The sequence below is a fragment of the Aphelocoma coerulescens genome, chromosome 26 (genome assembly GCF_041296385.1).
Source record: "Aphelocoma coerulescens isolate FSJ_1873_10779 chromosome 26, UR_Acoe_1.0, whole genome shotgun sequence".
NCBI classification, from domain to species: Eukaryota; Metazoa; Chordata; class Aves; order Passeriformes; family Corvidae; genus Aphelocoma; species Aphelocoma coerulescens.
The window spans coordinates 1,752,559-1,821,452 of NC_091039.1; the positions used below are offsets into that span (position 1 = coordinate 1,752,559).

The 68,894-nt window shown below is 57.1% G+C and overlaps 2 protein-coding genes across 3 annotated transcripts; both read right to left on the reverse strand.

Moving 5' to 3' along the window:
• Nucleotides 1-7,088: 7,088 nt before the first annotated feature.
• Nucleotides 7,089-9,331, reverse strand: PHLDA3 (pleckstrin homology like domain family A member 3). Its single transcript, XM_068995662.1, has 2 exons — nt 8,136-9,331; nt 7,089-7,764 (listed from the first exon to the last, which is right to left on the reverse strand). Exons 1-2 carry the CDS (start codon nt 8,485-8,487, stop codon nt 7,643-7,645), a joined length of 474 nt encoding a protein of 157 aa, XP_068851763.1. The 5' UTR covers nt 8,488-9,331; the 3' UTR covers nt 7,089-7,642.
• Nucleotides 9,332-12,527: 3,196 nt separating this feature from the next.
• CSRP1 (cysteine and glycine rich protein 1) lies at nt 12,528-46,706 on the reverse strand. Of its 2 annotated transcripts, none has more exons than XM_068995661.1 (6): nt 46,686-46,706; nt 21,275-21,387; nt 16,879-17,047; nt 16,383-16,509; nt 14,549-14,642; nt 12,528-14,260 (listed from the first exon to the last, which is right to left on the reverse strand). In XM_068995661.1, exons 2-6 carry the CDS (start codon nt 21,384-21,386, stop codon nt 14,184-14,186), a joined length of 579 nt encoding a protein of 192 aa, XP_068851762.1. In that variant the 5' UTR covers nt 21,387; nt 46,686-46,706; the 3' UTR covers nt 12,528-14,183. The 2 variants fall into 2 exon arrangements, with proteins under 2 accessions (XP_068851762.1, XP_068851761.1); XM_068995660.1 differs by lacking the exon at nt 46,686-46,706 and adding an exon at nt 28,011-28,186.
• Between the last annotated feature and the right edge of the window lie 22,188 nt (nt 46,707-68,894).

A 68,894-nucleotide genomic window follows, 5' to 3' on the forward strand; every position in this document is an offset into this window, starting at 1 on the left:
TGCTCCAGTCTCAGGTTTCATCCTCTGCTGGGACCGGGAGTGAGGAGGAGGAAAGGGCAGGAGAGGGATGGGGCAATGGGACCCCTCGATCTGGGGTTTTCCCATGGGTTTCAAAGCGTTGGCTCTGTCATGGGGGCTGCACAGAGGGACTGGCAGGGGACCGACGTCTCCCATCCCTCCTCCCCAGCTGACACAGAGGGGACGTTCTGAGTCCCCATCCCCATCCCTGGCTCACAAACCCCAGGGAGCTGCCTCCAGGTGAGGAGTTTTTTTATCAGGTGCCACCTGGGCCTTGGACACCACTCTGAGCTGCTGGGGGTGGGAAGGATCAGGCTGGAAATCTCCAGGGGAGAGCAGTGCTGGGGGCAAATTCAGAGCAAAATAATAAAAATGTATCTGGGATTGGCTCAGTTGGTCAGAGCTGGGTGCTGATAACACCCAAGTCATGGGCTTGATCCCCATTGTGTTGGTTTGGCACGGCCTGGTGTTTTGGTAGCAGGGGAAGGCCACAGAAGTGGCTTCTGTGAGAAGCTGCTGGAAGCTTCCACCATGTCCGGCAGAGCCGATCTCTGATGGCTCTGAAGATGGACATGCTGCTGGCCCAGTTAGAGAGGTTAGGAGCACCTCTGGGATGACGGATTTAAGAAGAAAATCAGAACAGTGTGGGGGCAGTTTTTTCCAGGGATGGCGCGGCGCTGCCGCCACCTCAGTGCGGCCCGTGGCGAGCTGTGCCTGCCTGGCCGCCCCTCGCCAGCCGTGCCACGGGCAGAAGGGCAGGGGTGGCAGCGGCCTCTCCTTCTTGGCATGAGGAGAGGCGTTAAATGGTGCCAATGCCACGGCGGCCGGCACTGCCCACGCGGTGGCAGCGAGGCAGCCTGGCTGGCAGCGGAAACATGGGGAGCGACCCCCTGGCACAGAACCTAGATGAGATCAACCTCCTGGTGGTGCAGGATCCTGCAGGAATCTTTGAATTAGTGGAACTTGTTGGCAATAGTACCTATGAGCAGCAGTTTTTCTTCTAGTCAGAGAAGAGGAAGACGTGAGGGAGAGCAACATGGCAGCACCAAGGGCGGTGGAGAAGGAGGGGCAGGAGGTGCTCCAGGCTCCAGAGCCGAGATTCCTCTGCAAGCCATGGGGAGGACCATGGTGGAGCAGCTGTGCCCCTGCAGCCCCTGGAGATCCACGGGGGATGCAGAGATCCACCCACAGCCCCTGGGGATCCACGGGGGATGCAGAGATCCACCTGCAGCCCATGGGAGAAGTGCTCACACCGGAGCAGGTGGATGCCAGAGAAAGCTGGGATCTGGTGGGAGACCCAAATGGAGAGAGAGGGCCCTGCTTCCAGAGATAGAGGGCCCTGGCTTCCAAACTACAGCAGCCTATCCATAAAAGACTGCACCTCACAGACTAGTGACCCACGGCACAGCAGTTTTGGGAGGACTGTGTGCCCATGGGAGGGGCTCACGTTGCAGCAGGTTTGGCAGGACTGCTGCTCGTGAGAGTGGAGCCAGGCTGGAGAAGTTCACAGAGAACTGTCTCCCGTGGGAGGGACCCCGTGGCACAGCAGAGGGAGGGCTCCTCTCCCTGAGTGAACAGAAGAAGAGCTCAAGTGAAAAACTGACCAAACCCCACTCCCTGTCTCCCTGCACTGTTGGTGGGAAGGAGGGAGGGGCTGGGGGGAAAAAGGTGTTTTAAAGGCTTATTTTACTTCTCATTGTCCTCCTCTGACTCTGTTAATAATAAATTTACTTTATACCTTTAAATTTGAACCTGTTTTGCCCTTAGACTGCTTTGTCCCAGTCCTCATCTCAACTCATGAGCCCTTCGTTAATTTTTTTCCCTCTCCTCTGCCCAGCTGAGAGTGAGAGAGGGTGAGCGAACGGCTTCTGTGGGTGCCTGGTGTTTGGCACCCATTCACTTAAGGGTTGGACTCCATGATCCTTGTGGGTCCCTTCCAACTCAGACAATTCTGTGGTTCTGTGATTTGCCCACGTGTTGCTACTGCTGCTACAAATCAAATATCCCCTTGTTACTGGCAGCCACTGGTTGAAGGGAAGGGTTCCCCATGTGCTGCCAGCAAGGGGATGGATGCCAACAGAAAATTCCTAGAGAGCTGTATGGGGAGGTCAGACCCAGCCAGGACCAGATCCCCAGGGACAGCTGCTTGTCCCTGAATGTCCCTGTGATCTGCAGATCACCTGTGTTCAGTCTTTTACAAGTGGACCCCCTGGCACGTGTTTAGGTGGAGGGGGCATTTTCCCCCTCTGGACCTTCCATGTCCCTGGAGGGTGTTGGTGCATCAGCCCCACACCCATGGCAGGGGCTGCCTGAGCTGCCCAATGGTCCCTGGCTCCTCAAGGGCTTGGGACTCCAACTGCAAGGTACCTGACCCCTGTGAGCAGTTCAGCTGCCCCACATGAAGCCAATCTCCCTGAAGAAATGGACTTGAAGCAATGCTGGAGGGATCTCTTCCCCTCCTCTGGAACCTTCCCACCCATCCTGTCCTCGTCCTCTCCCAAGCATCATCCTCGTTCCATCAACCCCGATGGAATTCACAAAGACAACAGCTCCCAGAGCATCCAGGACAGACTTAGAAACGACCGCTGAGCCTCTGGTGTCCTTTGGGACTGAGCCTCTGGTGTCCTTTGGGACTCACCCTCACATCCATCCCCCCCCACTGCCACGCTCAGAGCTCAGCGCTGCGCTGGGTTTGTCACTGGACTGGGACAGATGATGTCCACAGACTCACCATGGGATGGGAGAAGGTTTTCCTTCTGTGGGACAGCCCAGAGATCAGGGGACAGCGAGGTCACCCCCTAAGCCAGGTGATTGCAAGGCTGCAGGGTCAGGTGGCAATGAAGTCACGAAGGGCCACGGGACTCGTCCTGAGGAATGGTCCCACGTGGGTGTTTCTCCTGCAGACAATCCGGCAGCTCTCACCCCTCCTGAGCTGCCAGAGGACTCCAACCTGTCCCACCTCCTCTGTGGATTGGTGACAGTGCAGTGGAAGCTCCTGGGATGCTTCTGCAAGAGCCAAGGCCTTCTGCAGCCCTGGGGGGAATTTCCTCACCCTGCTGCATCTGTGAACAAGTCCCACCAAAGCTGAGGGATGCCCTGAGATGGAAAGGGGGCCAGAATTTGGATAATCATCACAGCCTGGCCTGGGAACTAGCACAGCCCCAGGCCAGACCCCAGACATGCCCCATGGGGCTGAGAGACCTCTCCCAGCTCATCTGCCCCACTGATCTTCACCCCATTGCATCAGCCCCACCAGGACATCCCCATTTCCCACTGCCTGCTAGGGCAGAGGCTTCTCATCCCTTTGGGATGTGCTGCTCCTTGCCCTGCTCCTGCAGCCACAGGCCCCTGTTCTGGGAGCCCCGAGCTCTGGACACCCCCATGGGCCTGGTGCAGCTCAGGACTGTGCCCACGCCAGCCCCTCCATCCATGGGCATGGACTCACCCTCCCCACCTGGCTACAGAGAGCAAATCCATGTGGAGGCAGCTCTGGGGCTGGATGCCAAAGCAGGACAATTATCCCAGAATAAAGAAACACCTTCCACTTCTAGAAATATCATGGACAGTTTGATTTTCTCTGCTTGAATACTTGGGGAAGGCTTGAAATATTTGCAGAAGGTGCCAAAGCTGAGGAGGGCTCCCCAAAAGCCACAGTGCCCTTTAGGAACAGCACAGGCTCTGCCTCGTGCCACTGGCACATGGAAAAGGCTTTATTAAATAAGGAGGAATTACCTACTTTGGGACAGTGGAAAGACATAATTGAAATGGAGCTGAGCCACTCGCTGAAGACTTTAAGCTTTCAATGGCTTTGCAGTGATACATGAGACCCTCCCAGTGCTGATCCTGTGGGCTTTTCTCACCAGGAGGGGGATTTGGGCTGTTCTGTGCCAGTGGCAGCCGTGTCTCAGCAGCGACATCAGTTTGAGTATCACAAAGTCCAGGCTGGTTTCCAGCCTAAGGCAAAATGTCATCCAAAAAAAAGACTATTCCAAGAAATCCAAAATTTCTGGCCCAGGCAGGGACCCTGACAGAGTTTTTCGACATTTTCAGGATATTTGCAGGCTTTTCCATCTGTTTCTGAGACACATCTCCATATCCACTGGGCCACCCCCACCCCCAGAGCAGCCTCGTGGCTCCTGCTCAGGGATGGTGGGGGACTGACAGGTGCTGGGATGTGCTGGTTGTTCCCTCTGCAGCTCCAGCAATGTCTGGGCCCTGGTTTGTTTTCTTCCTGGTGAGTCCCTGCCCTTCAGCGTGCTCCCACAGCCTCAGCTCCACTGCTGGGGAATGTCTCAGCCACAGTCCTCAACCCCCCAGGACACTCAGCCCAAGACACTCCAGCAGGACCCTGTGGTTGGGGAATTAATGTGTAACCCCTGCCCTGAGGCCCTCAGCATCCCGAGATCTGTGGTACAAGGACAGTTATTTCTTCCTACACCCCAGTGCAAGAGGATTCACTGGAGACGGCCAAGCTCCCCACAGCAGTGGGGGGGACATACCGGCCTCTGCTCCCCTGGAGCATGGACACACAGACATAGCACAGCTCTGGGCAGGTGTTGGGTCCCAAACCAAAATCCAGTGATTTAGGAATTGTAATTAAGGATGGTCAACAATGAAATCATTTTAGGAGCATCTGGAGGAAGTTGGACAGTTGCCCTAAAGCCAAAAAGCAGAATACTCCTTGCTACAGATGGGATTTTTTTTTTTTCCTTTCATTTTTATCCAAAGAGGAACCACCCACAAGCTCAGGGATGATCCCAGGAGAAGCGGGGCAGTGCCAGGCTCTCTGCAGGGCACTTGGATGTGGAGGAGGCCCCACACACGGTCCCACCTGACAAAAGCATGGGCACCATCAGGCTGCAACTCCCTGTCTCAGCACTGTGACCCCACTGCCCTCCCTTACACTCAGGGCATCCAGCCAGCCCCAAAGGGATCCCAAAGCCAGACCTGAGATGTCATCAGGTGGAAAAAACTCCTGTCCCCTGCACCCACTGCACCCTCGTGGTGCTGCAGGGAGGGTGCCAGTCCCTGTGGGTGCTGGCAGAGCCCCGCCCCAGGGTGGGGGGCAGAGGCCAGCCCCCCAGAGCAGCCTCAGCACCGGGGCACCCTCAGAGCAGTGTGGGGAGGGCTGATAGACTGGGGGCACTGTGGGCTGGGAGCAGCAGAGCCAGATTTTCAGGCTCCTGCCTTTGAATTCCAGGTGCCTCAGGGCACCTCTCTCCTCTCTGGGGCTCTCCCTGGGGGCCCCGGGGGAGTCTGGCCAGCCCCTCCCCCTGTTGTGCCTCAGTTTCCCCACCTCCGGGGGCATTGGGAATGCTTCCTGTGGGTCCTCTCCTGCTTTCCAGGCTGCCTGGGAGTGTGCTGGCACCATGTCCCTGGTGCTGGGGGATGCTCCAGCCTCGGGCTCTATTCCACTCCCTGGCCAGGTCTCTTGGCTCTTTATCTGTTTTTCAGTCTCGGGGTGACTTTTCCTCTGCACAAGACATTCAGCCCTCCCAGGGGCAGATGAAGCCACCACACCTCCCACCCCCATGCCGCTGGCTTGGCTCTGACCCCCAGCCCCTGCTCCAGGGTCAGGCTGGGAATCCACGCACTGAGGGTGGGTCAGGCAGGTGTGGGTGTCTGCTCAGAAGGAAATCCCAAACCTGGAGGCTTGGGGAGCTCTAAAGTCCCTGGGGGATATGGGGTCCAGGCAGGGACCCTGGATGTGTGTTGGTCTGGATGAGGGGCTTGGGATGAGGATGGAAAAGCTTGACCTTCCCCAGGACTGGACCTGAAACCCTGACACGGGATTTGTGTTCTCTTATTGTCCTCTCCCTCCACTGACTGCCTGAATTTCCCCTCAGCTTTCAGGTACTGTGGCCTCCCTGCTGCCTTGTCATCAGTGCCTGGGGATGTGCCACGGCCAGGGCTGGTGCTTACACATCCCTTGATCATCTTCTCTGTCAGTTCCTTGCTGGCAGTTGGAAAACAGAAAATATTTACAGGGAGCAAGAGAGCAGAAAAACTGAAAAAAAGGAATCACACTGGATAAAACTGGTGACTTTGGGAACCCCCTTGCACTGGCTGCTCCCCACCCTGGCATCCACCATGGCACAGGCTTTGGATGTTCACAGGCCTTTGACTGAGCCTTCACTGAATCTGCTGACTCTGGGAGCTGGGGATTTAGGGGAGACTCCAGTACAGTGATCCTTGCCCTGGAAATGCTGTGTAAGCACCAGCACCCTCCTGACCACCCCACTGCCTCCTGAAATGTGTGCAGGGACCTGGTCTGGGGCTTGTCCACACAGGGCACCACACCTGAAGCATGTCCTGTGGAGGGTCCCCCCATCCCTGGAGCCCCCAATGTCCCTGTCATGGCACTGGGATGGGGCAGAGCTCCGTCTGTGCAGGGTTTGGGTCCGGCTTCATCTGCACCCCCCAGCCTGGCCCCCCCACACCTCTCCACTCCCAGCCGGGGGTCTCAGTAAATGCAGCCCTGAGGACCAGCTGCCAAGGAGCCTTCCCTGGGTGGACCCCACCCCGTGCCTGTTTCAGCAGAGCCAGCACGGTGAGCAGGCTCCGGCCATGCCACCGTCCCCAAAGCCACCCAGCGCTGCCCTGGCACGGGGACGGGACCCCGTGGGCCCCGTGGGGTGCGGGCTGGGGCGCGGGCTGGGGCCAGCTGCCGCGGTCCGAGGCATCAGGACACCGCGCTCCGTGATTCCCACGCGGCCGGGAAATCTCCGGGAGGATCAGCAGCGCCTCCGGCCCCGGCTGGGCTCAGGCTCCGGCTTGCGGAGCGCGCTGGTGGCTCCAGGCGCGGCTGTCTGCGCTGCCTGTCGGGGCAGGGCCATCCCTCCCCTGCTGCAAAGCCACAGCGCTGCTCCCGCGTCACCGGCACACCGTGGGAATCCCTGGGGACAGGGGCGCAGCGGGATTGGTGACCAGGGAGTCTCGGGGTGCCAGTGGGGGGCTTTGGAGCCCGACTGGGGGATGCTGGCAAAGCTCTGTGCAGGATTTGTGCTCTCCCGTGCCCTGTGGGATTCCACAAACCAAAGCAACACCAGGGTAAGAAGCAGAAAGTCCTGTTTGGGGACACTTTTAGTACAGGGATTTGGGGTCCCCAGCATTTCCCAACAGCCCAAGGACATCCCAGGGTGAGACAATGTCCAGCAGCACGGCTGTGTCACCACGGCATCAGTTCAGTGCCCTGCTGAGGGGTCCCTGCTGCAGCAGCAGCTCTCCAGCCCCTTTTTAAAATTGGGACCCAGCCACATCCATCTGTCCCAGTGTCACTGTCACACGGGCAGAGCTCCCTGCCACACGGATCCTTCAGACACAGCCCCATCCATCCCCTGTCCTGCAGGAGAGGCCTGGGGTCCCCACCAGGGCACCGAAGTCCTGCACATGTCAGCTGAATGAAGGGTGGTGGGGCCCCAGGCAGGGATGTCCCCTCCTGCCTTGTCTGAAGCCCCAGGTGGTGACGCTGCCTGTGTCCTTTGCCCCGTTGTGCCAAGGGGAGGTGGCTGTGCCAGCCCAGCTCTTGCGGTACCTCTGTCCTTCACCCGGCACAGGGGCAGCCAGTGCCAGCACCGGCCTCCCCGGGCCACTGTCCTCGTCCCCGGGCTGCACAGCAGTGGCCTCACTTGCCCGCAGGGATCCCGTTCTCTCCAGCACCTGCCGAGCTGAGGGCCATCTCCATCCGACTCCTGGGAAGCTGCGATTCCCTGGGCTGTCCCACCGGAGCTGCGCCCAGCTGCACCACTGCGGAAAGAAGGCTCCTGTCACCCGCTCGACCAGCGCTGGGATACGGGGCATCCTGAGGGGACTGGGGAGTGGGGCCAGCCACCATCCCCACCCCACCCCATGTGCAGGATGGCAAAGGGCCCCGTATCCCTCAGGCCACCCCAGACAGAGGGAAGATGTTAGAAAGTCCCTCTGCAGGGATACAGAGAGGTGAAACCCATGGGGGGTCCCAGCCAGTGCAGGGGGGCATGGGAACATCAAGCTGCAGACCCACCCCGGTCCATGGGACCCCCTTTGGGATTCCCCAGACCACTCGGGGATGGGAACCTGCGGCCAGGGACCTCATCCTGGGGTGGGCCCTGCTCCCTGGCCCGCGGGGGCTCCGGTACCTGCTCGGCAGCTGTGCCGGGCGCGCACGTCCCGCATCGCCTGCTGGTTCTTGAAGCGCACGAGCCCCATGGTGATCTCGGCGTTCCAGCCCGGGTCCTCCTGGGCGCAGCGGAAGTCGATCTCGAGGCTGTCGTCCATCACCACCGTGAAGTAAATGTGCCGCTCCTTCCACTCCACGCACTCCACGGCCTTCATGCGGGCGAAGCTCAGCTCCTTGCGCCTTGAGCCCTTGGGCTCGAAGAGCTGCAGCCCTTTCTCCGTCAGCAGGCACCGCTTCTTCTTCCAGAGCTGCAGCAGCCCCCCGCTCCGCTTCTCCAGCACCCCCTCCCTCAGCACCTTCTCGGGGGTCATCGCGGCTCCTCGGCCCGCCGGGATCCTCACTCAGCGCCTCGTGCCGGCCCGGCCGGGCATTCCCCGCCGGGGCGATTCCAGCCGGAGCCGCGCTCCCTGCGGCCCGGAGCCCGCGCTGCCCCCGGGGACTCGCCGCTCTCCGCTGCGGCTCTCAGAGGGGCTGAGCCATGGGGTGCCCCATTCCGGCCGCCAGCCCCGCGCCGGGGCTCTGCTCCCTGCCCGAGCCGCGTGTGGGATCCGCGCTGCCAGGAGCTGTCGCTACTTGCCCGGCCGCTCTCCCACTCGCATTCCTGCCGCTCCGCCTGGCCCCTCCTGCGCTCAGGCTCCCTTCACGCCCAGGCGAAGCCCGGCCAGGCCCGGCGCAGCCCCGCTTCACCCGGGAGGAGCTTTTGGGGTGCCCGAGGGCAGGCACTGCCTCAGGGTCTTCGTGTGAACAGGCAGGGTGTGGGATGGGGCTGCGTGGCAGCGGTGCCGGGGCAGGGCTTGGGGACTTCTGCACGGGGTGCAGGGACAGATGTTGGAGGTGCAAGAGCAGCTCTTGGGGGGTGCAGCCCCACGGCCACAGGGCTATAGGGTGCAGTGCTGGTGGGGACAGTGGGCTGTGGGGCACAGGGCCGACTGGGCAGGGGGCTCTGCGTAAAATGCCAGCTAGGCAGGGGGTACAGAGTGCAGTGCCACCGGGCTTGGAGTGCTGGGGGTTGCAGTGCCAGCTGGGACAGGAGGCTGTGGGTGCGGCACCAGCCAGGCAGGGGCTGTGGGGACCCCTGAGTGCAGCCCAGGAGGGGAGACAAAGCAGAGAACAGACAGCAGCCATGGGGACAACCCCTGGCAGCCACCCACCCCCCCAGCCACTCACCCAAGGGTGCTGGGCCACCCCTCAGCACCCGGAGCTCCCATCCCTCAAAGCCCCTCGGATGGGGGATTTGAAGCCCCCAGGCTGTCCCAGAGCGAGGAGCAGCATTCCCCAGCCTCGCGTGACCTGTGCAGGGGGAACGAGCCGCAGCGGGGCCGGGGCAGCACAGCCTGGTCCTGCCTGACCCTCCCTCCCCTGCAGCCAAACACCGTCTCCTTTCCAGCCCGTCTCGTTCCCGGCCACCGCAGCACCGTCTGTTCCTGTGCCAGCGCCTGGCATCCAGGGGTTCCCCGGGCCGGGCCCGGCTGCCGGGGGCACATCTGGGGACTTGTGCTGGCCGTGGGCTGCCAGGGCGGGTGACGGTCACAGGTGGCTGGGCAACGGGATGTGCCCCTACAAATGCTGAGGGTGTGGGTCCTTCACCCAGGTGAGGTCTGCAATGGGAAGAAATTCCCCCCGGAATGTGCCGGGGTCGCTCACGGGGGCTGGATCAGCCCCTGGCTCCCTGGCACGCAGCCGCTGTCCCAGCGCCCACCTTCCGGCCCACCCTGTTCATGCACCCCTCGCAGACCCCAACCCCGCAGAGCCCCCGGTTGGAGTGCCTCCTGCCCCAGCCCCTCCATCACACCCGGTCCCGCCGGGGGCTTTGCCGGCAGCCGCCGTGGCCAGGGGGCAAGTCTGCAGCGTTGATGAGATGCACCTCATTATCCCTCATTAAGAGGGCAGGGCGGCTGGCGGAGCCAGGAACTGGTTCGTGCTCCCTGGGGCCAACCTCGCCACGCTGGCAGAGATCCCGGGTGTCCCAGGAGACCCGGGCTCCTGACGTCAGGCGGCCTCGGAGGTCACCCTGAGCACCCCAGCGCTTCAGAAGGAGCGGAGCAGAAGTGTGGGTTCCCCCACCGAGGCTGTTTTCCCACGCACAGGGAACGCTCAGCTCCAGGGATGCCGAGCCCTGGGAGCTCGCGGGGAGCGGCTTTGGGACTGTCGCTGTTCTGGTTAGCTGGGATGTCCGTGGGCAGTTCTGGTTCACCATCGAGCTCCGGCTCCATCCTCACAGCCCGGGGCAGAGCCAAGGGCTGCCAACCCCTGCCCGAGACCCTCGCTCCTCTGCTCACTGCAGTCACTGCTTCTCCAGGCACCAGTCACCAAGGGAACGTGGTGCTCCCGCAGCCCTGTGTGCGAAGGAGCTTTGACAACGTCCTTCTCCACTCCCGTCTCCCCAGCTGTCCATTCCCAGACCCACCAGGCAGGAGTCCCATCCTGCCAGGCTGCCCGGGGGGCACATGGCAGCTCCTGCCCTGCAACAAACCCAGCAGGACTCGCTGTGCCAGGCTGTGGGTGAGCCAAAAGCTCTGCTGCATGGGCTGCCCAGGGTTCATCCCATCCACACAGGGCTCTCAGGGCAGGTCGCGGGGCTGCCGGCCTGAGCCCTGCCCCGAGGTGACATCCCCGCAGAGCTCGGTGGCACAGTGACATCCCCTGTCACCTCCCCGCTGGCCATGGGGCTCGGAGGCTCCAGTCTGACCCCTCAAGCGGTGCCATCACCCCCAGGCTCCAGGGTGCTTGGCCACAGGCCAACCTCTGGTTTGTCCCTTCGGGGGCAGGTTCGGGTGCCACAGCCCCTTTCCCAGGCTGCAGCTCCCGAGGGGTGGGAGCTGCTGGGCACAGCGCGGCTCTGCTGCCTCGAGGGTGAGCTGGACAACACCTGGGCACAGGTGAGCACACACGGCCGGCTGCCCGGCCGGGCCCTGCCGTGCTCGCTGACCAGCAGAGGGTAGCAGATGGTCGGAGCTGTCCCACTGCAGCTTGGGCAGGAGATTCCCAAAAAGCACCTCTAGTCCCACCCTGCTTCTCCTGGGCCATGGCCCACCACCTCCTCCAGCCCCCCACATGCCTGTCAGGATGTGCAGCCCCCGAGATCCCAACCTGGTGTCCCCGCGGTGGTCTCTGTCACTCCCTAAGCCACTCTGAGTGACCAGTGCAGGGTCAGCAGGTGTGTGGCACCCAGGGCACACCCTCAGGGCACGGTCCCTGTCCCAGGACATGGTTTACCCGGGCCCTTTGGGGCTGTGAGCTCAGCAGAGACCCACCAGGCTGGAGAAAAGCGGACCTGGGGAGACTGAACTTCAGTTTTCCACTGTCTAAAGAAGGGCTGTGGAGAAGGGAAATACAGCCCTGCCTGGCAAAAGGACACGAGACACCAGGCACAGGGACACATCAGGAAAATCAGGGATTCACAGAATCATTCATGTTGGAAAAGCCCTCCCAGGTCACAAGATCATCAGTTCCAACCGTTCCCCCAGCCCTGCCATGGTCACTGCTAACCCATGTCCCCAGGTGCCACATCCACAGGTCTGCTGAACACCCCCAGCAATGGTGACTCCACCACTGCCCTGGGCAGCTGTGCCAGAGCCCAACCACCCTTTCAGTGATGAAACAACCCTTTCAAGGTTCTGTGGCACAATGCTGTGACATCATCCACAGTGGTGGGAACTCCATCCTCAGAGGGTTCCCATACCTGAGTGGACACCAAATGCTCTGATCAACCTGACTTTTGGAGCCCTGTCTTAAGCAGGAGGTTGGAGTTAAGACTTCTGCTGGTCCCTTCTAACCTACATCTTTCTGTGGCCCTCTGAAACCCAAATCCAGCATTTTCTCCTGGCTTTGACCAGGCCTCCAGTGGAATTGGCCTCTCTGGGATCCACCACATGTGATATGTCAGTACCTCATAGAACCACAGACTGGTTTGGGTTGAAAGATTAAAAACTATCTCCTTCCCACCCCCTGCCACGGACAGGGACACCTTCCACTATCCCAGGCTGCTCCAAGCCCCGTTCAACCTGGCCTGGGACACTTCCAGGGATGGGGCAGCCACAGCTTCTCTGGGCACCCTGTGCCAGGGCCTCCCCACCCTCACAGGGAAGAATTCCTTCCCAATATTCCATCCATCCCTGCCCTCTGGCAGCGGGAAGCCATTCCCCTTGTCCTGTCCCTCCAGGCCCTCATCCCAAGTCCCTCTGCAGCTCTCCTGGCACCCCTTTAGGCACTGGAAGAGGCTCTAAGGCCTCCCTGGAGCTTTCCCCAGGTGACACCCCTGGCTCTCCCAGCCTGGCTCCAGAGCAGAGGGGCTCCCGCTCCTGCCCTGTCTCTGACAGAACCTCTACAGCTGCGTGAGGAAGGGACTAAATAAAGACTCACTGTAGCTTTATTGACCAACCAGCATTGCCTGGGCACAATCCCAGCTGAGATGTCCCAGCAGCAGCACAACATCCCCTGCACGCTCACAGAGAAGGCAGCAGCTTCCTGACCCCTCCATTCCTGCAGCAGCCCCCCTTCACCCCTCTGCAGCAGCTTCCTGAACCTCCCATCTCTGCAGGAGCTTCCAGACCCCTCACCCCCCCACCTCCATGGGGGAGCAGCAGGGCCTCTGCCAAGCGAGGGAGGCAGGTTTGGTTCTCCACACCAGGGCGGTACCTGAGCCCCCTGTGCTGCAGCTCCCAACCCTACCCGAGCCTGGGCTGTCTGCCCCACACACCAAGTGCCACCAGACCCCTCACCACAGCCACCGCACAGCCCAGAGCAGTGGGACCTGCTAGAATCTAGAGGGGGAAAGTTTTTGCAGACAGTAAAGACTTTATTCCCCATCTCAGCCTCAAAAACACCATGTAAATCCGAGGGTGTGATGAACAGCAGAAAGCGCTTAAGTGGATAAAGGAGCCCAAGTCCTGCCCCAAAAAGGGATTTCTGCCTCTGTTGTGCTTCCCAGAACACTCCCCCCATCTAATTTGCTCAACCACAATGTTTATAACTTTAAAAACCCCAGAACTCAATTCCCTGTGGAGTCCCTAACTCTGAGCTGCAGCAAGGCTGATCCAAGTCTGTCCCACCGGTCCAACAGGAGAATCACAGAAAGGGAGTGAAGAGTTTAGATGGAAACCAATTAAACCTGGGCAGCTGCCAAACTGGAGGCTTAATGATCCACAAGCTGCTAAAAAAGCAGGGAGTAGGTGAAAAGCTGTTAATTACTTGGCACTGCTGGGCATGCCTGCTTGGAGAGGTGCCACCTGAAAGCACTGATAAGGGTTTTGACAGGGTGAGCACACGTATGGTGCTACCAACACACTCCAGAAGGGCTGTCCTGGGCCTCCCAGCATCAACCTCTGCTTTTGGGATAGCTATCCCCATCCCTGGAAGTGTTCAAGGACAGGGCTTGGAGCAACCTGGGCTAGTGGAAGGTGGAACAAGATGAGCTTTAAGGTCTCCTCCAATCCAAACCACTCCATGCTGATTCTTGGTGGGAGCAGAGGGGGAGCCCATCCCAGCCGGGCTGCAGAGCTCAGCTGGCCACAGCTGGGCTGTGTCAAACTGCACCACGCATTCCTGCATTGTGCTGTAATTACAGGACTGCAAACACCTCCCGTCACCTCTGTCACCTCCTGACACCTCCCCAGCTCCGGGCACCAGGGCCTGTCCTCAGCCCCAGACAGCAAATCACTGGCAGGGCCAGGCCTGGGTGAGCTTTGATGTCTCTGATGTTTTATTGCTTGCTCGGTGTCACGGCTGAGCACGCGGCCAGCGGACGGGCAATGCGGAGCAGGACTTGGGCACTGGGGCCTCGCTGCAGTGCGAGGGAGTGACCCCCCCGTGCCACCTGCGCCAGCAGGACCCCCGGGGAACAGTGCTGGGACCCCCCCCAGCTCCAGGGAGCGCTGGGGCAGGGCGGGAGGGGCTGGTGCTGCGAAGCAGCGGTGGCTGGGGCTGGCAGTGGGGCACTCACTGCGGCGTGGGGCGGGTGGGCAGCACAGGACGAGCCCCGGGCGAGCGCAGGGCCCAGCCTTGGAGCTCACTGCGAGTGGATCAGTGCCCCAGCACCCTGCCCGAAGCCAAAGCCCTTGGGACCGAAGTTCTTGGCGTAACAACCTGCAGAGGACAGAAGGGAGACACAGGTGAGGCTGGCACAGGAGCGGATCCTCCCCAAGGGGCACACCCTGCCTGGACAGGACAAGGTTTGCCAGATTTGTTGGGCAAACTGGGAGGTCCTGGCTCAGCAGGAAATTCCCCAGCTCTGTGGCTGGCACAGCCAGTCCCCAAATGCAGCTGCTGGGCCACCCCTTCTCCAGCCTCCATCCCACCCTGGGTCCCTCCACAGGGGCCTTCACCCCCACCCCTCAGAGCCCAGGACAAGCCAGCAGGGAATGTGGGGCTCACCTTTGCAGTAGATCTCCCCATCTTTGTCTGCCAGGGTGGTGGACTCCAGGCTTTTGCCACACTTGGCACAGCGGAAGCAGGACTTGTGCCAGGACTGCGGGACAGGAGCAGAGCCCAGTCACACCCCAGGGACAGGACAGCCACACTCTGATACCACCCAGGCTCCCTGCTCTGTTTCTGATCCAAGGGGGCTGGCAAAGAGCTCTAAGCACTCACCTCCCAGCCCCACAAGGAAGATACAGAGAGGAAACACCAGGTGTGGTCACTGCTCCTGTGCTGATCTGGTTTTGGAGACCTTTTGCCGCACTCACAGAAATCATTTGTGCAGTAATTTCTACAATAATTTGTAAGGAGCAATCCCCCCCTCTTTGGGGACTGTCCTCTCTTAACCAGCAAGGTAAATCCCCCCCATTGTCCAGCTGAGCCCCACAGCTGCTGGATGTTAGGCTGGGGTGGCAGCAGGGATGGGACAACTGCCCTACACAACCACAGCTCCAAGGAAGGCAGCAAACAGAGAGGAACAATGCCAAAACCAGCCAGTGTTTAAAAATAACCCCCACGGTTCCAGCAGTCCCCTGGAGATAAATGAGCTCACAGCCTTCAGGCAGACCTTGAGTAGCCAGAGCTGCTCACAGAGGAATTTAAATAAACACTTGGTAAAACATGAAACCTTTTTTGGAAGAAAATGCGAAATTCGGGGGCTGGAGGAGGAGGTATTGGATGGAGTCATCCAGCAAACATTAGCATATGAAATACACGCTCTGGAATCCTCTCCGGGTCTACTTTAATGTAATTGCTTCCCCAGCTTTGGTTCCCTGTATACACTGGGGCCAGAAGCCAACCAGGAAGCCCAGATCATGGTTTTAAGGGTAAATTCAGCTTCTGACCCTGGGCTGACCCTCATCGTGTCCATCACAAGCCAGCTGGGGGTGATGAGGCTAAGGGGACCTTTCTGTTGACTCCTCTCCTCGCTCTGGGGATGCAGGACAAGCACAAAGGCCCAGGAGGACAGAGCCCAGGTCAGGGAGTGACCCCTCATCACCAGTCAGATGAGGCTGTCCCAGCATGGCCACCCCGTCCCCATGGCACAAAGCCAAGCAGCCTGGCCTGGTGTCCCTGACAGGCTCTGCATGTGCCTGACCTCGCGGGGAGGGCAGCTCCAGCAGGGGCCTCACCCGGGGTCCCAGGGCTGGCAGGGCAGAAGGTGTCCCCAGGCCCTGCAGAGGAGCTGGGCTGGGAGCAGGTCACAGCTCGGGGTGCAAAGAACCCTGGTGAAGGGATGTGCCAGGGCTGTTAGAGTGACCTTCACACCAAACCCTGAACTGACCCAGCCACCACCAGAACAGCCCCAGGAACATTCACCAAACCCATGCCCACAGCTCCAACACCCTGCCTGGCCTGTGGGCAGTGCTGACCACTGGAATTCATTGCCTGCCCCAAATCCCGGCTGCAGCATCCCGGCCCGTGGCACTGAGGGGAGGAGGATGCACTTTTCAGTTAGCAGTGACACTGGCCATGGCACATGTCACTGCTCACCCTCCCAGCACATCCACAGCAGGACGTCCACTGTGGCCTCTGCTGGGAATATTAAATATAAAATGTATTTCTCCCTCATCTACATGTCTGTGACAGCACTGCAGCCTGAACAACTTGGCTTCCAGACATGCCAAGATTTCCTTTTGGTGCCAGGCTTCCAGGTGAACGTGGCCTTTAGACCCAAGCCCAGCCCTGGCCAAGGCTCTGGCAGCCCAGCCTGAGGGGCAGGTCCAGACCCTCTCTGAAGGTGTCCCTGCCATGCAGCACCCTGTGCCCCGTCCCCGCCATCCCCTCTTACCTTCCCAGCTCCGATGACCTTCTCGGCCGCGTACACGGCCTGGCCACAGCGGGGACACCCATCAGCTCCTCCCACCTTCTGGGCCATCCTGGCTGCGTTGGGGTTGGGGGGTCGGTGGGGCTGGCCCCTGTGGGTGGGAGGGAGCTCATGATCGGGGTGCACAAGCAAGACAGAGCAGGAAAGAACTACATGATCCCAAATCCCAGCCCAGTTTAGGAGGGAACTTTAGGAACAATGTGTTGAGCCCCATGGAAAGTTCAGCCCGAGGGCTGTGTGCTGGGAGGGGGTGGGCACCGTGCTGAGGCAATGGGGACATGTCCCATCCCATCCCACCCACCAAACAGGGTTCAGTGGGGTTCCCTGGAGGGACAGAGGGGCTGGGCAGCCCACGGACAGTGCTGGGAGCTCAGCACAGGCTGCACAGCTGAGCACCACAGGACAGGTGTGGGGAGAAGGTGCCCACAGCCCCGGTGTCAAATACAAGACCCAGACTCACTCTTCGTATTTGATTCCCAGGGACTCGCCCTTGTCAGTGCTCAGGGTCCCTGCTCCCTGCCCGTAGCCGTAGCCCTTGGGGCCGTACTTCTTCCCGTAGCAGGACTTGCAGTAGATCTCCTCGCCATGCACGGCCACAGTAGTGCTGTCCAAATTCTTCTTACAGACCACTAAAACAGAGGGCAGGGTGTGGCATCAGCCTGCTCCGCCAGAGCTCACTAATTAGCTGGGGAAAACAAGCCCTCACAGGGACAGCTCAGCTCGGCTTTCAAGGAGCAGGAAAGCCCTCGCCAGGATCCAGCTGCGGGAGCACATGCAAATCAGGGCAGATAAGGATCACAACAAGAGCAATGTCTGGCTTTAAAAGGAAGCAACCAGCAAAGCCAAGAGGGTGATACCAAAGGAAGGAAAGCTCTGTTAACCCTCTGGGTGCTGCTCTCCTGCAGCTGCACTTAAACCTTGGGACTGAATTTTCCCTACTGCAGGATTCCCAAGCCTGGGGATGGATGTCCTGGCCCCACGCCTTGTCTGCTGCAAATCCACGGCAGGAAGCGCTCAGGGCAAAGAAATGTAAGCAAATGTGGTTTTCCTGGTGTTTGGATGGACCAAGAGCAGCCCTGTGGCCATGACCACATCCGAGGCCCTGCAAGGGCTTCACACATTGGGCACAGTCACCTTTCCAGAGCTCAGAAGGCTCAAGTGACACCTTAGCCCTGGTTTGGGGTATGGGGGGGGGGTCTCAGCTGGGTGTCTGAGCCCTGGGGGTCAATGTGGGATGTAAGATGGGACAGGAGGAGAAGGCAGCCAGGCTCAAGGGCCCTGCTGAGGCCACCCACAGCTTAAGCTTGGTGCTGGCCTCAGGCCTTCTCCTGATTTTTAGGTTTCCATAGAATCACAGACTGGTTTGCGTTGGAAGGGACCTTCAATTCAGATTATCCAATTCCAACCCTCTGCCATGGACACCTTCCACTGTCCCAGGTTGCTGCAAGCCCCGTCCAACCTGGTCTTGAACACTTTCAAGGATGGAGCAACCACAGCTTCTCTAGGAAGCAATGCCCCACCACCCTCTGAGTAAATAATTACTTCCTTGTATCTAATCTAACTTTCTCCCTTATATCTAATCTAGATTGCTCCTCTTTCCGTTTAAAACCACCTCCCCTTGCCCTGTCATTATCTGCCTGTGTAAAAAGTCACTCTACTTCTCTTTTATAAACCCCCTTAAGGTCCTGGAAGTACCAGCTCCTGTCCCAGCTCTGCTCACGGCTGCCACATCCCTTCCTAGCCCTTCCTGGGACACTCTGCCCAGCCAGCAGGAGCAGGAGGCCACCAGCACCCGAACTCCAGGTGATCTGCAGTGTTCACGTGCCCTGTGCAGGATCCCAGCTCCCAGGGCAGAGCCTGCAGCGCTGGCAGCCAGCCCCAAACAGATCCGGCTGCAGCTGCCACACAGCTTCCCCCATCTTGCTTTGCACACCTTAAATGTCGAGGCTTCCAGCAGCTTCTTGGCCAGCAGAGCAGTTTCTTGGCCGTTCCCAATATCACAGGAATGCAAACAGAGCAGAGCTCTCCCCTCGGAGCAGCACAAACTGAGCAGGGGCAGAGGCAGCCCTTCCATGACTAAATACGGCTGGAGAACCCTGTGTGCCTCTGCTGGGACAAGGAGAGGAAAGGGAAGCATCTCCTGCCATCTAAGGAGGATCTGGCAGGGTCCTCTCCTGGCTACACACTCCCACCACAGCAGGAGCTGGGGATGGAGAACGGATCCCAGCTGGGAGAGACCAGAGCTGGTAACTGGTTCCAAAGCTGCCAAGCTCCTGGGCTGCTGTGGGGGTCTCTGCATTGCCCTGGGGTGACACTGCTCAGGCAGGCCCTCAGGAGGGGAATTTGGGCACTTTCACTGGCCTTTCAAAGGGCTTTGTTGCGAGCTTTGTCCCAGGGTGGCAGTGAATGAGCTCAGTGGCATCTGGATGGATTTGGAGCTCCAGCCCAAGCTTTCACAGTCCCTCATCTGTACTCACAGAGCTTTGAGAGGCAACAGAAAAACTTTTTACTCAGCCCCCGGGTTTGTGCATTGCAGAAATTCCAGTGCACTGCACTCACGGAGTTAAGGACCCTTTGTTTTTCTAAGAGCAGCTGAGCTGCTCCACAAAACAATTAGGCAAGAGCTGCCTCTGCTTTCCAAGGCCAAGGGGCTCATTCCAGCTCATTCTCCTGCACTACCCAGGCAGCTGGATCAGGGCCAGGAGTCAATCACCAAGCTGCTCCCTGAGCTCTAATGCACTGTGGTAGGCTTGGCTCCTTTTAGATGATGTTTTTGGCAGATCTGGTTGAAGTATTTGTTATTCTCCCCTAAAGATAATGATTTCAAGTTCCTTGATGGGGCCCAAATGCAGCACTGGGGAACAGGCTGGGAATGCAGGAGCTCAGGAGCACCACCCACAGTCTGTGGCACGGACTGGGAACAGTGGGCAGCAGGGTGGGCTGGCACATGAGCCACAGCCTGAGCTGGGGAGCCACAGCCAGGACAGGCAGAGCTGCTGGGTATATGTGGAGTGGCATAACAAATGCCTGCAAAGCCAGGGACAGCAGCCCTGAGCCCAGGAGCGCTGCCTCAGCACTTGCTTCCATGAACACACACAGGGTGACCTTCTTCCTCACTCTGGCCATGTGTTCCCACCTGGAAGCAATGCCTTTAGCCTCATTTCGTGGCTCCTGGAGGCCTGCCCTGCTCTCTGGGTGCCAGCATCCCATGGCAGCAGCTTTCCCTGGCAAACCAGCTGTGTGCATACGGGGCGAGGGCAATATTCCCCACCCTCCTTATCTGAGGCCGCAGAACAAACAGGATTTCCTTCTGCAGAGCAGCTGCCATAAGAACCCAGCCTGCCACCCCTTTCTGCACAGGAAAAGCCTCTCTACAACTCCCCTGTGGAGCCCTACCAGCCAAAGCAAGTTTCCAGCCTGGAAACTCCCACATATGAGAGCTCCTGGCTACCCTCCACACTGCAGGGAGCACAGGCACAGCAGCAGTCTCTCTCTCTCCCTCTCCCACATCTGGATCCAGCTGTATGTGCTGCATCCCAGGCAGGCTGGACAAGAAGTATCCAGCAGCCAGGCCAGGGGGACACAGGAGCGTGGCAGGGGCCATCCAATGAGGACACTGGTGTTTCGCTGCTGGAAGAGGTCAGTTCCAGAGTGTGCCTGTTTCCAGATGCCAGCTCTGCTTGCTGCTCCTATGGAAAAGATCCTGGCTGCGCTCCCTGCTGCAACAGGATGGTGACACTGGGACCAGGGCACTGGGACCAGCTGAGGAAACATTAAACCTCAGGGGGGCCACTCTGGAGGTGCACTTCTGCTGCTCTGTGGCAGAGGCAACATCTCAAGGAGCCATCAGCAGACACAGGCAGCAAGTGTGCTCCTGTCCACAGGATTCCAGAGAGGTTTGGGTGGGAAGGGACCTTAAAACTCATCTTGTCCCACCCCCTGCCATGGGCAGGGACACCTCACACTAGACCAGGCTGCTCCAAGCCCTATCTCCTATGGGCACAGGAGAATCACTGGTTCTGATACGTGGCAGTCTCCAGGGACAGGGGACAGTAATCTGGTACCACACAGGCTGAGGACACTGCTCATCTTTTGCCTCAAAAGTCCTGCAGCCCCTCTGGATGCCCCAGGTTTAAGGAGCTGCTCTCAGCACTGTAACACCACCAGCCCTGGGATGTCCAAAGGCAGGGAAGGGTGTCTGGGGACTTGCAGCAGGATCCCAGCAGAATTTGTAGGATCCTGCAGAGGGGGCAGAGGAAGGGAGCTCAGCACTGGATCACTCCCAGACAGATCCTGTTCTGCTGCCCCTCCCTGGAGGAGCACTTTACACTTGTGTATGTTTGGTGCAAACATACGCCAGAGACACCCTCAGCAAGAGTGGATCTGCAGACAGGCTGGGGGTGATGCTTCAGCACTTCTCAGGAGGCTTTCCATCAGCACAAGGGCCAGGACAGGACCACATCTCCTTCCCATCATCCCTCAGACATGAGGAGATTCCACACCAGTTTCCCAGGCTCAAACACCTTTTGTGGCAAAGCCACTTAGAAGGCTAAAGCACCATCTCCGAGCATTGCATGGGATGTGCCACCTCCTGCCACCACTGCTGGGAGAGGCCCTGCCTCATGCTCCAATCCTAAACATCTGGACACAGACCAGAGAACCCAGCCTGGCCTTCCCCTGGAGTAGGGACAGACTAAGTCTTTGCATGGGTGCTGGCTGAGGTCAGCCCCGACAGCTTGGACATATCCTGTGTCCTGGGATGATCCGTGTTCCTGCCACACTGGGGGGTCTGGAGAGATCCTGAGGAGCCCACACCCAGGAAGCAGAGAGGGGGTCAGGGAAGGGGTAATACTCACTGCACAAGAAGCAGGACTTGTGGAAGCTGTTGCCTTCACACTGCACCTCCTCAGCGAAGTACACGGCCTTCTGGCACACCCCACACTTCTTCCCTCCTCCCCAGTTTGGCATTCTGCAGGGGAAAGCACAGTCAGGAACAGGGGCAGGGCTCTGCGGGGCCGGGATGGGGCAGCTGGAGCAGGCAGTGGAGCTCCAGCAGCTTTCCCACATCCCATGTGCAGAGAGCACCCGCTGTGTTTGCAGGGTGCCCAGACTGCAGGGCTGGCAATGAGCAGAATCAGCAGAACTCAGGGAGCCAGCACTGAGCAGTGCCAGCTGCCTCCCAGGGACCACGGGTCCTGTCTGCCAGGAGCAGCAGAAATCCCTGTCCTGGAGCCATGGGACCTCACAGCCCGTCAGTGCCAGGAAAAGGGAGGAAGCAGGACAATGCTGGGAGACGGCGCTCACAGAGTTACCCAGGCACCTCCTCAGGTCACAGCCCTGCTGTCACCCCATGCCACGGCCAGGGGGACTGTGACGGAGCCTTGGTGCTGGAGTGACAGCTGTCGCCCCCCTGGACACAACCCCAGCTTCTCCGCCCTGGCCAACTCTTCCATCTCAGCCACTGCAGGGCAGGGGACAGTCAGGGCTGACCCCTGACCCCACCAAACCCCAGGCTCTGGCACCGTGTCCCACAGCACCATCAGCTCCTGCCTTGCGGGGCCAACCCCTCCCAGGCACCCCCTGCACTCCGGTGTCTCAGTCTCCTCCAGGACTGCAGGCAGAGTCACGGAGCCTGGAAAATCTGACATCAAGAACACAGTGCAGGGCAAAGACCTGGGCACCAGCCTAAGCCACCATCCAGCTCCTCAGCAGGCTATAAAGGCTTCTGTTTCTCTTTCCTGAACTGCGGCAGATGGTGTCTGATGAGACACCATCAAGAGGCCCCTGGATTTGCAGATAGCCCCAAAATACTGAGTTGCTTACATGAGCAAAGCTCCAGTCCCAAGGGGCCTTGACACTTGTGAAGACCAGGTTAACATAAACCTCAAGACTCACACAATAAAGCCCTGCAAGGAGATTCTGAGGGAGCCAGGCTCGTTGAATGTGGCCAAGAGGAAGCTAAGGAGGATCAAACAGCAACCCGGGGTTGCTACAAAGACAATAAAACACTTTTTGGAGAGGCCCAATGATACAAGAAAGGTCAATAGGCACAAGCTGCAGCTTGAGAGGTCTCCAGGGCCCTCTTTCCATCAACACCTCTGTAATTCTCCATCCTGCTCTCACCTGGGGACAGGCAGCAGAAGTCACCATGTGCTTCCTGACCCCTGAACAGCTAAAGCAGCAGGACAAGGTCCCCAAGAACCAAACACCATTTTCAGAGTACAAGATTTGCCAGCCGGCCACGTGTGTAGGATCTCATCACCTCCCTCAGCTCAGCTGTGTGGAGATGAGGAAGGGACCTGGGTCTGCCGGGGTACACTGGGAGCCTTGGAGCCCTCCCCTGCAGCAGATTCAATCTCCTGGGGCACCTCAGGCAGCTGAGGCCCCATCCCTGGGCCTCCAGTCCCAGTGGCTCTCCCAGATGGGGAGGTGGGTGCTAAACCCAGCAGGACTGGGGGTTGTACAAACATCAGACAGAGATGGGGAGCATGAAGGGCTCACAGGCACAGCAAGATCCCTGCACCTCCCAGGTCATGGGGAACTCGAGATCTTATCTTCCCTGTGTGAGAGGCTTTTGTCAGGAAAAGGGAAACTGATCCTAGCCTGGTTACCAGGGCAGGGGTCAGAGCTGACTTGCTGACCCCACTTTATCCCAGCCACAGCTCCCAGATGCCAAGAGAGTCTCAGTGCAGGACAGACAGACAGAGAAGTGGAGGGTGCCAGGAGCAGGGGCTGGAGAGGCTGTGCTGGCTCCTGGGAGCCGTGTTTGGGGTGTGATCAGAGCAGCTGGGAAGTCTCTTTTCCAAAGGCCCTGCAGGCTGGGCTTCCCACTGTGCCAAATCCCTCCCAGCCTGGTTCTTCCAGTCCCAGCCCTTGGATTGCCTTAAAAGGACACAGGCTGTTTCTCTCCGGAGCCTGTTTTTTTTCCCCTGGATCAGGAGGAGGGCGTGACGTGGTTCAGGAGTTTCCTTGGAGGGCAGAAACATCCAGCAGCACCCCCTGAGCCCCACATGGCGTGGGAGCCCACGAGCCCCTTCAGCCCCTGTGTCAGGAATTACACATCTCTGGCTACAATTTTTCTGGGTCCCCCAGCCCTTTCCAACCACCACAGCTGGCAGACCCCACCTCTTGGATTCCCCAGCCCTTCTTTTGGGGGCAGCCTCTTGCCAGCCCATCCACAAGTGCCCCCCACGGTTTGGGACCAGCTGCTCCCCTTTGCTTCCACAGCACATTTTGTTCCCCTCAGAGCAGCAGCAGCAAAGGAAAAGGCTTTGTTTGTCCTGAACATCAGGACAGCCCCTGTGTCCTGGGATGATCCGTAACATTAGCAGAGGGGACACCTTCCCCTGAGCTTCCTGGAAGCCTAAAAGAGGAGAAAAACTGCTTCTGGGTGAAGTTCACCTGACATTTGCCACAAGAGGGGTCCAAACCCTCTTGCTGCTGATTTTCCTCAATCCACCATGGGAAGGCTGCAGGTGCCTCCACTCAGTTTGAATGATGCCAGGTGATTTGAGCAGGTGACTCTCACCATGAAGCACAAACACAGCCCTAGCAAAGCCATATCCCAGCAAAACCTCCTAGCACCCACCAGGATGGGTTTTCTGAGGGGAGAGACCATGGAAATCAGTTTGTCCTGGGGATCCATATGAGGGCTCACAGCTGGACACAGAGAAAGCCTGAGATAAGATTTACATTGCTAAAAATTCCCTGTTAGTTCACAACACACCCCCCACATGCTGAGAGGCCAGCAGGCCACACAGAGACCAACGAGCAGTTTGTGCTATAGGCTGGCATCAGCAGCAAAAAAAGGAATAGAAAACCCTGCTCTGGGTGCCTGGACCTGACCAACAAAGTCCTCACAGCTGCCATCCAGACAGATCCATCCTCCCAATTCCCTAAGGAATGGCCACTTTAGGATATGTCACAGTGTTTGCAATCCTTTCAGCATTATTTTCAGAATACTTTGCATATTTTTCCCAGTTGCGACACTCAGTGACCACAGTCACACTTCTCCAGGTCACTCTGGGCCCCATGCAAAATAAGGAACAGGAGGTGACAGTCCTGCAGCCAATGACCTCACTGAGCACAGGCACGGGGCCACCCAAGGCTGCCAAAAAACCAAGATTATTCTCCTTCCCCCTGCAGCTCCACAGTCCATGGAGCACAACTCCCAGCAAACATGTCCAGAGCCCTACAAACACCGCCCTCGGTGCCAAGCAGGGCTTGGCCCTGGAGCCACTCCATCATCCACTACAGATAAGGGAAGAGGCCCCTGAAACCAAGATCCCATCCTTTAGCAGCAACTGCACTGTGAGGAGCACAGACACAGGGGAGGCTTGTGCAGAACCACCCAAGGCTGACCCTTGCTGGAGATTAACCCCAATTCCAGAGTCTGATGTTGCAGCAGTCCAGCTCTCCAGACAAGACCAGCTTGGATGGGGCTTGGAGCAACCTGAGATAGTGGAAGGTGACCCTGCCTGTGGCAGGGGGTGGCACTGGGTAATCTTTGAGGTCGCTTCCAACCCCAAACTGTCTGTGGTTCTGTGAAATCTGGGCTCAGGCTCACCTGAGGTGCTGTGTTGCACCAGTCTGGGAGGCAGTGTAAGCTACACTGAACAACCAGGCATGAACCAGTATGGAACCAGTATGTACTGGTGCTTTGGGATGTCATCACTGGCTGTAACGGGAAGCAGTGAGCAGATGCAGCCATCAAGCAGCAGAAACACAGTCATCATGGTTTTTGAGTGGGTTGAAAGGTCAGTGTGTTCCTGTGACTGCCCCCGAAGCTGCCACCCTCCACCCTGCCCTCCTGAGAGCAGCTGGGTGGGAACTGCTGGAGCTGGAGCAGCGCCCGTGGCTGTGTGGATGCAGCTCCATGGCCATGGGAGCACTCAGGGCAGGGCAGGTCCTACCCCATCACACTCTGAGGAACATCCCTGCAGGCCACCGGGATGTCAACTCAACCATCCAAACTTCTGCAAGAGCTGGAAAACCTTCCCGTGTCTGTGCCCTACTAAAATCCTACAGTAATTAATTGCAGAGCAATCACTTTGTGCTTGGAGATCACTGAGGAACAGCAGGCTTGTGCTGGCCCATATAAAAAGGGGTGGTTTTTTTCCCAATTAGAGCATTAAAACAAGTGAATGACAGATGAGCACCATCAGTGCTGCACAAAATTCACTCCTAGGGATGTTCACAGCAGTGCAGGCAGAATTAATTCATGCCCTGGCAGAGTCAAAGGGGAGGAGGCCACAGCAGGAGCCCCAGCCCCGGGGCTCTGAGTAGTGCCTTCCAGTTTACAGAGCAGCTGCCACGACCATAAAATGGGCAGAAATTTGGAGCAGGAGGGACCCAGACAGATGAGACAGGGGCAGAGCAGAGAGGAACCAGCTCCCAGGGACACACCAGGGAACATCCCCTGGGAAAGCCTCGGGACATGGCACCAGGGGTTCAGCACTGGGACCTGCAGTCAGACCCACAGGGGACTCTGCCCCAGGCAAACAGGAACTGTCACAGAGCAGCTTTCCTATCACCTGGGCACAGGTGGGAATAGCCCTACAAGGGGCAAGCAAGAACTGTCCCCTTGTCCCCTGCTGTGTCATGAGCTGGGAGGAGCAGTGACATGAGGAGTCCATGGGCCACCAACAGTGTAAACAAGGATAAGCGAAGGTCACGTGTGACCCAGTGATGTTGAACTGGTGAGCAAGAGAACGGGGACCTGAGGCTGGTGAGCTCGGAGTCATGGAAAAACGCTGGGAAGTACCAGGGAGAAATCACAGAACTGCCCCAGGAGATGCAGCTGGATCACATCAGACGCCTCTGAGGGCTTTGCTGGGATAGGAGGGGAGGAAGTCAGGAGGCTCTGAGGTCTAGAGTGATGCTCACTTGGGGCTCATCTACTCTATGACTCCAAGAGCAGTCAGGCTTGACTCCATCAGCAATCACAAATGATTCTGCTGCCAAGGCAGCCTCAGGTCGGCTGTGGAGAAAAGAGGCCTAAGAGAGGCCAGCACGGCGCTGAGCCACCAGCCTGACACGGCTCTCACAGCCACAGGCCTCTGCCTGTGCACACACTGCTCCCAAGCTTGGCTTACAAAGGCTCCTTGGAAGCAGGGTCCTCCATGAAGATCCCAAGGGGATCCAGAACAAAAGCAGCAGCATTTTCAGGGATGCTTACAAAAGCTCCTGACTCCCACAGGGATCAAGATCCATCACCTGACCCAGCTCACCTGAGCTCCCCCAAAGCCCTGAAATGCCCCAGTTGGTCGCGTCCTCCCCACTTGGTGCAGCCTCCCAGGAGCAGGAGCCGAGCTCAGCTGCTCCGAGGCAGCGCTCAGGCACTGCCATCCCGGCTGGACAGGCCCTGATGCAGGGCACAGCAGAGGCTGGCACAGAGCCCGTGGCCCACGGGAGCAGCACAGCCCTGAGCTGTCTGTGCAGCAGCGGCCCCGAGCTCCTTGGGAAGGGCTGAGCCCTCTCCAGGGCCCAGTGCTCACCCACACCACTGCACCTTGCCAGCCTCACCCTCACCGGAATAATGGAACATCCTGAGCTGGAACTGACCCACGAGGATCACATCCAGCCCCTGGCCCTGCACTGACACCCCAACAATCCCACCCTGTGCATCCCGGAGAGCCTTGGCCAAACGCTCCTGCAGCTCTGGCAGCCTCGGGGCTGTGCCCATTCATTCCCTGGGGAGCCTGGTCAGTGCCCAGCACCCTCTGGGGGAAGAACCTTTCCCTGATCTCCAGCCTGACCCTCCCCTGACACAGCTCCAGCCCTTCCCTGGCACCTGTCCCTGCTCACAGAGAGCAGAGATTGAAGCTGTCCCTCCGCTGCCCCTCGGGAGGAAGCTGCAGAGCCCGGGGAGCTCTGAGCTCAGCCTCCTCTGCTCCAGCAGGACAGACCAAATGACCACACTTGCTCCTTGGAGGCCTTCTCCTCTCACCCTTCCCCAAGCTCTAGAGCCAGGAGGAGCAGCACCCAAAGCCAGCCTCACCCCTCACACTGTTTTAGCACCGGCCCCTTCTCACGCAGGGAGAGACAGAAGATCTGATCCAGGGACTTGGCAGCAGCCGCGGCTGCTTCCCCAAAGTGCTCCTGAACCCCCTGCCACGGGCTGGGGCTCTGAGGGCTGCAAAGCAGCACCTGGAGCTGTGCTCGAGCGTGTGCCCAGCCTGGTGCACAGCAGCCCAAATCTCCTCTGGGAAGTGACCTGAGCCCACAGCTGAGCTGCCCTCAGGCTCCCTGGAAATGAGCTTTACTGAGTGCAGTCGATCGGATGAAAGAGATTCGGCTTCCGCAGCCCGCCATGTGCGCGGTGCTCTGGCACTGGGAGCAGCCTCAGGGGGTCCCACCGCTCCGCGCCCACCCCACGGGCACACGGGGGGCTGTGCCCCTCTCCAGCCCCGCATCTGCCCCGTTGCCGGGTTGGGGGCGGCGGGGATGGGGCAGCCTGGGGGGATGGAGGGAGAGAGGGAGAGAGGGATGGAAGTAGCGCCGGGCTGGGGGAGCGGCAGCGCCGGGAACGAGCGGGGAGGCGGCTCCGCTGCGCCTGGCGGGACCCGGCAGCCACCAACGCTGCGCACCCACCTGCGGCCGGGCCGGGGGCGGTGCCGGTGTCAGTCCGGGGTCGGTGCCGGTGCCGCGTTCCGTGCCGGTTCCGGTGCCGGAGTCGGTGTCGGTGCCGATGCCGGTCCCTGTCCCGGTGCCCGTGTCGGGAGCCGCGCTGGGGCCGGCGGCCGCTCGGCGCTTTTGTCGCTGGCGGGGCAGGGCGGGTCGCGGGGCGGCGGCGCTCGGCGGCGGGACTGATGTCACGGGGCTGGGGAGGACGGCACGGCCGGGCCGGCCCCGACAGCGCCCGGCACCTCATGACGCTGCCCGGGACCCCCATCCCACCCCCGGCAGAAGGAGCCTCCGGGGCAGATCGGAGAAGGGACTGAGAGCAGCCCTGGCGAGAAGGACGTGGGGGGGCTGGTGGATGAGAAGCTCAACGTGCCCCGGCCACGTGCTCTGGCAGCCCAGAACCCCCCCGTGTGCTGGGCTGAGCCCCCAGCGTGGGCAGCAGGGCAGGGGGGGATTCTGCCCCTGTGCCCCGCTCAGCTGAGACCCCCCCTGCAGAGCTGCCTCCAGCCCTGCGGTTCCAGCACGGGAAGGACCTGGAGCTGCTGCAGCGAGTCCAGGGGAGGCCACGGAGCGGCTCCAAGGCCTGGAGCTCCTCTGCTCTGGAGCCAGGCTGGGAGAGATGGGGGTGTTCACCTGGAGAAGAGGAGGCTCCGGGGAGACCTTACTGCAGCTTTTCCACAGACAAAATGGAGCTGATGAGACATAAGCAATAATTGTTCTACAATATGGGTGGTGAGGCCCTGGCACAGGTTGCCCAGGGAAGCTGTGGCTGCCCCAGCCCTGAAGTGTCCAAGGCCAGGTTGGACGGGGCTTGGAGTAACCTGGGATAGTGGAAGGTGTCCCTGCCCATGGCAGGGGTGGGACAAGATGGGCTTTCAGGTGCCTTCCAACCCAACCCAGGCTGGGATTGTGACTCTCTCATGACAAATTGCAGAGCAGGGGAGTGAGGAGACACTCTCTGGCAATGGCTCCCATGGGAACCCCCCCCAGCAACGCTGCTCTGGGTTCAGTCAGAGGGGGGAGAAATATGCCCAGCCCCAAACTGCACAGGAACGGCTGCAGAGGTGTTGGGAAAACACTCCCAGCACAGCTGGAGGACAGGGGGGCTCTGGCTCCCTGTGAAGGGCGAGCTCTGAGAAGTGAAGAGGCCAACACACTGTAGGAGCAGAGACACTGCTGCCCCTCCCTGATGTCCCACAGACCCTCTGTACCCTCACACGTGTCCCTCTGAGCCCAAACATTTCCAGAGCAGCCTACAGAAAGTGTGGCTGCAGGGCTGCAAAGCTGCTTTTCCCTTTTTCCTGTGTGTTTCTATGCCAGGGCAGTACAGGAGCCCAGGAAGGCCCAGAACCTTGTGACAAACAATTCCAGGGCTCCAGGGGATACTGTTCACACCCTGGAAGCCGAGGGTGGTCCATGTGTGGGCCCTGCAGCCTGACCCCACGCTGAATGTTCTGTCTGACCCTGCTCGCTGCTCCGTGCTCAGTGCCCTGGCAGGACCCCACATCCCAGCTGGATTTTGGGTGTTTGCTGATCCCTGCCTGATTTGCTGCTTGCTGGGATACAAACTTCTGCTCTCCCTCCCCTTGGGAAACACCGCCTGGCATCTGTCCCCCTCTGGCACTCTGGCACTGCTTGTGGAGGAGGGCAGGGAGGGGAGTGGGACACCCTCCCTGATCCCAGCAAACCCCACATGGGGACAGGAACCAGGTGGCACCAGACAGGGAAAGGATCTTCCCTTTCTTAGGCATTTTTAGTGTCTTGGAAGACTCCAAGAAGATTCCATCCATCAGTGTTCTGTTGCCTGGACCTGGAGGCCAGCAAAAGGCTGTCCCTTCCAGGAGCAGCTCCACAGGAAGCTCCTGGAGGGGAAGTCAGGAGAACAGAACAGTTTTGCTGGTGGCTAAACGGCTTCCCACCCTGAGCTGCTGCCCTGGGAGCCCCTGGGGAATCTGTGCTGCGTGAGGATCTGCCAGCCCTTGCAGCAGGTGAGGCTGGAGAGAAGCTGGATGCTCCAGTGCTTCTGATGGCAGTGGCCATGGACAGGATTGTCAACGGAGGCCAGGGTGCCCTTGGCAAAGGCTCCCATTGAATTTCTCTGGCCTGGGATGGTGTTTTTCTCCTTGACAAATGGAAGTGGGCACTGAGGAACAGGCAGCTGGCACGAGGAGCTCTCTGGGGCCCAGGGACCCTTCCCACTCCCACTCCTCTCCCAAGGCACCATGGCTCACCAGGGGCCAGCACTCTGCTGGCAGGAGCTGGGGAGCCCAGGCTGCTGCAGCTGCTGGGATTGTTCCTTCCTGCTGAAACTGGCAGGAAGGGAGGAGGACAGAGTGCAGCAGGGAGCTGCTTCCTTTGGACCTGGAAAGCTTTGGCACCAGATTCCACAGGAATTTTGCTGTGAACCCTGGACTAAGAAATTCCTGGCAGAACTTGAGGCCATTTCCTCTTGTCCTGTTGCCTCCTACTTGGGAGAAGAGCCAGGCCTCCCCCTTGTTCCAACCTCCTGTCAGGTAGCTGTAGAAAAGGAGAGGCTCCCCCCGGAGCCTTCTTTTCTCCAGGCTGAGCCCCCCCAGCTCCCTCAGCTGCTCCTGGGACTCCAGACCCTTCCCCAGCCCTGTTCCCTTCTCTGGACACACTCCAGCCCCTCAATGTCTCTCTTGCCATAAGGGCCCCCAGACTTCCTCCAGGACTGGAGGTGCCTCAGCAGTGCCAGCACAGAGGGACAGGCACTGGTCCTGCTGGCCACACCGTGGCTGGTGCAAGCCAGGATGCCACTGGCCTCTTTGCCCACTTGGGCACACTGGCCACTCATGTTAAACAGCTGTCAACCAAAACATCACCCACTGCAGCTGCTCCTGGTGGCCAGGGATCTCCCACAGGTTTCCCTGAGGCCTTGTAGAGCATTGGAGACATATTCCAGAGCTGATGTCACCGCAGCATTTGGAGATGAGCATCCTTTCCCTGGGGGCTGGGAAACCTCTGCCAGATGGCTCAGAGGCTGTGCCTAATCCAGGGTGCAGGAGATGGTGCTGCAGATGCCAACCTGCAGCAGACTTGGGCAGACCTTCTTCCCCCAGCCTCCATCCCACAGGAGCAAGGCAGGGGCTGCCAGGTTTCAGAGGCTCTCCTACTCCTGTTTCTTTTCTCCAGAAGAGGCAGAGCAGGTGGATTAAAAGCTGCCTGTCAGCTTTAGAAAGGATCCCTGTATCGCCCAATTCCACTGCTGCAAACTCCATCTCTGGTCTTTGCTCTGAAGGGGACCAGGCTTGTGAAGGACCCCATTGCAGAGGGAGCGGGGCCCAGGCCTGGCTCCTGCCAGCACTGGCACTCTGGCCTTGTGTGACAGAGGGACACTCTCTGCCCCTTTTGGGAGTGCAGAGAGCCCAAAGCCCATCTCAGCTCACCTCCCAGTGTCTCCCCAGTGGCAGAGTAGTGTCTCTTGGGCTCTGTAACCTGGGGCTGCCTGGGGCTGTCCCTCTGCCTCTCACCTGCTGCAGCTTTCCCATCTCCCCAGCAGCACCCAGCAGAGCCCAGGGATGCAGGAGAGCAGTTTTCTGTTTAGGGACTTACAGCCAGGGGACAGTCAGCCTCTTCTCCCAGGGAACAAGGGACAGGACAAGAGGAAGCAACCTCAAGTTGCCCCAGGGGAGGTTCAGGTTGGGTATTAGAGGAAAACTCGATGGTGATTGCAGCTTTGAAACTGCTGAGCACCAGGGCAGGGAGGAGGAGATGTCCTGCTGCCGAGCCAGCAACTGGGGTGAAAATGCTCTCCTCTGATGAACATGGTTCATTAAAGTCTAATTGTATCGTTAACACAGCCCTCCATCCCAAAGGTCCTGCCCCCCCCACCCCCCATATAACCACCTCTCACTGGGGTGATCTTTGTGACTTCACCTTTAAAAGCAAAGCAAAAGAATTTTACAACTTTTACATAAAGGTCTGCATGACTTGAGTCACTCAAGTTCCACCTAAACAGGACGAATTTAAAAAGTAAGTTGAGAATGGGGGCAAAGTGAGGGAAGACTCCATGGTAACTGCGGGGCTCAGTTGATGGGCTGAACCTGCCTTCTTCCCTGTCAGGACCTATTGGGTGAGAACTGTACTCTGTGCACACTGAATGTTTAATTGGGGATTAGGGCTTGTCTGGGGATTGCTTTGAACACGTTTATGCAGTCAGATCCTATCACTGACAGATCCTATCCCAGACAATCCTCGAAATGTAACCTGACACAGTTTTATATCAATAGAGAGTTATTCTGTAAACTCTGAGAGTGAGTCCTTCCCTGGAGTCGCCAGCAGCAGGGAATATACTCGGATAAAGAGGAAGAGCCCCTGAGGAGTCAAAAAGTGGGAAGAGCTGCCGAGGGCTCTTCCTTATGCTGGAGTAAGTCAGTGGAACCAGCCTCCGATCCAGCAGGATGGCTCGGGGAAGGCTCCCCCTAACGGGACGCTGACAGACTGCTCGGGCACAAGGGTCTCGGCTTTGCTGGGGCACTGAGAGACAAATTAAACACTGACGGTCAAGTAAATCTCCCTACACTAACAGTAAAGAAAATCCCTTTTCACGTGACAGATGCAGATGTGGCACTCAGGGACATGGGTTAGTGCTGAACGTGGCAGCGCTGGAGGAATGGTTGGACTCGACACTCTCAGAGAGCATTTCCAGCCACAAGGGCTCTGTGACTGTGCAATTCCCTGAGTCCCAGCCGGGCAGTGCCGTGGCTCCCAGCACCAGCTCGTGTTGTGACACGGCAGGATGTGGCAGTGGGAAGGGCTGGCACCCTCTGCTCTGCACGGCTCCAGCTTCCCCAGCCAGGCCCAATTCCACCTGGCAGTTCCACCCCCTCCAGGCTCATTTCCCAAAGCACTCAGCGAGATCTGCACGCACGGTGTGCGGCTGAAACGGGCCGGGCTCTGCCAGGGGGGCACGCGGGAATGCTCACACCAGAAGGTCCAGCCAAAGAGTGTCCTGGGACAGTGAGCTGCGGCCAGAGGTGCCCAAAGCACTGACCAAAACCAATCAAGGCATTGAAAATACTCTTCAGACCTCATCCAAAGCCGGTGGTGTTCCCTGAGGGGAAGGACTCGGGGGTGCTGGTGCACAGGCAGTACCAGCCTGTGGGCAGGGGGCTTAGTTAGGGCTAAGGTCACCCCAAGCCCCACCTTGTGAATCCCTGACTGCTGGGATTTAGCACAGAGTTTCCCAGAGGAAGCAGCTGTGCAGAAGTTTGGGACAAGCTGTGCCAGGTGCAGCTTGCCCCGCTGCCCGTGCTGCAGCCCATGCAGAGGCAGCTGTGCCCCTGCAGCCCATGGAGGGCACGGGGGGCAGAGATCCACCTGCAGCCCCTGCAGGAGCCCCGCACGCTGGAGCAGGGGGATGCCCGAGAGAGGCTGTGAGCCCGTGGGAAGCCCCTGCTGGAGCAGGGTCCTGGCAGGGACCCGCGGAGCCGTGCAGGAGGAGCCCTGCACGCTGGAGCAGGTTTGCTGCAAGGCCTTGGGAGGCCGTGGGGGACCCAGGCTGGAGCAGGAGGGGCCTGAAGGGCTGACCCTGAGCAGGAGTGACCCACGTGGCAGCAGGTTGTGGAGAGGTTTCCCACCAGATGGACTCCTGCCAAATTTTGAGAAGAACTGATTTTTCCCAGGGATCCTTGGTGCTATTTCCTCGGCCCTGTCCATGTGCAGAGGGCAGAGACAGAGTAGCTCTGATGGGTACCTTGTGTGTGACCAGGGTCAGCCCACTGCACACCTCCAGGCCTGGTGAGTCCACCACCTCTCTGGGCAACCTGGCCCAGTGCCCAGCCTTCTTCAAGGCAAGAATTTCCTCTGAAGACCTCACTGAAACCTGCTTTCCCTCAGCTTCAAGCAATTCCTCCCATCCTGTCCCTGAAGGCCCTGGGAAAAGTCCCTGTGCAGCCTTCAGGTGGCCCTCTCCTGGTGGCTACTGGGGGGCTGCTGGCATGTGTCCCCTCAGTTCTACAAGTTGTGTGATTATCTGCAGTCCTTTATACTTTGTTTCTTTTTTCATTTTGCGGGTGGCAGGTGGAAGAAGTGCTGAGAGAGAGATGGCATCAAAACTCTTTCAGCCCCAAAGAGAGGTTTTTCTCCAAGTTGTGAAATCCTTTCAAGTTAGTGGTTTTGAATTTTCTAAGGGTCTGTTAAAACAGTTTGTTCGCTGGCTTTTCTTTTACCTTCCTCAAGTATCTCCTACAAATTTAAAATCTCCTGCCTTCTGGCAAGCTGTGGGGGATAAGATTACTGATTTAAAGCGAAAGGGAGACTCCTCTCGAGAAAAATTCTTTCCTCTAGTTCTAGTCCTTTGGGACTTGCACCGGAAAGTAAAAGAAAAGCACCACTCCCCCCGCAGTTCTTCCTGTAACCCTCCTTCCTCCCCTCCTGCTCCTTATCCCACTTCCCCTTTCGCTGGAAAAACTGAATGGGGTGATATGCCCAGAGGCACAGAGTTGCTGCCTTCTCTCTGACCCCTCTTGGTCTTTTCAGCCACCCTGTCGGGATAGCCCTGGCCAGGCTGCCTCAACCCCTTCCCAAACCCTGTATCCTGCGCCCTCTTCCCCATTTGTGAGCCCAGAAAACGGTTCTAAATGCTGTTTGCCATTGTTCCCGCCCACTCCACGAGGTTGCCTCATGGCGCTGACTGCCCAGCACAGTTCCCGCCTTCTTCTTCCCACAATCCCTCTCGCCTTCCCCAACCCTTTCCTAGCCCCGACGTGATGTCATCGGGCCCCTCCCACACGTCCGGTCCCGCCCCCTGTGTCAGGAATCCCCGCCTATCCTGTGGCCGCTGCTCCGGCCCCGCCCCCTCTGGAGAACTTCCTGGTTACCACGCACCCTTTTCCTGGTTATCATGCACCCCCTTCCTGGTTATCATGCACCCCCTTCCTGGTTATCACACACCCCCTTCCTGGTTATCACACACCCCCTTCCTGGTTACCACGCACCCTTTTCCTGGTTACCACGCTCCCTATTCCTGGTTACCACGCACCCTTTTCCTGGTTACCACGCACCCCCTTCCTGGTTACCACGCACCCCTATTCCTGGTTACCACGCACCCTTTTCCTGGTTACCACGCACCCCCTTCCTGGTTACCACGCACCCTTTTCCTGGTTACCACGCGCCCCCTTCCTGGTTACCACGCACCCTTTTCCTGGTTACCATGCACCCCCTTCCTGGTTACCACGCACCCTTTTCCTGGTTACCACGCGCCCCCTTCCTGGTTACCACGCACCCCCTTCCTGGTCACCACGCACCCTTTTCCTGGTTACCACGCACCCCCTTCCTGGTTACCACGCACCCCCTTCCTGGTTATCATGCACCCCCTTCCTGGTTATCACACACCCCCTTCCTGGTTATCACACACCCCCTTCCTGGTTACCACGCGCCCCCTTCCTGGTTATCATGCACCCCCTTCCTGGTTATCACACACCCACTTCCTGGTTACCACGCACCCCCTTCCTGGTTACCACGCACCCCCTTCCTGGTTACCATGCACCCCCTTCCTGGTTACCACGCACCCTTTTCCTGGTTACCACGCACCCCCTTCCTGGTCACCACGCACCCTTTTCCTGGTTACCACGCTCCCTATTCCTGGTTACCACGCGCCCCCTTCCTGGTTACCACGCTCCCTATTCCTGGTTACCATGCACCCCCTTCCTGGTTACCACGCGCCCCCTTCCTGGTTACCACGTGCCCCCTTCCTGGTTACCACGCACCCTTTTCCTGGTTACCACGCTCCCTATTCCTGGTTACCACGCACCCCCTTCCTGGTTACCACGCACCCCCTTCCTGGTTACCACGCGCCCTATTCCTGGTTACCACGCTCCCTATTCCTGGTTACCATGCACCCCCTTCCTGGTTACCATGCACCCCCTTCCTGGTTACCACGCGCCCACTTCCTGGTTACCATGCACCCCCTTCCTGGTTACCACACTCCCTATTCCTGGTTACCATGCACCCCCTTCCTGGTTACCATGCACCCTTTTCCTGGTTACCACGCACCCTTTTTCTGGTTACCATGCACCCCCTTCCTGGTTACCACGCACCCTTTTCCTGGTTACCACACTCCCTATTCCTGGTTACCACGCGCCCCCTTCCTGGTTACCATGCGCCCCCTTCCTGGTTACCACGCGCCCTTTTCCTGGTTACCACGCACCCCCTTCCTGGTTACCACGGGGAAAATACCAGAACCGGCGCCATCTTGAAATCGGGGCTGGGAGTCCCCTCAGCCCCCTCCTATCCCTTCGCTGCTCCTGTTACCTATGACAGAGCAGGCAATAATCCCCCATGGAAACCTTTTGATCTTGCAGGGCTCAAAGAGCTTTGCAAAGCCCAGAAAGAATTTGGGAGGGAGAGTCAGTATTTAAAGAACCTTCTGCAGATAACTCTCACCAGTACAGTGATTGTGCCACATGACCTCAAAAGCATTTTTTCCTGCTTGCTTTCCCCATCCAAGTTTCAAATGTGGGAAGAAGGTTGGAGAAAGCAACTGGGAGAGGTCCTCCCAATTTTACTGCAGGATACAAAAAACACCGGGGTTTCTATGGATCACCTTACCGGTGAGGGGTTATTGTCCAAGCCACAGAACCAGGCGCAAAATACACCAGAGCCAGCCCTGAATGCTGTAAAGCAAGCAGCCCTTTGCCTGACTTTGAAGCCGCTTCAGCGATGTGTGGAAGTAACACAGCTGGACTCCCTCTGACTTGGGGCATGCCAGAGTTGGTGCTTCGAGCACCAAACCCTGCGTTAGATGGTGATGATGATGTTCAGGCTGGATTTTGTGTCCCGCTGGAGGCTTAAGCAATAGGGGAACTGAAATGCTTGGCTAGAAGGGAGCTCTTGGCCTGGAGGTCCTGAAGACTCTCCTGGGAGCCGAGGCTGTGACTGTGCCAAGCCAAGGCTGGGGCAGAAGCGCAAAGCAGAGCGTCTGCAAGGGGGGAGCTGCTTTGAGTGTGAGGAAGGGCAACCAGGCCGTGGCTGCAGCCAGCTGGGAACCTGTTCATCTGCTCCCCCGTGCCCGGGGGGCCTGGAAAGATGCACTGCAGGGCTGCAGCTGCCCAGGAGGGAAAGGGATCCCTGTGGGATGTTCTCAGGGCAGGGGGAGCGGGGCAGGTGCCGCACGGGACAAGCTGTGTCTCAGCTGGCTCGTGGGAGTTGCACCTTTCGGGAGCCTCCCCTGAGCTCAGCTTCCCCTGGGGCTCTGGGCTCCTGGCCCTGCTTCTGCTGCACACAGGCACTGCTGACACAGTGCCCTGGGAAGGATGGATCCTGCGGGATCTGTGCGCTCTGGCGTTGGCCTTTCTTGGGCTGCAGAGAACGGAGGGGTGGAGACTTGGGCTTGTGGCAGGGGGGGATCCTCTCAAGATGGAAGTTCTGCCTTTCCAGAGGCCCCTGTCAGTTGTGTTCCTTTTGTGTGTTCCGCAGAAAGACCAGAAATTCTGGTCGGAAGTTCTGGCCCAATTAACAGCTGGAGCTACAGGTGCCCAGCAGCGATGGGAACTGGTGAGTCAGTGCTCGCGGGGCTTCCTCCAAGGCTTGAAAGGAGAGGGCTGAAGGAGGAAAAGGGAAACTGTTCTCGAGGCCTTCTGTAGTCCTTGAGGTCTTTCTGGAAGCCAGCAATCCTTGCCAGTGCAGCTCAGTCTTCATTTAAGTCCTCACTCCGAGAAATATTTCTGGCAACGTAAGCTCTGATGTCTTTGATGTGAATCAGGATTTCCTTGTGGGGAAAGGAGCAGCACAGAGCCGACACCCTCGACTTCAAGCTCTGCTTTCTTCCCAGAATGCCTCAGCATCCCAGAGACCTGTATTTCTGTATCACCATCTTTCTTTCTGAGGTCAAGGCCAGCTGGGGAATTTCTTCTTTCTCTGTGTGTTTCCGTTCCGTGGCTTTGCTTGGTTGATGTTGGCAAAGCTTGAAGGAGACACCAAGAGAAGAAGACCATTCTCTAGGAAGGTCACACAACCCTGGGCTCCCCCTCTGCTAGAAATTGCAACCCTTTCCTCCTTTCAGAGAGTTGTCTGACTCCAAGACACCTGAAATTCTTTTTCCTATGTAACAGGTGAACTTTGTGAAGGACTTCTGTGCCTTTTCCCTCACGTTCCATCAGAACAGAGAGGCATTTTTACAAAGCTTGGCCAAGCTGGGAATTCTTCCCGCTCTTGAAATTCTACTGGTAAGTGAAAACTCCCAGCTGCTTTTCCTCAAAGCAGGAAAGGCCAGAGCCACTGGAGCCCTTGCTGGACCTGCTGAGCCCTTGTGTGTCCCTTGGCTCGCACACCCTGGCTCTGCTGATGATTTACCATATTATGGGTAAGGATCTAGCATCGATATCCAAAGAAGACAGACAAAGTCTCTCTAACAGCTTCGAGTTAGAAAGTGTATGTTTATTTCCAGCGCCAGGCAGCTGCGCGGGACAGTTCCCTAATACGCAGTGCAAGGATACAAGCAAACTCAAGCTTATTTATCTACAAAAACTGTGAATATCTAAAATATAAATGCATATTTAGAACATTAACACCTCCCATTCTCCACTTTGTATGGAAATGAACTTAAATGTCATTAAGCACGTGTAGTGTGTTCTCTGAATTGAGTCGGTGGTCTTTTATTTGGGGAATGGTCCCAGATAGATAAAGTAAAACTTTATCTAAAGTCTTCCTCATTTTGACCGTTTTGCCTTTCTGAACTTTAACAATCCTAATCACTTTGGTGACCTCCAAATTTCCTCTTCGGTGACTTTTGGATCGGTTCTCACAGAGGGAGGAAATTGGAAATTGTCCTTGTTCCTTAAACCGACTTTATCAATGTTTCTGTTTGCCATTCTAAGCACAGCTAAGCAAACACCGAAGTGACAGACAATCAATTATTCAGTAATCAGGTACTCGCATCTTACAAACTGATTGCAGGCTCAGCTCTTCTTAACTATTAACCTTTCATTAATTCTAGCCAAGCCTAAACTAACTTCTATTTTAACTAAATTCAGCAAAGCTAACTTTCTAACTAAATCTTTAAAGTTTCTCTTAAAATTCTGTGTTTCACTGAGAGTGGAAGTGGATTGGACTGGCCACAATCCCAAAGCTCCCCCAGCTCTGGGAAGCACCTCCCTGGCTTGTCCTGGTTCTTGTGGTGCCGCACCAGGGCCAAGTCTGTGCTCAGTGCAGTCCTTGGGACAAGGCAGGGTCCAGATGGAAGGAGACAGGTACAGAAGGTCAGTGTCTCAGCTGTTCCAGCCAGGAAGTGGCACGATGGGAAGCGGCACATAGGTTCCTGCCTACGTGAGGACTCGCAGATTCACAGAGAGCCTTGTGTCCCTTCTAAAGGAGGCAAAGAGTGGGCAAAAGAGGCTGCTGGCTTCCTGTCGTTTCTCTGGAACAATATGACTGTGTTTCTCAGAGAAACTTGGGAATGAAACCTTCCCAAAACCTTTCCCTCCCTTTTCTCTGCAGCTTTACCTGATAAGAAAGAGCAAACCTGATTTACCCTACCAAATTAATCTCCTTTTTCTTAGGGAATGGATGATCTGCAAGTGGCATCTGCTGCCACAGAGATCTTGTCTTGTTTTGTCGACTTCTGTCCATTCCTGGTCCACGAATTTCTCATGCAAGAGGCCCAGCAGAGGGACCACGTAAGTAAAAGCGGTTTGCGGGCGCCTGGATAGACCAGGCTTAGGGCAAACGGGAAACAAACCAGCCAAACACAATCTCCATGTTTCCAGTTCCTTTTCATTTTTACTGGAAGAAACAAACCAGACTGATAGAAACCAGGAAAGCCATTGCACTCTGATGATTTGGGGCTTACTTTGTCTGGGTTTTGCAGGGTACCGACCTCATCCGTGTGCTCATGAAGCAGCTGTTCCGCCATCCTGCTGCTGCAGCAGGAGGAGCTGATCAGGTCGTGGAGCTGCTGCAGACTCTGCTGGATCCCGGGAATCTGCTGGCCACAGCTGATGTAAGGGAATGCAAAGGGCTGAAGACACGGGGCTGTCTCAGCCAAGGGAAACCCTGATCTTCTCGAGGGCTCTTCTTGTGGGCCCAGCATGCAAACAGCTTGGGCTTGGGCTCAGCGCTTGGCTGTGGTGTGAGCTCTGAGCCTGAACGGCAAGAAGCTCCAAAGCAGCTGAAGTTGCCAGAGCCTTTGGCTGAGGCCAGGCCTGTGTGTGGGGCACTGTGCCCGCAGTCATTCCCCCAAGCAGCGCTTCAGGGACACAGCAGTGCCTGGCCAGAGCTCCCGCTGCCTGGGGGAGACATCCGGCAGCAGCAGAGTCCAGGAGAGGCCCTGGCACCCCCAATGCCCGGCTTCATAGCCTGCGATGGACAGGAGTACCTGGGAAAAGGATGGCAGCTTGTCCTGATGCAACGGCTGCATTGGAGGGGACTCGAAGGACACTTGGTCAAGTCTGGCGAGTCACGCATGGATTGCCAGGATAGACTGGCATCCCTGGTGGGGATTCTCTTGGGGAGAGCCAGGTGGGCTGGATGTCTCTCAGATTCCCCCCAAAGAAAGAAATGGCTCTTTGTGCAGGGAACACCTGAATGCTTCAGGCCCCACCAGAAAGATACAGGCAGAGCTGTCGGAGCCACGGGAATTCTCTGCAGGCCCTTTCTGCCGGTACTGCGCTCTCTGATTGGGAAGGTCTCTGCCGAGGCCAGGATTTAATGAAGCCCTTTCCTCCCTTAGGTATCCAAAATAATTGGATTTTTCAACTCTTTCTACACCCACTGCCTTCCTTTTCTGACTGCGCCGCTTCTGGCCAACGCAGCCAAAGGTACCTGGGAAATAGGGAATGAGGATTTTTCCTTGTTTCCCCCCTTGGAGGCCTGCAGTGCCTGGAAGGGATTGACAGGGGTGCTGCCAGCGATCACCCTGCCAGGCCAGCTGGGAATGTGCTTGAGGAAAAGTGCTGCTCCCCAGGGACAGGGGTGCTGCAGGCAGCACTTTTCAGCCCCTTCTTGCCCCTCCGAGTGCTGACATGGCTTCAGGCTGCGCTTTGTTGTGTGTTTTGTTCTCCCCCAAAGTTGTGCCTCCTAAAGCAACCCAGGAAAGGCAAAGTCCACTGAAACCGTATCAGGAACTGCCCTGGCACCTGAGCTGGGTGGGCAGCACAGGACATCTCTTGCTTTTTATTTTTCTTTTTTGCTCATTGAAGGCATTACTTTTTCCTGTAGATGATTATCAAACAGCACAACTCCTGGCCTTGATTTTGGAGCTGCTCACCTTTTGTGTGACGCGGCACAAGGAGCACATGAGGGCTTACGTCCTCCACTGGGATTTGCTAAGAAGAGTCCTCCTCTTGATCAATTCCAAACACACCTTTCTGGCCTTGGGTGAGTAGCCTTTGGCATTTCCCCTGCCAGGCTGCATGTGTCCCGGGTGGGAGGTGTTCCAGGGGACCCTTGAACTTGGGATTCGTGGGAAGGGATGGGAATGAACTGCTGCACTGCAGCCCTGGCCGGTGGCTCTGAAACCCTTGCATTTCTCTCTTCACCAGGAGCTCTGCACTTCCTGAGGAAGATCATTGGCCTGAAGGATGAGCTGTATTCCCATTACATCATCCAGGGAAAGCTCTTGGCACCCCTTGTGCAGGCTCTGCTGCAGAGTGGAGCTACGTCCAACCTGCTCCACTGGGCTGTGCTGGAGCTGTTTGAATTCCTGCGACTGGTGAGTTCAGCAGCAGCTTCAGCTCAGACACGGCTGTGGCCTCTCAGCTCAACAGGCCCAGTGCAGCCTCCCGCTTCCATGCAAGTGTCACCCACAGCCTGGGGACACTGCTGACCCTGGTGCCCCCTGCCACGGGAAGATGAATCCTTCTTTCCCCATTTCAGCTCTTGGCTTCAGGATCAATCTCAGTTGCTTCCCAACTGCTCTGGACAAAAGGGCTTTGGCTCTGGCCAAGGAATGCATTCCTTGGAAGCTTTCTGAACTTTGGCCTGGGACCACTGGAGACTGAGAGCGTGTTTTGTTCCTCCTTTTGCAGGAAGATTGTAAGTCCCTGGTTGCTCATGTCATCGAGAGCTTCTATCCTGCACTGCAGTCCATCAGCTACGTGCAGACATTCCAGGGACTGAAGAGGAAATACGAGCGAGACCAGCACCGACAACAGCAGAGCGTGCACAGGTAGGCCCCGGTCTCTGTGCTGGGAGCCTGGCAGGGACTGCCCTAGGGCAGGGCTGCTCCTTGGTTTTCTCTTTGCCAGAGGGCAGCAGGAGCAGGTGGCTGGCACTGGCCTTGGCTTTCCCTCTGGAGGAAAACTTGCGGCATGAGAGGAAAGCCCCCTCTGCCTTTCCTTGCGGCCCCCTGCAGTGGAGCTGCTCTTGCTCAGGGCATCCCTTGCTCCTCTGAGAAAGCCCTGAGCTTGCCCAGAGCAGAATCTTGCTGTGTCCCTGCCAGGGAGGATTCAGCCTGCCTGGGCCTCAGCCGGGGGCTGCTGAGTCTTACGGGCAGGGCACAAGTGCCCGTGGAGCTGGACTGCCTTCTCACATGGGCCACGCTCCCTGCAAAGCTCTGCGAGCCATGGCCGGTCCTGGCTGAGTCGGGAGCAGCAGCAAAGCCGGGATCACTTGTCCTGTCTCTCCGCAGGGTCCCATCCCTCTCAGGCAGAGGTGCAAGAGCCTCAGGCCAGGAAGGCCAATTGAACATCGGGGCAGACCAAGGGGGCTCAGCTCAGACAGCACCAACGAGCTCCAAGGGCTCCTCTTCCAACAAGGAGCCCCCGCGCCCGCAGCCGACGGCCCCCAAGGTGGGAGAACTGGGCCGAGCTGCTGCCCAGGCCTGGCCCAGGGCAACGGGGGCTTGCAGCAGGGCTTAGTTAGGGCTCAATTCACCCAAGCCCTGCCCAGGGACACCCTGAGAGCTGGGGGGTAGCCTGAAGGAAGGATGGGCTGGCCCTGGAGTCTGCTGCTGACCTGGGGGCACAGTCTGATCTCGCTTCTGCATCCCTCAACTGGGGCCACTCCTCGGCTCTTGCCCTGCTCACTGGCTGCTCGGGCTGGGGCATGGACAGAGGAGATGGCATTTGGGTGTATACTCAGAAATTGCACCTTTCTGAGTATTCTTTCAAGGTGAGAATTTCCTTTTCTCCTTTTTCTTTTTGGCAGAGACGTCAGCCAGCGGAGTCTGCCAATGATCAAGAGGAGGAGATAATCCCAAAGAAAAGGCTGCGTCTGGCCTAAGGAAGGGAACTGCATTTTGAGTTTTCTAGGATAGGAATTGTTAGATGTTAGGTAGTTGTAGTTTGTATTAGGTTTAGCTTCTGTTTGTTAAGTGGTTTGCTGTTTTCTGTAGATAGATAAGTTGGTAGAGTTAGGTCAAGAAGAAGTTTCCTTTCTGTTCAAATTGTTTGTTCTCGTTTGAAAGTAGGTGTTAAGATTAATAGGTTAAGGCTGAGCTGTAACATTCAGGAATCGACATTGTACTCTGTAATTGCAGAAGCTGTATTATTGATAAATGTTACTTGGATAAAATGTCCTATGGAACTGGAATAGGTGTGTTTGCCTCTTCTCCTGGGAGTTCGTGGCCAGGGCAGTCAGCCATGGAATGCCATGGGCAAAGGGGGACCTCTCCTGGTCTCATTTCCAGTCTCCAGGCCAAACCAGGAGAGGATGCCAAAAGATTTCTGTCAATCTGCACGTGAATTGCTGGGGACAGCCCCAGCTTGGCTTCTAAGGCAATTCCTTTGGCTTCAAACTGAGATTATAGGAAACTCAGACCTACAGACTGGGAAACAGCCCCAAAAGTCTCCAATTCTGTAAGCCACCAGCCAGACACAGCTCTCACAGCCACAGGCCTCTGCCTGTGCACACACTGCTCCCAAGCTTGGCTTACAAAGGCTCCTTGGAAGCAGGGTCCTCCATGAAGATCCCAAGGGGATCCAGAACAAAAGCAGCAGCATTTTCAGGGATGCTTACAAAGGCTCCTGACTCCCACAGGGATCAAGATCCATCACCTGACCCAGCTCACCTGAGCTCCCCCAAAGCCCTGAAATGCCCCAGTTGGTCGCGTCCTCCCCACTTGGTGCAGCCTCCCAGGAGCAGGAGCCGAGCTCAGCTGCTCCGAGGCAGCGCTCAGGCACTGCCATCCCGGCTGGACAGGCCCTGATGCAGGGCACAGCAGAGGCTGGCACAGAGCCCGTGGCCCACGGGAGCAGCACAGCCCTGAGCTGTCTGTGCAGCAGCGGCCCCGAGCTCCTTGGGAAGGGCTGAGCCCTCTCCAGGGCCCAGTGCTCACCCACACCACTGCACCTTGCCAGCCTCACCCTCACCGGAATAATGGAACATCCTGAGCTGGAACTGACCCACGAGGATCACATCCAGCCCCTGGCCCTGCACTGACACCCCAACAATCCCACCCTGTGCATCCCGGAGAGCCTTGGCCAAATGCTCCTGGAGCTCTGGCAGCCTCGGGGCTGTGCCCATTCATTCCCTGGGGAGCCTGGTCAGTGCCCAGCACCCTCTGGGGGAAGAACCTTTCCCTGATCTCCAGCTTGTAATAAGCTCCATAGCCAATTTAAATTTAATTGGATTTTTATTAACAAATATAAGCTATAGACAATAAGAGACCATAATTAGCACACTGCTGAGCTACAAAACAAAGGAAGCAGGGCTGGGTGCTCAGCCAAGAATCGAACATGGCCAGAGGCACACCCATTATGCCAGGGAGATACTTTTTATACTCCGGAGCTAAGCAGAGCTCCTCCCGTGACCCCGCCTCCATAAGGTATTCAGATTGGCTGGTCCTCGTTCAGGGATCTTCTTCATTGGTGTGCGATTGTCCAGTGGGGTCTTCTGTCTTCTCCCCTTATGTTACTGTGGTTACCACCCACACCCCTCCTTCACCCCATGCCCAGAAACTTCGATGACCAGTTTTCAACCCTAAAAACATGTTTCACACTAGGACATTGGTCAACTTATACGACTAATTACTTCACATAAAACCTTGTTGTAAACGAGGCTGAGACTTTTGAAAGGAAAATTAAACTCGTTTATTTATTAACTGCTGAGAGCGGGAACCCAGGATAAGCCCAGGCTCCACGCGACAAGCCAGAATAAAACAACACACCAACAAGACACTGAGACCCACTGGGTGCTCCCTTGGACCCCAAGTTCCGCAGGAGAACCCCTCCCCTGGGTGCAGGTAACTTGTTCAAGTCTCTGGTGCCACCAGACTGGTGCATTTCTCAATCCTCGTGCTGATTGCTCCCTTTCCTGTTCGCTGGTTGGTCTATACCTCCGTGCATTCCTCACCAATCATTTTCAAATAAGTCCACTTCATTGGTTGGCTCCTTCTCCAGTCACAGTCTAGGGCATCGTCCTCATCCCTTGTACCCTATGAAGCAATGCACTAGAAAGTTCCTTCTATTAAACCCATTGGGTCCTTGTTATATCCCCATCCAGGGCTACATTCCAGCATTCCACCCGTACAGTCTCACAACTTCCCTTCAATTAACGTGTCCATCTCTTCCACCCTCAACTCCCCTCTTTTATATCTCATTTAAACAGTAATAACCAACACCCTGAAACCAATTCATTTCTTACACTTGGAGGCCTTCTCCTCTCACCCTTCCCCAAGCTCTAGAGCCAGGAGGAGCAGCGCCCAAAGCCAGCCTCACCCCTCACACTGTTTTAGCACCGGCCCCTTCTCACACAGGGAGAGACAGAAGATCTGATCCAGGGACTTGGCAGCAGCCACAGCTTTTGCCCAGTGCTCCTGAACCCCCTGCCACGGGCTGGGGCTCTGAGGGTTGCAAAGCAGCACCTGGAGCTGTGCTCGAGCGTGTGCCCAGCCTGGTGCACAGCAGCCCAAATCTCCTCTGGGAAGTGACCTGAGCCCACAGCTGAGCTGCCTCAGGCTCCCTGGAAATGAGCTTTACTGAGCCTGCCAAAGGAAGGGACAGCCGAGCCCAAGTTCTGGGGAGGGCACAGCCCACGAGGGATCCACTCACAGCCCAGCCCAAGACCAAACCCGGACCTTTTCCAAAGGGGACAGGAACGCTGAGCGCAGGTTCCAGGGACTGGAAGTCCGGCATGCGGGTGGGAAGTGCCCACGCGTGGATCAAGGCACGCTCGCGGCTGGGTCAGCAAAGCTCCCCCGATCTGGTGCAGGAGCTTTGGCTGCCACACCCCGCCCTGTGCACGGCTGCTCCTGCATGTTATCAATATTTTCATCAAAGAGTCCATTCTATTGTATGAAAGGGTCAGCTATGATTCTAAGTAGCAAATTGTGATGTCTGAGGTGTAGAAATATCAGGAGTGCTGTGCTTGGAATTTGCAGCTGTAGAAACCTCATCCAGAAGTTGCTGGACCCCTCTTTTTGGGCCAAGAAACTGTGCTGCCCGTCCTGCTCACCAACTGTGCTGCTTGCAAACCCACTACGCTTCCCCTCTTGATTTGAATGTTAAGGATTCCAGGAATCAGTAGACCTCAGCAGAGATGACCGGTGATTGTTTTAGGATAAGAATATGGATGAACTTATGAACTGTTGGGACCAACCAATGTAAAGGTTCATGTAAGAGCGGGCATGGTATGCACAGTATATTGGCAGAGCCGGGCTGGGAGAGCGGCAGCGTCGGGCACGGGCGGGGAGGCGGCTCCGCTGCACCTGGCGGGACCCGGCAGCCACCAACGCTGCGCACCCACCTGCGGCCGGGCCGGGGGCGGTGCCGGGGTCGGTGTCGGTGTCGGTGCCGGGGTCGGGAGCCGCGCTGGGGCCGGCGGCCGCTCGGCGCTTTTGTCGCTGGCGGGGCAGGGCGGGTCGCGGGGCGGCGGCGCTCGGCGGCGGGACTGATGTCACGGGGCTGGGGAGGACGGCACGGCCGGGCCGGCCCCGACAGCGCCCGGCACCTCATGACGCTGCCCGGGACCCCCATCCCACCCCCGGCAGAAGGAGCCTCCGGGGCAGATCGGAGAAGGGACTGAGAGCAGCCCTGGCGAGAAGGACGTGGCGGGGCTGGTGGATGAGAAGCTCAACGTGCCCCGGCCACGTGCTCTGGCAGCCCAGAACCCCCCCGTGTGCTGGGCTGAGCCCCCAGCGTGGGCAGCAGGGCAGGGGGGGATTCTGCCCCTGTGCCCCGCTCAGCTGAGACCCCCCCTGCAGAGCTGCCTCCAGCCCTGCGGTTCCAGCACGGGAAGGACCTGGAGCTGCTGCAGCGAGTCCAGGGGAGGCCACGGAGCGGCTCCAAGGCCTGGAGCTCCTCTGCTCTGGAGCCAGGCTGGGAGAGATGGGATGTTCACCTGGAGAAGAGGAGGCTCCGGGGAGACCTTACTGCAGCTTTTCCACAGACAAAATGGAGCTGATGAGACATGAGCAAGAATCGTTCTACAATATGGGTGGTGAGGCCCTGGCACTCAGGGACATGGGTTAGTGCTGAACGTGGCAGCGCTGGAGGAATGGTTGGACTCGACACTCTCAGAGAGCATTTCCAGCCACAAGGGCTCTGTGACTGTGCAATTCCCTGAGTCCCAGCCGGGCAGTGCCGTGGCTCCCAGCACCAGCTCGTGTTGTGCCACGGCAGGATGTGGCAGTGGGAAGGGCTGGCACCCTCTGCTCTGCACGGCTCCAGCTTCCCCAGCCAGGCCCAATTCCACCTGGCAGTTCCACCCCCTCCAGGCTCATTTCCCAAAGCACTCAGCGAGATCTGCACGCACGGTGCGGCTGAAACGGGCCGGGCTCTGCCAGGGGGGCACGCGGGAATGCTCACACCAGAAGGTCCAGCCAAAGAGTGTCCTGGGACAGTGAGCTGCGGCCAGAGGTGCCCAAAGCACTGACCAAAACCTGTCAAGGCATTGAAAATACTCTTCAGACCTCATCCAAAGCCGGTGGTGTTCCCTGAGGGGAAGGACTCGGGGGTGCTGGTGCACGGGCAGTACCAGCCTGTGGGCAGGGGGCTTAGTTAGGGCTAAGGTCACCCCAAGCCCCACCTTGTGAATCCCTGACTGCTGGGATTTAGCACAGAGTTTCCCAGAGAAAGCAGCTGTGCAGAAGTTTGGGACAAGCTGTGCCAGGTGCAGCTTGCCCCGCTGCCCGTGCTGCAGCCCATGCAGAGGCAGCTGTGCCCCTGCAGCCCATGGAGGGCACGGGGGGCAGAGATCCACCTGCAGCCCCTGCAGGAGCCCCGCACGCTGGAGCAGGGGGATGCCCGAGAGAGGCTGTGAGCCCGTGGGAAGCCCCTGCTGGAGCAGGGTCCTGGCAGGGACCCGCGGAGCCGTGCAGGAGGAGCCCTGCATGCTGGAGCAGGTTTGCTGCAAGGCCTTGGGAGCCCGTGGGGGACCCAGGCTGGAGCAGGAGGGGCCTGAAGGGCTGACCCTGAGCAGGAGTGACCCACGTGGCAGCAGGTTGTGGAGAGCTGTTTCCCGTGGGATGGACTCCCGTTGGAGAAGTTCCTGGAGAACTGTCTCCCGTGGCAGGGACCCCACATTGCAGCAGGGCAAGGACTATGACTCCTCTCCCTGAGCAGCAGCAGCAGCAGCAAAAACGTGGGATGAACTGACCAGAACCCTCATTCCCATCTCCCAGCGCCACTGGGGAGGAGGAGGAGAGTTTGGGAAGGGGCAAAAGTGACTGTGAGATTGGTTTGACTCCTCATGATGCTGCCCTGATGGTGGGAGTAATCAATTCAGTCGGTATCCCCAATTTGAGGCACTTTTGCTCATGACAGTGATGGGGGAGGGATCTCTCCCTGGCCTTATCTCAACCCAGGGACCCTTGGTGCTATTTCCTCTGCCCCATCCTGGTGCAGAGGGCAGGGACAGAGTAGCTCTGATGGGTACCTTGTGTGTGACCAGGGTCAGCCCACTGCACACCTCCAGGCCTGGTGAGTCCACCACCTCTCTGGGCAACCCGGCCCAGTGCCCAGCCACACTTCAAGGCGAGAATTTCTTCCCAAGACCTCATTGCAACCTGCTCTCCCTCAGCTTCAGGCAATTCCCCCTGTCCTGTCCCTGAAGGCCCTGGGAAAAGTCCCTGTGCAGCCTTCAGGTGGCCCTCTCCTGGTGGCTACTGGGGGGCTGCTGGCATGTGTCCCCTCAGTTGTACAAGTTGTCTCCTCAAGTCCCACCCGTTGGCAATGGGGGACACGGCAGAGTGTAGGACCGTTGGCAGCCTGAGGCCAGGTCGCCAAGGAGCAGAGCAATGGAAGCCTCGTGCTGCAGGTGACATCACAAAGGCCAGAGCCAGGGGAAGCTGAGGCAGCTCCAGGCGCAGAGACCACAGGAGGCAAGCGCTGCGTGGCCTTCCCTCGTGCTTCCCTGTCGCTTCCCTCTTGCTCCCTTTTGGCAGGCTGCATTGGAAGCCACCCTGCATCTTCTGCAGCCACCAGAGCAACAGCAGGGAGACATGGCTGCTACTGGCCCTGGGAACAACCTTCCTCCCAGCAAGGCCCACAGACTGGCAGAGGTTGCTGAGCTGCTCACCTCTGCTGTCTCCTCAGCCAGCCGCAGGGAGGAGATCTTCCGGCTGTTGGAGGTAAGGGGCTTCTGGCCTGCTCTCGATGGCTTGGGGCCTGCAGCTGCAGTTGCCAAGGGGTCGCCGTTCGCCAGAGGCGCTTTCATGTGCACAGCGTGGGAATGATCCCCCTTCTTTCTCCTCCCTTGGATTCTGTCCTTTAGAAAGGGAACAGCTCGGGGAAGGATCTAAACATTTCCTGAATGGGCTGTCAAGAGTTTCAAGCTCTGCTCTTTGATGCCCAAGCAACAGACTGCTTTGGAGATGGTTTGTGGGGGGATCTGGGGAACAAGCAGCTTTTGGGAATCCCTCTCAGGGCCAGGTGCGATGCCTCTGGAACTCATTGTGGCCCTGAGATGCCAAAGAGCAGGCTCGGGGAGAACGCTGCCAATGCTGCTTCCCATGGGCAGGAGTGCCGGGAAATGCAGGGACAGAGAGGGCAGAAAGCTTCCAGAGCCTTGAGAGATGATGATGATGATGGTGATGGTGATGATGATGTTCAGCCTGGATTTTGTGTCCCGCTGGAGGCTTAAGCAATGGGGGAACTGAAATGCTTGGCCAGAAGGGAGCTCTTGGCCTGGAGGTCCTGAAGACTCTCCTGGGAGCAGAGGCTGTGACTGTGCCAAGCCAAGGCTGGGGCAGAAGCGCAAAGCAGAGCGTCTGCAAGGGGGGAGCTGCTTTGAGTGTGAGGAAGGGCAACCAGGCCGTGGCTGCAGCCAGCTGGGAACCTGTTCATCTGCTCCCCCGTGCCCGGGGGGCCTGGAAAGATGCACTGCAGGGCTGCAGCTGCACAGGAGGGAAAGGGATCCCTGAGGGATGTTCTCAGGGCAGGGGGAGCGGGGCAGGTGCCGCACGGGACAAGCTGTGTCTCAGCTGGCTCGTGGGAGTTGCACCTTTCGGGAGCCTCCCCTGAGCTCAGCTTCCCCTGGGGCTCTGGGCTCCTGGCCCTGCTTCTGCTGCACACAGGCACTGCTGACACAGTGCCCTGGGAAGGATGGATCCTGCGGGATCTGTGCGCTCTGGCGTTGGCCTTTCTTGGGCTGCAGAGAACGGAGGGGTGGAGACTTGGGCTTGTGGCAGGGGGGGATCCTCTCAAGATGGAAGTTCTGCCTTTCCAGAGGCCCCTGTCAGTTGTGTTCCTTTTGTGTGTTCCGCAGAAAGACCAGAAATTCTGGTCGGAAGTTCTGGCCCAATTAACAGCTGGAGCTACAGGTGCCCAGCAGCGATGGGAACTGGTGAGTCAGTGCTCGCGGGGCTTCCTCCAAGGCTTGAAAGGAGAGGGCTGAAGGAGGAAAAGGGAAACTGTTCTCGAGGCCTTCTGTAGTCCTTGAGGTCTTTCTGGAAGCCAGCAATCCTTGCCAGTGCAGCTCAGTCTTCATTTAAGTCCTCACTCCGAACAATATTTCTGGCAACGTAAGCTCTGATGTCTTTGATGTGAATCAGGATTTCCTTGTGGAGAAAGGAGCAGCACAGAGCCGACACCCTCGACTTCAAGCTCTGCTTTCTTCCCAGAATGCCTCAGCATCCCAGAGACCTTTATTTCTGTATCACCATCTTTCTTTCTGAGGTCAAGGCCAGCTGGGGAATTTCTTCTTTCTCTGTGTGTTTCCGTTCCGTGGCTTTGCTTGGTTGATGTTGGCAAAGCTTGAAGGAGACACCTCGAGAAGAAGACCATTCTCTAGGAAGATCACACAACCCTGGGCTCCCCCTCTGCTAGAAATTGCAACCCTTTCCTCCTTTCAGAGAGTTGTCTGACTCCAAGACACCTGAAATTCTTTTTCCTATGTAACAGGTGAACTTTGTGAAGGACTTCTGTGCCTTTTCCCTCACGTTCCATCAGAACAGAGAGGCATTTTTACAAAGCTTGGCCAAGCTGGGAATTCTTCCCGCTCTTGAAATTCTACTGGTAAGTGAAAACTCCCAGCTGCTTTTCCTCAAAGCAGGAAAGGCCAGAGCCACTGGAGCCCTTGCTGGACCTGCTGAGCCCTTGTGTGTCCCTTGGCTCGCACACCCGTGCTCTGCTGATGATTTACCAAATTATGGGTAAGGATCTAGCATCGATATCCAAAGAAGACAGACAAAGTCTCTCTAACAGCTTCGAGTTAGAAAGTGTATGTTTATTTCCAGCGCCAGGCAGCTGCGCGGGACAGTTCCCTAATAGGCAGTGCAAGGATACAAGCAAACTCAAGCTTATTTATCTACAAAAACTGTGAATATCTAAAATATAAATGCATATTTAGAACATTAACACCTCCCATTCTCCACTTCCTATGGAAATGAACTTAAATGTCATTAAGCACGTGTAGTGTGTTCTCTGAATTGAGTCGGTGGTCTTTTATTTGGGGAATGGTCCCAGATAAATAAAGTAAAACTTTATCTAAAGTCTTCCTCATTTTGACCGTTTTGCCTTTCTGAACTTTAACAATCCTAATCACTTTGGTGACCTCCAAATTTCCTCTTCGGTGACTTTTGGATCGGTTCTCACAGAGGGAGGGAATTGGAAATTGTCCTTGTTCCTTAAACCGACTTTATCAATGTTTCTGTTTGCCATTCTAAGCACAGCTAAGCAAACACCGAAGTGACAGACAATCAATTATTCAGTAATCAGGTACTCGCATCTTACAAACTGATTGCAGGCTCAGCTCTTCTTAACTATTAACCTTTCATTAATTCTAGCCAAGCCTAAACTAACTTCTATTTTAACTAAATTCAGCAAAGCTAACTTTCTAACTAAATCTTTAAAGTTTCTCTTAAAATTCTGTGTTTCACTGAGAGTGGAAGTGGATTGGACTGGCCACAATCCCAAAGCTCCCCCAGCTCTGGGAAGCACCTCCCTGGCTTGTCCTGGTTCTTGTGGCGCCGCACCAGGGCCAAGTCTGTGCTCAGTGCAGTCCTTGGGACAAGGCAGGGTCCAGATGGAAGGAGACAGGTACAGAAGGTCAGTGTCTCAGCTGTTCCAGCCAGGAAGTGGCACGATGGGAAGCGGCACATAGGTTCCTGCCTACGTGAGGACTCGCAGATTCACAGAGCCTTGTGTCCCTTCTAAAGGAGGCAAAGAGTGGGCAAAAGAGGCTGCTGGCTTCCTGTCGTTTCTCTGGAACAATATGACTGTGTTTCTCAGAGAAACTTGGGAATGAAACCTTCCCAAAACCTTTCCCTCCCTTTTCTCTGCAGCTTTACCTGATAAGAAAGAGCAAACCTGATTTACCCTACCAAATTAATCTCCTTTTTCTTAGGGAATGGATGATCTGCAAGTGGCATCTGCTGCCACAGAGATCTTGTCTTGTTTTGTCGACTTCTGTCCATTCCTGGTCCACGAATTTCTCATGCAAGAGGCCCAGCAGAGGGACCACGTAAGTAAAAGCGGTTCGCAGGCGCCTGGATAGACCAGGCTTAGGGCAAACGGGAAACAAACCAGCCAAACACAATCTCCATGTTTCCAGTTCCTTTTCATTTTTACTGGAAGAAACAAACCAGACTGATAGAAACCAGGAAACCCATTGCACTCTGATGATTTGGGGCTTACTTTGTCTGGGTTTTGCAGGGTACCGACCTCATCCGTGTGCTCATGAAGCAGCTGTTCCGCCATCCTGCTGCTGCAGCAGGAGGAGCTGATCAGGTCGTGGAGCTGCTGCAGACTCTGCTGGATCCCGGGAATCTGCTGGCCACAGCTGATGTAAGGGAATGCAAAGGGCTGAAGACACGGGGCTGTCTCAGCCAAGGGAAACCCTGACCTTCTCGAGGGCTCTTCTTGTGGGCCCAGCATGCAAACAGCTTGGGCTTGGGCTCAGCGCTTGGCTGTGGTGTGAGCTCTGAGCCTGAACGGCAAGAAGCTCCAAAGCAGCTGAAGTTGCCAGAGCCTTTGGCTGAGGCCAGGCCTGTGTGTGGGGCACTGTGCCCGCAGTCATTCCCCCAAGCAGCGCTTCAGGGACACGGCAGTGCCTGGCCAGAGCTCCCGCTGCCTGGGGGAGACATCCGGCAGCAGCAGAGTCCAGGAGAGGCCCTGGCACCCCCAATGCCCGGCTTCATAGCCTGCGATGGACAGGAGTACCTGGGAAAAGGATGGCAGCTTGTCCTGATGCAACGGCTGCATTGGAGGGGACTCGAAGGACACTTGGTCAAGCCTGGCCAGTCACGCATGGATTGCCAGGATAGACTGGCATCCCTGGTGGGGATTCTCTTGGGGAGAGCCAGGTGGGCTGGATGTCTCTCAGATTCCCCCCAAAGAAAGAAATGGCTCTTTGTGCAGGGAACACCTGAATGCTTCAGGCCCCACCAGAAAGATACAGGCAGAGCTGTCGGAGCCACAGGAATTCTCTGCAGGCCCTTTCTGCCGGTACTGCGCTCTCTGATTGGGAAGGTCTCTGCCGAGGCCAGGATTTAATGAAGCCATTTCCTCCCTTAGGTATCCAAAATAATTGGATTTTTCAATTCCTTCTACACCCGCTGCCTTCCTGTTCTGACTGCGCCACTTCTGGCCAACGCAGCCAAAGGTACCTGGGAAATAGGGAATGAGGATTTTTCCTTGTTTCCCCCCTTGGAGGCCTGCAGTGCCTGGAAGGGACTGACAGGGGTGCTGCCAGCGATCAGCCTGCCAGGCCAGCTGGGAATGTGCTTGAGGAAAAGTGCTGCTCCCCAGGGACAGGGGTGCTGCAGGCAGCACTTTTCAGCCCCTTCTTGCCCCTCCGAGTGCTGACATGGCTTCAGGCTGTGCTTTGTTGTGTGTTTTGTTCTCCCCCAAAGTTCTCCCTCCTAAAGCAACCCAGGAAAGGCAAAGTCCACTGCAACCATGTCAGGAACTGCCCTGGCACCTGAGCTGGGTGGGCAGCACAGGACATCTCTTGCTTTTTTTTTTTCTTGTTTGCTCATTGAAGGCATTACTTTTTCCTGTAGATGATTATCAAACAGCACAACTCCTGGCCTTGATTTTGGAGCTGCTCACCTTTTGTGTGACGCGGCACAAGGAGCACATGAGGGCTTACGTCCTCCACTGGGATTTGCTAAGAAGAGTCCTCCTCTTGATCAATTCCAAACACACCTTTCTGGCCTTGGGTGAGTAGCCTTTGGCATTTCCCCTGCCAGGCTGCATGTGTCCCGGGTGGGAGGTGTTCCAGGGGACCCTTGAACTTGGGATTCATGGGAAGGGATGGGAATGAACTGCTGCACTGCAGCCCTGGCCGGTGGCTCTGAAACCCTTGCATTTCTCTCTTCACCAGGGGCTCTGCACTTCCTGAGGAAGATCATTGGCCTGAAGGATGAGCTGTATTCCCATTACATCATCCAGGGAAAGCTCTTGGTACCCCTTGTGCAGGCTCTGCTGCAGAGTGGAGCTACGTCCAACCTGCTCCACTGGGCTGTGCTGGAGCTGTTTGAATTCCTGCGACTGGTGAGTTCAGCAGCAGCTTCAGCTCAGACACGGCTGTGGCCTCTCAGCTCAACAGGCCCAGTGCAGCCTCCCGCTTCCATGCAAGTGTCACCAACAGCCTGGGGACACTGCTGACCCTGGTGCCCCCTGCCACGGGAAGATGAATCCTTCTTTCCCCATTTCAGCTCTTGGCTTCAGGATCAATCTCAGTTGCTTCCCAACTGCTCTGGACAAAAGGGCTTTGGCTCTGGCCAAGGAATGCATTCCTTGGAAGCTTTCTGAACTTTGGCTTGGGACCACTGGAGACTGAGAGCGTGTTTTGTTCCTCCTTTTGCAGGAAGATTGTAAGTCCCTGGTTGCTCATGTCATCGAGAGCTTCTATCCTGCACTGCAGTCCATCAGCTACGTGCAGACATTCCAGGGACTGAAGAGGAAATACGAGCGAGACCAGCACCGACAACAGCAGAGCGTGCACAGGTAGGCCCCGGTCTCTGTGCTGGGAGCCTGGCAGGGACTGCCCTAGGGCAGGGCTGCTCCTTGGTTTTCTCTTTGCCAGAGGGCAGCAGGAGCAGGTGGCTGGCACTGGCCTTGGCTTTCCCTCTGGAGGAAAACTTGCGGCATGAGAGGAAAGCCCCCTCTGCCTTTCCTTGCGGCCCCCTGCAGTGGAGCTGCTCTTGCTCAGGGCATCCCTTGCTCCTCTGAGAAAGCCCTGAGCTTGCCCAGAGCAGAATCTTGCTGTGTCCCTGCCAGGGAGGATTCAGCCTGCCTGGGCCTCAGCCGGGGGCTGCTGAGTCTTACGGGCAGGGCACAAGTGCCCGTGGGGCTGGACTGCCTTCCCACATGGGCCACGCTCCCTGCAAAGCTCTGCGAGCCATTGCCGGTCCTGGCTGAGTCGGGAGCAGCAGCAAAGCCGGGATCACTTGTCCTGTCTCTCCGCAGGGTCCCATCCCTCTCAGGCAGAGGTGCAAGAGCCTCAGGCCAGGAAGGCCAGTTGAACATCAGGGCAGACCAAGGGGGCTCAGCTCAGACAGCACCAACGAGCTCCAAGGGCTCCTCTTCCAACAAGGAGCCCCCGCGCCCGCAGCTGACGGCCCCCAAGGTGGGAGAACTGGGCCGAGCTGCTGCCCAGGCCTGGCCCAAGGCAACGGGGGCTTGCAGCAGGGCTTAGTTAGGGCTCAATTCACCCAAGCCCTGCCCAGGGACACCCTGACAGCTGGGGGGTAGCCTGAAGGAAGGATGGGCTGGCCCTGGAGTCTGCTGCTGACCTGGGGGCACAGTCTGATCTCGCTGCTTCTGCATCCCTCAACTGGGGCCACTCCTCGGCTCTTGCCCTGCCCACTGGCTGCTCGGGCTGGGGCATGGACAGAGGAGATGGCATTTGGGTGTATACTCAGAAATTGCACCTTTCTGAGGATTCTTTCAAGGTGAGAATTTCCTTTTCTCCTTTTTCTTTTTGGCAGAGACGTCAGCCAGCGGAGTCTGCCAATGATCAAGAGGAGGAGATAATCCCAAAGAAAAGGCTGCGTCTGGCCTAAGGAAGGGAACTGCATTTTGAGTTTTCTAGGATAGGAATTGTTAGATGTTAGGTAGTTGTAGTTTGTATTAGGTTTAGCTTCTGTTTGTTAAGTGATTTGCTGTTTTCTGTAGATAGATAAGTTGGTAGAGTTAGGTCAAGAAGAAGTTTCCTTTCTGTTCAAGTTGTTTGTTCTCGTTTGAAAATAGGTGTTAAGATTAATAGGTTAAGGCTGAGCTGTAACATTCAGGAATCGACATTGTACTCTGTAATTGCAGAAGCTGTATTATTGATAAATGTTACTTGGATAAAATGTCCTATGGAACTGGAATAGGTGTGTTTGCCTCTTCTCCTGGGAGTTTGTGGCCAGGGCAGTCAGCCATGGAATGCCATGGGCAAAGGGGGACCTCTCCTGGTCTCATTTCCAGTCTCCAGGCCAAACCAGGAGAGGATTCCAAAAGATTTCTGTCAATCTGCACGTGAATTGCTGGGGACAGCCCCAGCTTGGCTTCTAAGGCAATTCCTTTGGCTTCAAACTGAGATTATAGGAAACTATACAGACTGGGAAACAGCCCCAAAAGTCTCCACCAGCCAGACACAGCTCTCACAGCCACAGGCCTCTGCCTGTGCACACACTGCTCCCAAGCTTGGCTTACAAAGGCTCCTTGGAAGCAGGGTCCTCCATGAAGATCCCAAGGGGATCCAGAACACAAGCAGCAGCATTTTCAGGGATGCTTACAAAAGCTCCTGACTCCCACAGGGATCAAGATCCATCACCTGACCCAGCTCACCTGAGCTCCCCCAAAGCCCTGAAATGCCCCAGTTGGTCGCGTCCTCCCCACTTGGTGCAGCCTCCCAGGAGCAGGAGCCGAGCTCAGCTGCTCCGAGGCAGCGCTCAGGCACTGCCATCCCGGCTGGACAGGCCCTGATGCAGGGCACAGCAGAGGCTGGCACAGAGCCCGTGGCCCACGGGAGCAGCACAGCCCTGAGCTGTCTGTGCAGCAGCGGCCCCGAGCTCCTTGGGAAGGGCTGAGCCCTCTCCAGGGCCCAGTGCTCACCCACACCACTGCACCTTGCCAGCCTCACCCTCACCGGAATAATGGAACATCCTGAGCTGGAACTGACCCACGAGGATCACATCCAGCCCCTGGCCCTGCACTGACACCCCAACAATCCCACCCTGTGCATCCCGGAGAGCCTTGGCCAAACGCTCCTGCAGCTCTGGCAGCCTCGGGGCTGTGCCCATTCATTCCCTGGGGAGCCTGGTCAGTGCCCAGCACCCTCTGGGGGAAGAACCTTTCCCTGATCTCCAGCTTGTAATAAGCTCCATAGCCAATTTAAATTTAATTGGATTTTTATTAACAAATATAAGCTATAGACAATAAGAGACCATAATTAGCACACTGCTGAGCTACAAAACAAAGGAAGCAGGGCTGGGTGCTCAGCCAAGAATCGAACATGGCCAGAGGCACACCCATTATGCCAGGGAGATACTTTTTATACTCCGGAGCTAAGCAGAGCTCCTCCCGTGACCCCGCCTCCATAAGGTATTCAGATTGGCTGGTCCTCGTTCAGGGATCTTCTTCATTGGTGTGCGATTGTCCAGTGGGGTCTTCTGTCTTCTCCCCTTATGTTACTGTGGTTACCACCCACACCCCTCCTTCACCCCATGCCCAGAAACTTCGATGACCAGTTTTCAACCCTAAAAACAAGTTTCACACTAGGACATTTGTCAACTTATACGACTAATTACTTCACATAAAACCTTGTTGTAAACGAGGCTGAGACTTTTGAAAGGAAAATTCAACTCGTTTATTTATTAACTGCTGAGAGCAGGAACCCAGGATAAGCCCAGGCTCTGCACGACAAGCCAGAATAAAACAACACACCAACAAGACACTGAGACCCACTGGGTGCTCCCTTGGACCCCAAGTTCCACAGGAGAACCCCTCCCCTGGGTGCAGGTAACTTGTTCAAGTCTCTGGTGCCACCAGACTGGTGCATTTCTCAATCCTCGTGCTGATTGCTCCCTTTCCTGTTCGCTGGTTGGTCTATACCTCCGTGCATTCCTCACCAATCATTTTCAAATAAGTCCACTTCATTGGTTGGCTCCTTCTCCAGTCACAGTCTAGGGCATCGTCCTCATCCCTTGTACCCTATGAAGCAATGCACTAGAAAGTTCCTTCTATTAAACCCATTGGGTCCTTGTTATATCCCCATCCAGGGTTACATTCCAGCATTCCACCCGTACAGTCTCGCAACTTCCCTTCAATTCACATGTCCATCTCTTCCACCCTCAACTCCCCTCTTTTATATCTCATTTAAACAATAATAACCAACAACCTGAAACCAATTCATTTCTTACACTTGGAGGCCTTCTCCTCTCACCCTTCCCCAAGCTCTAGAGCCAGGAGGAGCAGCACCCAAAGCCAGCCTCACCCCTCACACTGTTTTAGCACCGGCCCCTTCTCACGCAGGGAGAGACAGAAGATCTGATCCAGGGACTTGGCAGCAGCCACGGCTTTTGCCCAGTGCTCCTGAACCCCCTGCCACGGGCTGGGGCTCTGAGGGCTGCAAAGCAGCACCTGGAGCTGTGCTCGAGCGTGTGCCCAGCCTGGTGCACAGCAGCCCAAATCTCCTCTGGGAAGTGACCTGAGCCCACAGCTGGGCTGCCTCAGGCTCCCTGGAAATGAGCTTTACTGAGCCTGCCAAGGGAAGGGACAGCCGAGCCCAAGTTCTGGGGACGGCACAGCCCACGAAGGATCCACTCACAGCCCAGCCCAAGACCAAACCCTGACATTTTTCCAAAGGGGACAGGAACGCTGAGCGCAGGTTCCAGGGACTGGAAGTCCGGCATGCGGGTGGGAAGTGCCCACGCGTGGATCAAGGCACGCTCGCGGCTGGGTCAGCAAAGCTCCCCCGATCTGGTGCAGGAGCTTTGGCTGCCACACCCCGCCCTGTGCACGGCTTCTCCTGCACTGTTATCAATATTTTCATCAAAGAGTCCATTCTATTGTATGAAAGGGTCAGCTATGATTCTAAGTAGCAAATTGTGATGTCTGAGGTGTAGAAATATCAGGAGTGCTGTGCTTGGAATTTGCAGCTGTAGAAACCTCATCCAGAAGTTGCTGGACCCCTCTTTTTGAGTCAAGAAACTGTGCTGCCCGTCCTGCTCACCAACTGTGCTGCTTGCAAACCCCCTACGCTTCCGCTCTTGAGTTGAATGTTAAGGATTCCAGGAATCAGTAGACCTCAGCAGAGACGACCGGTGATTGTTTTAGGATAAGAATATGGATGAACTTATGAACTGTTGGGACCAACCAATGTAAAGGTTCATGTAAGAGCGGGCATGGTATGCACAGTATATTGGCAGAGCCGGGCTGGGAGAGCGGCAGCGTCGGGCACGGGCGGGGAGGCGGCTCCGCTGCGCCTGGCGGGACCCGGCAGCCACCAACGCTGCGCACCCACCTGCGGCCGGGCCGGGGGCGGTGCCGGGGTCGGTGTCGGTGTCGGTGCCGGGGTCGGGAGCCGCGCTGGGGCCGGCGGCCGCTCGGCGCTTTTGTCGCTGGCGGGGCAGGGCGGGTCGCGGGGCGGCGGCGCTCGGCGGCGGGACTGATGTCACGGGGCTGGGGAGGACGGCACGGCCGGGCCGGCCCCGACAGCGCCCGGCACCTCCTGACGCTGCCCGGGACCCCCATCCCACCCCCGGCAGAAGGAGCCTCCGGGGCAGATCGGAGAAGGGACTGAGAGCAGCCCTGGCGAGAAGGACGTGGGGGGGCTGGTGGATGAGAAGCTCAACGTGCCCCGGCCACGTGCTCTGGCAGCCCAGAACCCCCCCGTGTGCTGGGCTGAGCCCCCAGCGTGGGCAGCAGGGCAGGGGGGGATTCTGCCCCTGTGCCCCGCTCAGCTGAGACCCCCCCTGCAGAGCTGCCTCCAGCCCTGCGGTTCCAGCACGGGAAGGACCTGGAGCTGCTGCAGCGAGTCCAGGGGAGGCCACGGAGCGGCTCCAAGGCCTGGAGCTCCTCTGCTCTGGAGCCAGGCTGGGAGAGATGGGATGTTCACCTGGAGAAGAGGAGGCTCCGGGGAGACCTTACTGCAGCTTTTCCACAGACAAAATGGAGCTGATGAGACATGAGCAAGAATCGTTCTACAATATGGGTGGTGAGGCCCTGGCACTCAGGGACATGGGTTAGTGCTGAACGTGGCAGCGCTGGAGGAATGGTTGGACTCGACACTCTCAGAGAGCATTTCCAGCCACAAGGGCTCTGTGACTGTGCAATTCCCTGAGTCCCAGCCGGGCAGTGCCGTGGCTCCCAGCACCAGCTCGTGTTGTGCCACGGCAGGATGTGGCAGTGGGAAGGGCTGGCACCCTGTGCTCTGCACGGCTCCAGCTTCCCCAGCCAGGCCCAATTCCACCTGGCAGTTCCACCCCCTCCAGGCTCATTTCCCAAAGCACTCAGCGAGATCTGCACGCACGGTGCGGCTGAAACGGGCCGGGCTCTGCCAGGGGGGCACGCGGGAATGCTCACACCAGAAGGTCCAGCCAAAGAGTGTCCTGGGACAGTGAGCTGCGGCCAGAGGTGCCCAAAGCACTGACCAAAACCTGTCAAGGCATTGAAAATACTCTTCAGACCTCATCCAAAGCCGGTGGTGTTCCCTGAGGGGAAGGACTCGGGGGTGCTGGTGCACGGGCAGTACCAGCCTGTGGGCAGGGGGCTTAGTTAGGGCTAAGGTCACCCCAAGCCCCACCTTGTGAATCCCTGACTGCTGGGATTTAGCACAGAGTTTCCCAGAGAAAGCAGCTGTGCAGAAGTTTGGGACAAGCTGTGCCAGGTGCAGCTTGCCCCGCTGCCCGTGCTGCAGCCCATGCAGAGGCAGCTGTGCCCCTGCAGCCCATGGAGGGCACGGGGGGCAGAGATCCACCTGCAGCCCCTGCAGGAGCCCCGCACGCTGGAGCAGGGGGATGCCCGAGAGAGGCTGTGAGCCCGTGGGAAGCCCCTGCTGGAGCAGGGTCCTGGCAGGGACCCGCGGAGCCGTGCAGGAGGAGCCCTGCATGCTGGAGCAGGTTTGCTGCAAGGCCTTGGGAGCCCGTGGGGGACCCAGGCTGGAGCAGGAGGGGCCTGAAGGGCTGACCCTGAGCAGGAGTGACCCACGTGGCAGCAGGTTGTGGAGAGCTGTTTCCCGTGGGATGGACTCCCGTTGGAGAAGTTCCTGGAGAACTGTCTCCCGTGGCAGGGACCCCACATTGCAGCAGGGCAAGGACTATGACTCCTCTCTCTGAGCAGCAGCAGCAGCAGCAAAAACGTGGGATGAACTGACCAGAACCCTCATTCCCATCTCCCAGCGCCACTGGGGAGGAGGAGGAGAGTTTGGGAAGGGGCAAAAGTGACTGTGAGATTGGTTTGACTCCTCATGATGCTGCCCTGATGGTGGGAGTAATCAATTCAGTCGGTATCCCCAATTTGAGGCACTTTTGCTCATGACAGTGATGGGGGAGGGATCTCTCCCTGGCCTTATCTCAACCCAGGGACCCTTGGTGCTATTTCCTCTGCCCCATCCTGGTGCAGAGGGCAGGGACAGAGTAGCTCTGATGGGTACCTTGTGTGTGACCAGGGTCAGCCCACTGCACACCTCCAGGCCTGGTGAGTCCACCACCTCTCTGGGCAACCTGGCCCAGTGCCCAGCCACACTTCAAGGCGAGAATTTCTTCCCAAGACCTCATTGCAACCTGCCCTCCCTCAGCTTCAGGTAATTCCCCCTGTCCTGTCCCTGAAGGCCCTGGGAAAAGTCCCTGTGCAGCCTTCAGGTGGCCCTCTCCTGGTGGCTACTGGGGGGCTGCTGGCATGTGTCCCCTCAGTTGTACAAGTTGTCTCCTCAAGTCCCACCCGTTGGTAATGGGGGACACGGCAGAGTGTAGGACCGTTGGCAGCCTGAGGCCAGGTCGCCAAGGAGCAGAGCAATGGAAGCCTCGTGCTGCAGGTGACATCACAAAGGCCAGAGCCAGGGGAAGCCGAGGCAGCTCCAGGCGCAGAGACCACAGGAGGCAAGCGCTGCGTGGCCTTCCCTCGTGCTTCCCTGTCGCTTCCCTCTTGCTCCCTTTTGGCAGGCTGCATTGGAAGCCACCCTGCATCTTCTGCAGCCACCAGAGCAACAGCAGGGAGACATGGCTGCTACTGGCCCTGGGAACAACCTTCCTCCCGGCAAGGCCCACAGACTGGCAGAGGTTGCTGAGCTGCTCACCTCTGCTGTCTCCTCAGCCAGCCGCAGGGAGGAGATCTTCCGGCTGTTGGAGGTAAGGGGCTTCTGGCCTGCTCTCGATGGCTTGGGGCCTGCAGCTGCAGTTGCCAAGGGGTCGCCGTTCGCCAGAGGCGCTTTCATGTGCACAGCGTGGGAATGATCCCCCTTCTTTCTCCTCCCTTGGATTCTGTCCTTTAGAAAGGGAACAGCTCGGGGAAGGATCTAAACATTTCCTGAATGGGCTGTCAAGAGTTTCAAGCTCTGCTCTTTGATGCCCAAGCAACAGACTGCTTTGGAGATGGTTTGTGGGGGGATCTGGGGAACAAGCAGCTTTTGGGAATCCCTCTCAGGGCCAGGTGCGATGCCTCTGGAACTCATTCTGGCCCTGAGATGCCAAAGAGCAGGCTCGGGGAGAACGCTGCCAATGCTGCTTCCCATGGGCAGGAGTGCCGGGAAATGCAGGGACAGAGAGGGCAGAAAGCTTCCAGAGCCTTGAGAGATGATGATGATGATGGTGATGGTGATGATGATGTTCAGCCTAGATTTTGTGTCCCGCTGGAGGCTTAAGCAATGGGGGAACTGAAATGCTTGGCCAGAAGGGAGCTCTTGGCCTGGAGGTCCTGAAGACTCTCCTGGGAGCAGAGGCTGTGACTGTGCCAAGCCAAGGCTGGGGCAGAAGCGCAAAGCAGAGCGTCTGCAAGGGGGGAGCTGCTTTGAGTGTGAGGAAGGGCAACCAGGCCGTGGCTGCAGCCAGCTGGGAACCTGTTCATCTGCTCCCCCGTGCCCGGGAGGCCTGGAAAGATGCACTGCAGGGCTGCAGCTGCCCAGGAGGGAAAGGGATCCCTGTGGGATGTTCTCAGGGCAGGGGGAGCGGGGCAGGTGCCGCACGGGACAAGCTGTGTCTCAGCTGGCTCGTGGGAGTTGCACCTTTCGGGAGCCTCCCCTGAGCTCAGCTTCCCCTGGGGCTCTGGGCTCCTGGCCCTGCTTCTGCTGCACACAGGCACTGCTGACACAGTGCCCTGGGAAGGACGGATCCTGCGGGATCTGTGCGCTCTGGCGTTGGCCTTTCTTGGGCTGCAGAGAACGGAGGGGTGGAGACTTGGGCTTGTGGCAGGGGGGGATCCTCTCAAGATGGAAGTTCTGCCTTTCCAGAGGCCCCTGTCAGTTGTGTTCCTTTTGTGTGTTCCGCAGAAAGACCAGAAATTCTGGTCGGAAGTTCTGGCCCAATTAACAGCTGGAGCTACAGGTGCCCAGCAGCGATGGGAACTGGTGAGTCAGTGCTCGCGGGGCTTCCTCCAAGGCTTGAAAGGAGAGGGCTGAAGGAGGAAAAGGGAAACTGTTCTCGAGGCCTTCTGTAGTCCTGGAGGTCTTTCTGGAAGCCAGCAATCCTTGCCAGTGCAGCTCAGTCTTCATTTAAGTCCTCACTCCGAGCAATATTTCTGGCAACGTAAGCTCTGATGTCTTTGATGTGAATCAGGATTTCCTTGTGGAGAAAGGAGCAGCACAGAGCCGACACCCTCGACTTCAAGCTCTGCTTTCTTCCCAGAATGCCTCAGCATCCCAGAGACCTTTATTTCTGTATCACCATCTTTCTTTCTGAGGTCAAGGCCAGCTGGGGAATTTCTTCTTTCTCTGTGTGTTTCCGTTCCGTGGCTTTGCTTGGTTGATGTTGGCAAAGCTTGAAGGAGACACCTCGAGAAGAAGACCATTCTCTAGGAAGATCACACAACCCTGGGCTCCCCCTCTGCTAGAAATTGCAACCCTTTCCTCCTTTCAGAGAGTTGTCTGACTCCAAGACACCTGAAATTCTTTTTCCTATGTAACAGGTGAACTTTGTGAAGGACTTCTGTGCCTTTTCCCTCACGTTCCATCAGAACAGAGAGGCATTTTTACAAAGCTTGGCCAAGCTGGGAATTCTTCCCGCTCTTGAAATTCTACTGGTAAGTGAAAACTCCCAGCTGCTTTTCCTCAAAGCAGGAAAGGCCAGAGCCACTGGAGCCCTTGCTGGACCTGCTGAGCCCTTGTGTGTCCCTTGGCTCGCACACCCGTGCTCTGCTGATGATTTACCAAATTATGGGTAAGGATCTAGCATCGATATCCAAAGAAGACAGACAAAGTCTCTCTAACAGCCTAGAGTTAGAAAGTGTATGTTTATTTCCAGCGCCAGGCAGCTGCGCGGGACAGTTCCCTAATAGGCAGTGCAAGGATACAAGCAAACTCAAGCTTATTTATCTACAAAAACTGTGAATATCTAAAATATAAATGCATATTTAGAACATTAACACCTCCCATTCTCCACTTTGTATGGAAATGAACTTAAATGTCATTAAGCACGTGTAGTGTGTTCTCTGAATTGAGTCGGTGGTCTTTTATTTGGGGAATGGTCCCAGATAGATAAAGTAAAACTTTATCTAAAGTCTTCCTCATTTTGACCGTTTTGCCTTTCTGAACTTTAACAATCCTAATCACTTTGGTGACCTCCAAATTTCCTCTTCGGTGACTTTTGGATCGGTTCTCACAGAGGGAGGGAATTGGAAATTGTCCTTGTTCCTTAAAGCGACTTTATCAATGTTTCTGTTTGCCATTCTAAGCACAGCTAAGCAAACACCGAAGTGACAGACAATCAATTATTCAGTAATCAGGTACTCGCATCTTACAAACTGATTTCAGGCTCAGCTCTTCTTAACTATTAACCTTTCATTAATTCTAGCCAAGCCTAAACTAACTTCTATTTTAACTAAATTCAGCAAAGCTAACTTTCTAACTAAATCTTTAAAGTTTCTCTTAAAATTCTGTGTTTCACTGAGAGTGGAAGTGGATTGGACTGGCCACAATCCCAAAGCTCCCCCAGCTCTGGGAAGCACCTCCCTGGCTTGTCCTGGTTCTTGTGGCGCCGCACCAGGGCCAAGTCTGTGCTCAGTGCAGTCCTTGGGACAAGGCAGGGTCCAGATGGAAGGAGACAGGTACAGAAGGTCAGTGTCTCAGCTGTTCCAGCCAGGAAGTGGCACGATGGGAAGCGGCACATAGGTTCCTGCCTACGTGAGGACTCGCAGATTCACAGAGAGCCTTGTGTCCCTTCTAAAGGAGGCAAAGAGTGGGCAAAAGAGGCTGCTGGCTTCCTGTCGTTTCTCTGGAACAATATGACTGTGTTTCTCAGAGAAACTTGGGAATGAAACCTTCCCAAAACCTTTCCCTCCCTTTTCTCTGCAGCTTTACCTGATAAGAAAGAGCAAACCTGATTTACCCTACCAAATTAATCTCCTTTTTCTTAGGGAATGGATGATCTGCAAGTGGCATCTGCTGCCACAGAGATCTTGTCTTGTTTTGTCGACTTCTGTCCATTCCTGGTCCACGAATTTCTCATGCAAGAGGCCCAGCAGAGGGACCACGTAAGTAAAAGCGGTTTGCGGGCGCCTGGATAGACCAGGCTTAGGGCAAACGGGAAACAAACCAGCCAAACACAATCTCCATGTTTCCAGTTCCTTTTCATTTTTACTGGAAGAAACAAACCAGACTGATAGAAACCAGGAAAGCCATTGCACTCTGATGATTTGGGGCTTACTTTGTCTGGGTTTTGCAGGGTACCGACCTCATCCGTGTGCTCATGAGGCAGCTGTTCCGCCATCCTGCTGCTGCAGCAGGAGGAGCTGATCAGGTCGTGGAGCTGCTGCAGACTCTGCTCGATCCCGGGAATCTGCTGGCCACAGCTGATGTAAGGGAATGCAAAGGGCTGAAGACACGGGGCTGTCTCAGCCAAGGGAAACCCTGACCTTCTCGAGGGCTCTTCTTGTGGGCCCAGCATGCAAACAGCTTGGGCTTGGGCTCAGCGCTTGGCTGTGGTGTGAGCTCTGAGCCTGAACGGCAAGAAGCTCCAAAGCAGCTGAAGTTGCCAGAGCCTTTGGCTGAGGCCAGGCCTGTGTGTGGGGCACTGTGCCCGCAGTCATTCCCCCAAGCAGCGCTTCAGGGACACGGCAGTGCCTGGCCAGAGCTCCCGCTGCCTGGGGGAGACATCCGGCAGCAGCAGAGTCCAGGAGAGGCCCTGGCACCCCCAATGCCCGGCTTCATAGCCTGCGATGGACAGGAGTACCTGGGAAAAGGATGGCAGCTTGTCCTGATGCAACGGCTGCATTGGAGGGGACTCGAAGGACACTTGGTCAAGTCTGGCGAGTCACGCATGGATTGCCAGGATAGACTGGCATCCCTGGTGGGGATTCTCTTGGGGAGAGCCAGGTGGGCTGGATGTCTCTCAGATTCCCCCCAAAGAAAGAAATGGCTCTTTGTGCAGGGAACACCTGAATGCTTCAGGCCCCACCAGAAAGATACAGGCAGAGCTGTCGGAGCCACGGGAATTCTCTGCAGGCCCTTTCTGCCGGTACTGCACTCTCTGATTGGGAAGGTCTCTGCCGAGGCCAGGATTTAATGAAGCCGTTTCCTCCCTTAGGTATCCAAAATAATTGGATTTTTCAACTCTTTCTACACCCGCTGCCTTCCTTTTCTGACTGCGCCGCTTCTGGCCAACGCAGCCAAAGGTACCTGGGAAATAGGGAATGAGGATTTTTCCTTGTTTCCCCCCTTGGAGGCCTGCAGTGCCTGGAAGGGATTGACAGGGGTGCTGCCAGCGATCACCCTGCCAGGCCAGCTGGGAATGTGCTTGAGGAAAAGTGCTGCTCCCCAGGGACAGGGGTGCTGCAGGCAGCACTTTTCAGCCCCTTCTTGCCCCTCCGAGTGCTGACATGGCTTCAGGCTGCGCTTTGTTGTGTGTTTTGTTCTCCCCCAAAGTTGTGCCTCCTAAAGCAACCCAGGAAAGGCAAAGTCCACTGAAACCGTATCAGGAACTGCCCTGGCACCTGAGCTGGGTGGGCAGCACAGGACATCTCTTGCTTTTTATTTTTCTTTTTTGCTCATTGAAGGCATTACTTTTTCCTGTAGATGATTATCAAACAGCACAACTCCTGGCCTTGATTTTGGAGCTGCTCACCTTTTGTGTGACGCGGCACAAGGAGCACATGAGGGCTTACGTCCTCCACTGGGATTTGCTAAGAAGAGTCCTCCTCTTGATCAATTCCAAACACACCTTTCTGGCCTTGGGTGAGTAGCCTTTGGCATTTCCCCTGCCAGGCTGCATGTGTCCCGGGTGGGAGGTGTTCCAGGGGACCCTTGAACTTGGGATTCGTGGGAAGGGATGGGAATGAACTGCTGCACTGCAGCCCTGGCCGGTGGCTCTGAAACCCTTGCATTTCTCTCTTCACCAGGGGCTCTGCACTTCCTGAGGAAGATCATTGGCCTGAAGGATGAGCTGTATTCCCATTACATCATCCAGGGAAAGCTCTTGGCACCCCTTGTGCAGGCTCTGCTGCAGAGTGGAGCTACGTCCAACCTGCTCCACTGGGCTGTGCTGGAGCTGTTTGAATTCCTGCGACTGGTGAGTTCAGCAGCAGCTTCAGCTCAGACACGGCTGTGGCCTCTCAGCTCAACAGGCCCAGTGCAGCCTCCCGCTTCCATGCAAGTGTCACCCACAGCCTGGGGACACTGCTGACCCTGGTGCCCCCTGCCACGGGAAGATGAATCCTTCTTTCCCCATTTCAGCTCTTGGCTTCAGGATCAATCTCAGTTGCTTCCCAACTGCTCTGGACAAAAGGGCTTTGGCTCTGGCCAAGGAATGCATTCCTTGGAAGCTTTCTGAACTTTGGCCTGGGACCACTGGAGACTGAGAGCGTGTTTTGTTCCTCCTTTTGCAGGAAGATTGTAAGTCCCTGGTTGCTCATGTCATCGAGAGCTTCTATCCTGCACTGCAGTCCATCAGCTACGTGCAGACATTCCAGGGACTGAAGAGGAAATACGAGCGAGACCAGCACCGACAACAGCAGAGCGTGCACAGGTAGGCCCCGGTCTCTGTGCTGGGAGCCTGGCAGGGACTGCCCTAGGGCAGGGCTGCTCCTTGGTTTTCTCTTTGCCAGAGGGCAGCAGGAGCAGGTGGCTGGCACTGGCCTTGGCTTTCCCTCTGGAGGAAAACTTGCGGCATGAGAGGAAAGCCCCCTCTGCCTTTCCTTGCGGCCCCCTGCAGTGGAGCTGCTCTTGCTCAGGGCATCCCTTGCTCCTCTGAGAAAGCCCTGAGCTTGCCCAGAGCAGAATCTTGCTGTGTCCCTGCCAGGGAGGATTCAGCCTGCCTGGGCCTCAGCCGGGGGCTGCTGAGTCTTACGGGCAGGGCACAAGTGCCCGTGGAGCTGGACTGCCTTCCCACATGGGCCACGCTCCCTGCAAAGCTCTGCGAGCCATGGCCGGTCCTGGCTG

Coding starts and splice junctions, on each gene's coding strand:
- PHLDA3 (XM_068995662.1), bottom strand. CDS start 8,487: ATGACCCCCGAGAAGGTGCTGAGGGAGGGGGTGCTGGAGAAGCGGAGC. Junction 7,765..8,135: donor CCGGCACAGCTGCCGAGCAG/GTACCGGAGCCC, acceptor TTCTTTCCGCAG/TGGTGCAGCTGGGCGCAGCT.
- CSRP1 (XM_068995661.1), bottom strand. CDS start 21,386: ATGCCAAACTGGGGAGGAGGGAAGAAGTGTGGGGTGTGCCAGAAGGCC. Junction 17,048..21,274: donor CAAGTCCTGCTTCTTGTGCA/GTGAGTATTACC, acceptor CCTCTGTTTTAG/TGGTCTGTAAGAAGAATTTG. Junction 14,261..14,548: donor TGGGGAGATCTACTGCAAAG/GTGAGCCCCACA, acceptor TGTCCTCTGCAG/GTTGTTACGCCAAGAACTTC.